At 56.1% G+C, this 56,490-nt stretch overlaps 1 protein-coding gene, 1 long non-coding RNA gene and 4 other non-coding genes across 6 annotated transcripts; 1 reads left to right on the plus strand and 5 right to left on the minus strand.

Annotated features, from left to right (window-relative positions):
* Positions 1–33,664: 33,664 nt before the first annotated feature.
* RPL3 (ribosomal protein L3) lies at positions 33,665–40,303 on the minus strand. Its single transcript, XM_045465632.1, has 10 exons — positions 40,111–40,303; positions 38,955–39,147; positions 38,300–38,468; positions 37,602–37,737; positions 36,331–36,517; positions 35,603–35,763; positions 35,050–35,151; positions 34,481–34,576; positions 33,966–34,085; positions 33,665–33,765 (listed from the first exon to the last, which is right to left on the minus strand). Exons 1-10 carry the CDS (start codon positions 40,111–40,113, stop codon positions 33,721–33,723), a joined length of 1,212 nt encoding a protein of 403 aa, XP_045321588.1. The 5' UTR covers positions 40,114–40,303; the 3' UTR covers positions 33,665–33,720.
* Positions 34,694–34,787, minus strand: LOC123592335. The gene has a single exon (XR_006709724.1). It is a non-coding gene; the product is annotated as a small nucleolar RNA U83B (small nucleolar RNA).
* Positions 36,188–36,281, minus strand: LOC123592337. Its single transcript, XR_006709725.1, has one exon. It is a non-coding gene; the product is annotated as a small nucleolar RNA U83B (small nucleolar RNA).
* On the plus strand, positions 36,545–52,594 carry LOC123591374. Its single transcript, XR_006709286.1, has 3 exons — positions 36,545–36,824; positions 40,064–40,065; positions 52,584–52,594. It is a non-coding gene; the product is annotated as an uncharacterized LOC123591374 (long non-coding RNA).
* On the minus strand, positions 37,738–37,792 carry LOC123592341. The gene has a single exon (XR_006709729.1). It is a non-coding gene; the product is annotated as a small nucleolar RNA U82P (small nucleolar RNA).
* Positions 39,554–39,617, minus strand: LOC123592319. The gene has a single exon (XR_006709707.1). It is a non-coding gene; the product is annotated as a small nucleolar RNA SNORD43 (small nucleolar RNA).
* Positions 52,595–56,490: the final 3,896 nt, after the last annotated feature.

Below are 56,490 nucleotides of genomic sequence, written 5' to 3' on the forward strand. Positions count from 1 at the left end.
TGGAAAATTCCTATTTTATATTCCTAACCGTGTGTGTTTTCCTGACATGTCCCAAGATTATTCAGCTTCAGGCCCCACCAGCCCAGGACTAGCCCCTGCCTCCCCACGGGGTTTTCAGCATTAAATACGTTACTCCCCGTAGGGCCGTGTGTTGGTGCTGTGCTGCTGAGGGCCTGATGCGTGCCAGGCGCTGTGCTTGGAGCTGGGGATTCAGTGATGAGCGGATCGACCAAGCCCCTGTCCTCCCGGAGCTTATCTCCCGGGACGGGAAACAGAGGATGAACAAGGGAGCACACAGGCACGGAGTGGCGCACGGTGATAAGGGCAATCACGAACGATCGAGTGGTGTTGGGGCAGGACAGGTGGGTGGGGAGGGGGCAGTGCAGGTTAGGGGTGTCAGGAGACTTCTCTGAGGAGGTGATGTTTGAAGGGGTACCTGATTAAAACAAGAGAGCCATTATGAGGCGGTGGTAAGAGCAGGTGCAAAGGCCCTGTGGCAGGAAGGAGCTGGGTACTTGGAGAAACAGCAAGGCCAGTGAGGACGTGAGTGAGGAAGACAGCCGGGGGCTGTGGTCAGAGAAGGCCCGGGGAGCCGGGTCCACTTCCCTCTCCCCCTTCCCGCCTCTGGGAGATGAGTACTTGCAGAACAGCCTCCCGGACCACGGCTGGGGTGCCACGGCTGGGGCGCTGCCGGGACGGTGGCCCCTCCTGCCTTGTGACCTCAGCCCCACCCAGCCCAACCCCCACTTCCCCTTCCCGTTGTGACCCAGGAAGTCAGGAACCACATCCTTTCCTCAACTGGATCTCCCCTCCCCGGGGGTGGGCCTCAGTCTCCCAGCGGGGACTGGCAGTCAGTGGCCGACCCCCTGTGGACTCCCCGCCTGCCTCCCCCCTCACCCACCCACCGGCCCCGGCAGCGTCGGACCCTCGTAGCCTCCTCTCCTTCCCCTTCGCCAACCTCCCAGAAACCTCGGGGCTTCCCCCGCGCATCAGCCGTCCCCCGGGCCCAGAACACCCTTTCTTCCCTCCTCCCTCTGACCAAATCTCAGCTGTCACCTCCTCCTGGAAGTCCCTGAGTTATAAGCAGCGGATGGGTCTTGCTCACCCCTATCCCGCAGGGCCAGGCGTAGGACCTGGCACCGAGAAGGATCTCAGTAGATGGATGAACGAGTGAAGAGTTATTTGGGTGCCTCAGCCAATCATCCCCCGGCTTGTGTGGCGAATACCGCGCAGCACCCAGCAGTCAGGGATGACAGACAGGCCCCCTCGCATTCGTGTGCAAAGAGCTCTTTCCCCAAATCCAGGGGTCTGAAGCAGGTCGGGGCTCTGGGACAGAAATGAGACCCCGGTCACCCAGGGGAGGCTCTGGGGACCCCAGGCTGTAAGGGGTTGCCTCTCAGACTCCAGGGTCCCTGCCCTTATGGCCTGGGTTCAACAGCGAGAGTTTAGCAGTTTTAGGGATCTCTGTGTCCAGAGCCCGTGGCATCAGGGAAGCCGAGGCCAGGAGGGTTGAGAGACTCGTCCAACGTCACACGGCTGTAAGGGAAGAGCGGGGACCAGATCCCAGGACTCCAACCCCCAGCTGTGCTCCTCCTCTGCCTGGTGATACGTTTCTGGAAATCACCCCAGCTCTACTTTGCAAAGTGAGTCAGGAACATCTGTACCTCGGCGTGGGGGGGGGGGGGGGCGGGGTGCAAAAATACTCCCAGGGGCTTCCTGACAAGAATGCTGACATCTTTCTGAGGTGCCTGAAAGGCCACTGGCCTTCCCAGGAACTGGGAATGAACTGGTAATTTCTGTGCATTCAGTCGGAATTCCCGAAGGCCTTCCAGGGCCTGGTTCCTGTCCTGTTCTTGCCACAGCCCCGTGAAATAGCGGACCAGGCCCCATTTGACAGGTAACACCACTGGGGTGCCAAGGGGCAGAGAGGTTTGCCCGGGGTCACGCGGGCAGCCGTGGCTCTGACACCTGGCCTGCCAATTCCAAGCCCAGGAACTTCCCGGCTGCCCAGGAGGCAAGTCTGACCTCCTAAGGAGCCCCGGGCAGATCTTAGCATCAACGCTCACCCCCACATTCTAATTCTTCCTCCTGCTTAACGTCCTCACTATAAGAGCAACAATACACGTTCGCTTACGAAAATCTGAAAGATGCAGAAAAGTCAAAATAAGGAAGAAAAATCACCACCCACGGCCCCGCCATCCAGAGACAATCATTGTTAGGGTTTGATGTATTTCCTTCCATAGTTTTTTGTTTCGGGACTTTTTTTAAACATGGCTGAGATCATACTGTGTAATAAAAGAAAAACAACGGTGGTATCCTGCCTTTTTTGACCTGCCGTTAGAGCACGGGCCCTTCTCTGGTTGGTTCTCTCTCTGGAACCTCGTTTCTTTTTCCTCTTCTCTGAGCTCCATTTTCATTGGCTGCCTGATATCTGGTCAAGAGGCAGTTCCATAGTTTATGTAGCCAGTCCCTTATTGTTGGACATCTCCGCTATTTCCAGTTTTCCAACATCATCAATAATATATTTTGGTAGATCTAGGTACCGCAAGCTGTTCTTGTTTCCATATTTAGGGATATCTCCTGCGCTGGCATGGAATGGAATGACCGGGTCAGTGAGTCATACAGGTTTGTGGCACACTCGGTCAAGTTGCTTTCCGAAGCTCCTGAGTTGCACCCGCTCTCCGGATGAACAAAGAGAGGTCCCAAGAGGCGACCCGGACTGTCCACGGTCGCTGAGCCGGTCGGGGATACCCGCCATCCTTCCTCTGTACCTCGTCTACCTCCGTCTTTACGCGCCCCTCTAACCATTCACTTACTCATTCCACAGGTAAGGTGCACCCGCTGTGTTGCCAGGGGCAGGTGTAGGCCCTGGAGATGCTCTAGTGAGCAAAACAGACAAAACCCCCTCCCTCAAGACGATTCCACCCCAAAGGCATGGAGGGAAGGAGCAAGCAGGGGGAGGGCAGGCTGTACTCTCCCCCGCCTCTGGACTTGGCCGTCCGCAAATCGAGGTGCTTATTTACATATCAGAATCTTGGGCTGGGGAGAACGCAGAGAGGGGGGACGTCCGGCAGCCCCTCCTGCCCAGTTTTCCTCGACCCCAAGTCGTTTTCTAAACTTTGGCCTTCCCCGGGGCGCCTGGGGGGCTCAGTCAGCTAAGCGTCCAACTCTTCATTTCAGCTCGGGTCATGATCTCACAGGTCGTGAGTTCGAGCCTCATGCCCGGCTCCGCACTGACCGCGCGGAGCCTGCTTGGGCTTCTGTGTCTCCCTCGCTCTCTGCCCCTCCCCCGCTCGCTCTGGCTCAACCATAAGCATTTAAAAAATAAAATAAAATATAAAATAATCAAATCAAATGTGGCCTCCCCTTAACATTTGGGAGAATTTTAATGTGGCCGTGCCGGGGGACCCCCCGCCACCCAGACCCCACCTGGCCACCTCACCCCACATTGCACTCAGCGCCCTGGTTATGTTTCCCGCACACATGCAGTCCGTGAGCGCCTGAGTGTAAGTCCTTAACCGCATGTGGCTGACAGTCCAGTGGGGAAGACTGGCCCCAAGAGGCCCCCGCAGGCCAACAGCCCTGCCAGGGAAGGTCCGACGGGCCCCCCGCAAGCAGTTTTTCCCAACGGCACCTGGGAGCTGGAAGTGAAACGTCAGGCTGGAGGTTTTCCGTTTCTTTGAACTTGAGGTTCCCCCCGCCCAGAAGGCCCTCTCCCCCTTCCTTTACCTGTTTAATGCTTACGCTTTGTCCACTGAGACGCCATCTCTTCCAAGAAGCCCCCCCTGACCCAGGGCAGGGTTGGCAGCTGGCTCCGGCACCCTCGTCCGGACAAGGAGAGACGAGAACGTCGGCAACGTCCGCGTTCTCAGTTCCCACAAGAAGACCCTCGCTCCCCAAGCCCCAACCACTGATCCAGCACCCCCCCACCCTCTGCTACTGGAGCGGGGGTGTTGGGGGGCGGGTAGGAGAGAAAGGGAGAGTGAACCCCGACCCAGGGCAGCGAGTGTGGCTGGCGTCTTGGGCTGCCGAGCAGTCTGACTCCCAGGCACATCCCAGCTTCATGCTCACCGGCTGGCTGAGCTCGGGCATTCCTTAACCTCTCTGCGCCTCAGTTTCCTCACCTCTGAAACACACGGGAGTGGAGGGCTTGGCTCACCATCACTGTGAGACTTAGCAGAAGCAGGCCTGGCGCGGACGCCCCAGTAAGCATTCACTGTGTCGTGAAGGGACAAGGGAACACGTACCCAGGGGGTCGCGGGCTCACAGGACGCGGGGGGCTTAGAGAGCCCCTGCCCCTCTGTCTCACTATACAGCAGAGAAAACTGAGCCCAGAGAGGGAGGAGGCCATCCCCTAAACAAGAGCCCCTTAGCCCCACCCCAGTTGCTGTCACCAGCCTCCTTGGTCCTGGGTCCACCCCCGTCCCCCAGAAAGGGTTTCTCATAAGAAAAGACCCTGGCTTGAAGCCCCCACCCCCGCTCCTCCCTTAAAGGACCAGCGTGAGTCTTCTGTCCTGGGCCCAACCAGGGTCTGCTCCCCGGGCCTTCGCCTCTCTGGGAAGGAACTTTCCCCCCAGAGACCGCCTCCCTTGGCCATTGAGGAAGGGGGTAGCTTCCTGGCCTGAACAATGGGTCCGGGATGTCCCTCAGCCTCTGGCACGCAGGGGTGTGGGGACATTTGACAAGAGGGTGCCATTTCCATTCTGGAAGCACAGGGAATGTGGAGTTGAGGCAGGAGAGCGGCCCAGGCCCCAGCTGGAGGCAGCAGCCTCGTTCGTGGGGGACCCCTCTCCAGCCTGGCCCTTGTGACTTCAGGCAAGGGCCCCCATCTCACTGGGCCTCAGTTTCCCCACCTGTAAAATGGAGAATGACAAAAACATCTTAGCCCCTAGGGTAGTTATGAAGGGAACCAAATCCTTTCTGTAAAAGGTCTCACATCGACCGGGCGGGGTCAGAATTCACACACAAGGCGAAAGCCGGGCAGTGAGGGCAGCGGCTACACAGGCAAGGGGCCGGCACCTGCCTGGCTGAGAATCCCACCCTGCCACCTCCAGTTGTGTGGCCTGGGGCAAGTTCCTTAACCTCTCTGTGCCTTGTTTCCTCATCTAAAATGGGAGTGGTGGGGCGCCTGGGTGGCGCAGTCGGTTGAGCGTCCGACTTCAGCCAGGTCACGATCTCGCGGTCCGGGAGTTCGAGCCCCGCGTCGGGCTCTGGGCTGATGGCTCGGAGCCTGGAGCCTGCTTCCGATTCTGTGTCTCCCTCTCTCTCTGCCCCTCCCCCGTTCGTGCTCTGTCTCTCTCTGTCCCAAAAATAAATAAACGTTGAAAAAAAAAAAGTTTTAAAATGGGAGTGGTAATAATCCCTCTGCAGAGGGGTGTTTGAAGATGAACTGAGTTAACGTCCGTAAAGCTCTTCAAGAACACGCCGTGCCCTTTCTAAGGCCCATCAGTGGTGCCCCCTTACCTTCTGTGGCCGCTGCGACTAATTACCACAAGCGTGGCCGCTTAGAACAACACAAATTTGGGGATGCCTGGGTGGCTCAGTTGGTTGAGCATCCGACTTCGGCTCGGGTCATGATCTCACGGTTCGTGGGTTCAAATCCCGCGTCGGGCTCTGTGCTGACAGCTCAGGGCCTGGAGCCTGCTTCTGGCTCTGTGTCTCCCTCTCTCTCTGCCCCTCCCCTGCTCACACTCTGTCTCTCTCTCTCTCTCTCTCAAAAATAAATAAACATTAAAAAAAATTAAAGAAGTCATAAATATCATTCGGAGAGCTCCCATACACTCCATCCCGCGTAACTGCGCTGCATTTATCAGAACGAAGACGTAAACAGGGATACAATCCTGTAAAGCACAGACTTTATTCAGATGTCACCAGCTTTGTCGCCGATGTCCTTTCCCTGTTCCAGAATGCGTCTAGGATCCCACAGGGCATTTGGCCTTCATGACACCTCTGTTGCTCCCCTAGGGGATGTTCTTTAGGCTTTCCTGACCTTGACACTCGAGGGGTGCTGCTTGGGTGTTTTGTAGAACGTCTCTCCACTTGGTTTTTTCAAACAGCTTTCTTGAGACACTATTCATATGCCATCCAATTCCGCCATTTAAAGTGTGCAAGTCTCGGGGCGCCTGGGTGGCGCAGTCGGTTGAGCGTCCGACTTCAGCCAGGTCACGATCTCGCGGTCCGTGAGTTCGAGCCCCGCGTCGAGCTCTGGGCTGATGGCTCAGAGCCTGGAGCCTGTTTCCGATTCTGTGTCTCCCTCTCTCTCTGCCCCTCCCTCGTTCAGGCTCTGTCTCTCTCTGTCCCAAAAATAAATAAACGTTGAAAAAAAAAAATTTTTTTTTAAAAGTGTGCAAGTCTCTGGTTTGGGGTTGATCGCGTTACTAACTTTCTAAATTGTAATAAAATACATCTAACGTAACATTTGTCATTTTAAACCCGCCTGGGTGCCTCGGTCAGTTAAGCGCCCGACTCTCGGGGTTTTGGCTCAGGTCACCATCTCACGGTTTGTGAGTTCGAGCCCCACATGGGGCTCTGTGCTGACACTGGGGAGCCTGCTTAGGATTCTCTCTTTCCCTCTCTCTCTGCTTCTCCCCCGCTTGTTCTCTCTCTCTCCCTCTTTCTCTCAAAAACAAATAAATAAACTTAGAAACATTTTTAAAGCTTAAAATTTTTTTTCTTTAACGTTTACTCATTTTTGAGAGACAGAGCATGAGCAGGGGAGGGGCGGAGAGAGAGAGAGGGAGAGAGGGAGACCCAGAATCCGAAGCAGGCTCCAGGTTCCCAGCGGTCAGCACAGAGCCTGACGCGGGGCCCGAAACCACGAACTGTGACATCACGACCTGAGCCGAAGTCCGACGCTCAACCGACTGAGCCACCCGGGGAACCCCTGTCATTTTAACCATGTTTAAGTGTAGAGTTCAACGTGTCTCTTTTATAAAGACCCTGTGATGACAAGAAGCTCCTCAACTGCAAAGTCCCTCTCGCCCTGTGTGGTGACACAGTCCCAGGTTCCAGGGCTCAGGCTACACGGTCATCCTTGGGGGGAGGGGGGGAGGGGAGCTGTTGTCCTGTGTGTCACGCTTCCTCGGAGCCACCAGCCACCACACGCCCGCGGTGGCCCGTCTTCCCACTGGACGCGGGCCCCCAGCCAATCTTGCTCCCTGCTGTGTCCCCAGCACCTAGAAGGAGGCTCAGGAAACGTGAATTCCTACACTCATCGGCACTCACTGCAGCCTGAGCCTGGGAAATTGTCGTTTTTGTCACAGACGGGCCCAGAGCAGCGATTTCATCGGGTCAGCCCGATAGGCACGGGCCGCGGGGCCTGCAGCAACCAGCATGAAGGACCTCGCGTCCACAGCAACTGTCCTTACAGAGCCAGCCCCGCCCAGACCCATTTTACAGAGGAGAACTCCAGGGGTCTCCGCCCCGCCCCTGGCTCCTCCCCCTGACGCTGCAGGCTGGGAGTCACCAGGATTTAGAGGCGGCCAAAATCCTGAAATACACCCAAATCAACACATCTAGCCTCTGCTCTAAGCCTCCACGTGCCCCCCACCTGCCCGAACCCCCCTGAGAACCCCCGGACCTCCTCAGGAACTAGCACCTAGTGGGCACCCCCTGTCCCAGAAGGGGGTCCCCGGTCCTGCACCGCCCCCCTCCTCGCCCGCTCCCAGTCACCTGATTGGCCAGTGCCGGGGCCACGCTGGATGTGAACTACTTTAACTCTCTCCCCTGCTCTGGCACATAGTAGGTGCTCAGTGAGTATGGGGTGAATGAGTGAAGGAGGGGCTTGAAAACCCCCGAGGCTCCCCTCCCGGGGCTCAGTCCACTCAGCAGCCCCTGGCGTGGCCTCGGTGCTGCAACCGTGCCTCCCTGCTTTCCCCGGGGGGCCAGTGGGTGTGAGGGGGCCAGAACAAGAGCGCTTTGAGGCAGCCCTATCTCCGGAGGGAAGTGGAGGAGATAATACAGCTTCTCACTTTCCCAGCCCGTCCCAGACCGGAGATAACCCAGGGGAGACGGGGTGCCGGAGCCCTACGAGCAGTGAGGCCACCCACCTTCCCCCCCCCCCCGGGTCCCCCCACGATCCCACTATCACAAACTCCAGGCTGAAATCTGAGGCGTCGCTCGGAAGAACCGCCTGAGACAGACGATGATAAGCCGGCCAGAGCTGGTGGGGAGGGGGACAAGACTCCAGTGTCCCCTGGGAAATGACCCATAGGCTGCAGCCACCCTTCCCCAAGGCTGCTTCGACCCAGGCCCCGCCAGGGAGCCCACCCTGACCCACCCCACGCTCTCCAGAGCCGCCCTAGACAGAGCTCCTTCCCAAGGCCCATCGAAGAACCTGGAACCAGAGAAGGTGGGGGTCTTGCCCAGGTCACAGTGAGGAGTTCAGCCCAGATCCCCCGGCTGCTGCCAGTTTCTCTTCAGCACACCGGACCACCTTCTCGAATACCGGTCAGATACTGGGGGGAAGGGGCAGGGGGCGGGGAGCCGAGCACCAGGTCTAAGTTCTAGAAGGTCGGGTGGGGAAAAGAGGAAGGAGCTGCACGGTGGGGAGGGAACCCAGACCTGGGAGCAGGACACCGGGTCTCGGCCCCCAGCTCTGCAGCTAACTCACTGGGACCCCTTGACCCCGTCCCTGCGCCTCTCCGAGCCTCAGTTTCCCCATGCAGAAACAGAGATTATAACGATTTTGCCATACGAGTGTTGCATAGGGAATTGAGAGACTCCACTTGTTCGAGCGCCTTGGGGCGGCGCCTGGACCCTGGCAAACACTCTAAGGAATTGACGTGATTCTGCGGTTTTCTTCTCCTGCTCAAACAGAGCACTGTGGGGGGCAGGGCAGCCCCGGTCCCAGGCTTCCGCGTCCACCCCCTCGGCAAGTCTGCTGAGCCAGTGACCGTCCTGCGGTCGGCACGTCCATCCAGAAGGCACAGCTGGCCGGCCCAGGGCTGGGGGAACAACTGATGGATGAATGCGTGAGCGCCGGAGCCGATCCGCCCTGTGGCTTGCCAGAGGAGGGGCTCTCAGCCCGGCTTCCTCCCCAGCCTGACCCTCCGATCTTCCCCCGTTTTAGCTTCCTGCGTCACCCCCGCCCCCAGGTGGAAGCAACAGGTGGACGGCGGAGGGGAGCACTCAGCCAAGAGACAAATGTGCTGCTTCCCACGGGCTGGCAGCCCAGGGACTGGCCACCTGCTCTCCGCTCACCACCAGCCCGAGCAAGGCCTTCCCGCAGACCCACGCTTCCCGGCATTTGACGCCTAAGGGCGCGGGCTGGCGCGAGACCCAGGACACGGAGAGGCCCCTGTGCACGGAGAGCCCTTGCAGCCCAGTGACTGGAGGCGAGCCACCCCCGGAGGGGGGGGGAGGGGGCTGTGGAAGCTCCAAGCCCCTCATCTGGGCTTTCAGTGAAGTCACCTGTAGCACCGGCTCTGGCTCTCACAGCCGAATGAACGTTAGATAGGGAAACTGAGGCCCAGAGCAGGACGTGTCTCTTCCAAGGTCACAGAATGAAACAGAGGCAGTTCTGTAATACCTCCTCATCCCCACCGTCGCCCATGCCCTGGAACAGACACTGCTCCAAAAACGTACATGAAAGAAAGACGAACACCGTGATTCGTGAGTCGCGATGCGCGCCCCGAACAACGTGACGCTCCGCGAACGAAGCCGGTCGCCAAGGCCACGTGCTCCGTATGGTTTCATTTATGCGAAACGTCCAGAGGAGAAGACACATCCACTCAGGGTATGCCTGTAGCTCTGGGGCCTGGGGAAAGGGTAATGAGGAGTGACTGCCGGGGGGAATATCGGGTTTCTTTCGCGGACAATCTAAAAGGAGGGGGCGCCAAGGTGGCTCAGTCGGTTCAGGGTCTGACTCTTGATCTCAGTTCCTACCTTGATCCCAGGGCCGCGAGTTCAAGCCCCGTGTTGGGCTCCACACTGGGCCAGGAGCCTACTGTAAATAAATGAATGAATGAATGCCAGGCTCTGTTGTAGACGGGGGGGGGGGGGGGGGGGGGGCGCTGGGGGGGAGGACCGCAAGGGTCCCCAAGGTCTGACCCTCCCACCCTTCCTCACTCCAGGCCTCTGTTTGCCATCGGTCAAAAGGGCTCCATCAGTGGTTTTCAAACTGCGTTTCAGGGCACCCCGGGGGCCAAGAAGAGATTTCCACCGCCCTGGAGAAAGGATGCCACTGAGGTTCCCCTGGGAACCCACCCACGTCCTGCCTCCCCTTTAGGCCTGGCCCAACCTACAGGATGCGGCTGCCAAATGTAGGTGAGGAAGAGGAAGGCGTGGGGGGTGGCGAGCAGGAATTCGCATCCTGGGGACCAGGAGATGGAAACTCAAGGTGCCTGTGGACTAGCTTCCGGCTCCAGCCTAGGGAAGAAGACTTAGCCACTGCCTCTTGGGACGCAGCTGCCTGGCTCAGAGCCCGGAGCCCTTCCCAGACGTGGTGCCAGCACTCCCTCTTCCTTTCTGGGAGGGGAGGCTCTCTGGAGCCTCCTGCTCGGGGCCCCAGGTCTGCACTAGCCGTGGCTCCGGCCACCTTCACTTTGGAGGGTGAAGCTGGGCCCCGGGCAGGGTGCTGGGGACCCTGGCCCTGGGGAGTTCACAAAGCCCCCATTATGCGTGCCCAAGTCTTAACGCCAGCAGCCCGAGAGCCCCCTGAGGACGAGGCCGATAAGATCAGGCAGGAGCACATTCAAATGGGCACTGCGGCATGGTGGGGCCTGTGGCCAAGCGGAGTACCCTTGCGCCATCCAAAGGGCTGTGAGCCGCCTCTTGCCAGACTTGAATTTTCCAAAGCCGGGGTTTCACCGTGAACTCTCCAGATTTTGGAAAACTCGGGGGGAGCAAAACGCATCCAGGAGCAGGGTACAAGCAGCCCGCGGGCTACCAGTTAGCAAAATGTCTTGGGGCCTGGATACAATGACCCTCTTCCGGGCAAGGAACCTGGGGCTGGGAGAGAAGCAGCAAGTCGCGAGGCCCCCCACGTGGCACGTGATGGCGTCCAGACGTAAAGCCGGCCGCAGATGCGAGGAAGGACGCTCTCGTTAAGCCCTTCCCTTGCTTTTCCAAATAAATAAATTACACTTCCGCCCGCGGGCTCCTTAAAGAAGCCGTGGGACGCCACACACCTCAGCTGTGGGAAAGGGTGAGGAAGCCCTGTGTGTGTCGATGTGGGTCGCTCTCCAAGGTGCGGACGTGTGCTGAAGGTGCAGAGAAAAAAGGAAATATATATTTGAGTGTTTCTGCCTAGGCCATCTCTGGGACAATCCTCCAGAAACGGACTGAAGAGGTGGGAGGGGGGGGACGTTTCACTCCACACTCTTTGATGTATCTTGATTGTGAGCCTGTTAGCAAGTATATAGGGGTTTTGTTTGTTTTAATTGTCCCTTCTTCCCCCCCCCCACCCCCCGTTGTGTCATTCTCTGAGCCTGAGAACGAGGGGGGATTTGCAGGTGCCTGGGAGCTAGAGAGGGTGCGGGAGGGGAGATGCCCCAGGTGAGGCCTACTGCGTGCCAGGCCCCTGGGCGCACGAGCTACTCAGTCCTCACAACAACTTTGCGAGGTGAGGCAGTTATAACCGCACTTTGCAGATGAGGAAACTGAGTCACACAACTAGGAAGTAGGGAAGCTGGCTCAGAGCACCGGGGCCAGGTCTCAGGGTGTCCTTGCTCCCCCACATCTGCCCCTTTCTCAGCGGAGGATCCAAGCCCGGGGTCTGTCACCACCCGACCCAGGCCCCAGGCCAAAGGCAGTTTCTCCATGTTCTTCCCAAGAGCTGCTGGGGCAGTTCCGGGGCCCCCCATCCACACCCTCCCGCTCCCATCCATCCAGCTGGACTCAGAGCAGCTGCTGGCTTACTTCCGGGAATGGCTCAACCCCAGGGCCAAAGACCACCGGGGTTCCAGCTAGAATCATTTCCACCCCTGAACCTCTGGTCCAGCTGGGGGCTGCACAGCCCCCAGTAGAGCCTGTGCCTGGGGATCCCCTGGTAAGTCCTGCCCAAGGTGGGATTTGCAGTAGGCCTCCAGAATTCACGGCGTCCGTCCCCTTACACAGCACACAGCATCGCCAGGAGGAGATTAGTGCCCCGTCGATCCCTCTGATAAGGAAACCAGAGAGGTTAGGCCATTAGCCTACAGTCACACAGCAAATGAGGACTTTGGGCCAGTCACATCCCAGTGGGGCCTTGGCTTCGTCCGCTGTAGAAGAGGACAGAAGGGCACCTCCGAGGCTGTGATGGAGAAGCATTGAGGGACCCGATGTGAACACAGGGATGGAAAAGATACTCTTCCCTGCTGAGAGTGAGGGGCTCCCAGGGAGGGAGCTGGCGCTCAGAAGATGCCCCAGCACAGCCTGCGGGTCAGCAAGGACTTCCCCGAGGAGGGGGTGTATGCAAGGCCCTAGGGCAGTGCAGCTAATCCAGGAAGCGCCCTTCTGCAGGGTGGGCGTCAGCACTCTGAATGCTAAGGGATATGGCCAGGCCAGGCCAGGGAGCCCACCGGGGGCCTGGGAGAGGGGCTTTCTGGGTGGAAGAGAAGGCGGCGTTCCTCAAGATGGAGAATGAGGTCAGGGCTCGGCCGACGCCAGCAGGTGATTCCTCCTGGCTAGTTCCTGCCCTGCCCAGGGGGGAGAGCCCACCCCCAGGCCTTCCCTGCCACCAGCCAGTGGTCAGGCCTGCGCTGCCCCCTGCCCCCTGTGCTGACTCATGTCCGTCCGGCTGGCCCTGGCTGGAGCGAGGGGGCGGACCCCACTCCATGCTTGACCTTATCAGGCCTTGCTCGAGTCCAGCCGCCTGGACATGGGCAGGGCCTCGGCACCTCCCCACCCCCTCCCTGCCCTGGCTGATCAGGGCCTGCAGGAGCTCATGGGAGCCCGCGGCCGGGACAGGCAAGGAGGACGGTGGCCCGAGAAGGGAGGAGGGCAAGAGCCTGGCCAAGGTGCCCTGTGGGACTGCCCAGCGGCCCCCTGCCCGCTGGGACAGAGCTGGGCATGGGCTATTTTTAGTTCTCAAATGAGGAATAGTGACATGTAGCAGCTGCTACAAGGAGGCTTTTCACGGCAGCAACCTGCCCCCGGAAGCAACGCACGCGCACGCATGCACGGACGCACGCATGCACGGACACACCCATGCACACGGCGTGCACGCGCACGCATGCACGGACACACCCATGCACACGGTGTGTGCGTGCACGCATGCACGGACGCACGCATGCACGGACGCACGCATGCACGGACACACCCATGCACACGGCGTGCACGCGCACGCATGCACGGACGCACGGACACACCCATGCACACGGCGTGCACGCGCACGCATGCACGGACACACCCATGCACACGGCACTCGTGCAAATACATGAGTGTGTGCAAATGACCATGCGCACCCACAGAGGCGGGTACACAGGTATGCAGCCATGCACTCGCACAGGCACATGCCCACGTTTACCTACAGACATGGACACAAGCATTCACGTGCACACAGATATGCACACACGCACATCGCACGGGCCTGCCAAAACACTGAAGGCTGTACTGTACCCAGGACCCACCCAAGTGCACACCCAGGCTGTATTCAACTGCAGAAGCCCCCCCGCAGCCCCCACAGGTGTGCACACATACTTTGGACACTTCAACCACTTGCTGGCCCGTCTACTGATGCCCTCGAGGAGCTCCCAGCCTGGGAGCTATAAACAGGCCGTGACTACACCGCCGGACCCACATTGTGGTGGGGGTGGTAGGGGGCTATAGCTGCACAGAGGGGGCCCCGGTCCCATCTCCTCTGCTTTCTCCTACCCCAGGGGACAGAAACCCACAGAGGGCTTGGGACAGGTTACTCAAGGCTCCCCCTGAGTGAGACCCCAGCACAGATGTCCTTTCCAGGATCCTCTCCCAATGCCTTCCAGTCATCTGATTCCGGGTTTGGGAATATCCAACACTATAAAATCCAAAAGCCTATTTCCATGCTTCTCTCCTTCTCAAGAGTCTACATATTTTTTTTTTAAGAGAGAGAGAGCAAGTGTGAGTGGGGAGGAGCAGAGAGAAAGGGAAACAGAGGCTCTAAAGCGGGCTCTGCACTGACAGCAGTGAGCCCGACTTCGAGCGGGGGCTCGAACTCACGAACCGTGAGATCATGACCTGAGCTGAAGTCGGATGCTCAACCAACTGAGCTGCCCAGGTGCCCGAATAGTCTACATTTCTAATACATGTTGACTCAATCTGATGAAACCAATCAAACTGTAAACGAGCTTACCTTTTGACCCAGTAACTCTCCTAAGGCAACTTCTACCCTCTAGAACCACCCAGCAGGTGCCAAAGGGACAGGGCAAAGACGTTCGTCGTGGCATTGTGTCTGATGGAGAAAAGCTGGAAATGCCCTCATGTCCATCAGCGAGGGCTCGTCGAATGAAGGACGGCAGAGTCACACGTGGACTAGTAGAAAGGATGAAGTCAGCCGTAGAGGAAGAATCTGGACCCTCTCCCGATACGCGCGTGGATGGGTGGGTGAGAGCCATTCACGAAATGTTCTGCGGAGCGTGCACCCCTTTGAGTTTTAAAAGCACATGGGGCGCCTGGGTGGCGCAGTCGGTTAAGCGTCTGACTTCAGCCAGATCACGATCTCCCGGTCCGGGAGTTTGAGCCCCGCGTCAGGCTCTGGGCTGATGGCTCAGAGCCTGGAGCCTGTTTCCGATTCTGTGTCTCCCTCTCTCTCTGCCCCTCCCCCGTTCATGCTCTGTCTCTCTCTGTCCCAAAAATAAATAAACGTTGAAAAAAAAAAATTTAAAAGCACAATCTCGGGGCGCCTGGGTGGCTCAGTCAGTTGAGTGCCTGACTTCGGCCCAGGTCATGATCTCACAGTTTGTGAGTTAGAGCCCCGCGTCGGGCTCTGTGCCGACAGCTTGGAGCCTGGAGCCTGCTTCCGATTCTGTGCCTCGTTTTCTCTCTCTGCCCCTCCCCCACTCCTGCTCTGTCTCCCTCCCTCCCTCTCTCTCTCTCAAAAATAAACATTTAAGGGGCGCCTGGGTGGCGCAGTCGGTTAAGCGTCCGACTTCAGCCAGGTCACGATCCCGCGGTCCGTGAGTTCGAGCCCCGCGTCAGGCTCTGGGCTGATGGCTCAGAGCCTGGAGCCTGTTTCCGATTCTGTGTCTCCCTCTCTCTCTGCCCCTCCCCCGTTCATGCTCTGTCTCTCTCTGTCCCAAAAATAAATAAACGTTGAAAAAAAAATTTTTTTTAATAAATAAATAAATAAATAAATAATAAACATTTAAAAATAATTTTTAAAGCATAATCCCTGTATAAGATTCTGACATGTGTGGAGAGCGGAGAGAAGCTCCAGGGGGACGGACAACAGACAGGGGAGGGCCCTGGGACCCGGGTATGTATCCTGCGGCTGCCGAAACAGATCATCACAAACTGGGTGGCCTAAAACAACAGACAAATATTTATTCTCTTTGTCCTGGAGGCCAGAAGTCTGAAATCAAGGTGTCACCAAGGCCACACTCCCTCCAAAGGCTCCAAGGGATAATCCTTACTGCCTCTTCCAGCTTCTGGTGGCTCTGGGCGGTGTGATTTGTGGCTGGTCCCCCCCTGGTCTCTGCCTCTGTCTCAAGTGACCCCTTTGCCCCTGTGTCTCTATTTTCAACGATTCCTCTCCTTTCTCGTGTAAAGACACTCTTGGTGGATTTAGGACCCACCGAGTCCCACTATGATCTTAATTTGAAATCCTTTTTCTAATTACATCTGCAGAAAACTTCATTCCAAACAAGGTCACCTTCTGAGGTTCTGGGTGGACATGAATTGGGGGGGGGGGGGAACTCTATTTAACCCTGACAGGGTGGGAAGGCAAATATATGTCTTCCTTTTTTTTTTTTTTTTAATGTTTATTTGTTTTCAGAGAGAGAGTGCGAGCGGGGGAGGGGCAGAGAGAGAGGAAGACACAGAATCCGAGGCAGGCTCCAGGTTCCGAGCTGTCAGCACAGAGCCCGACGTGGGGCTCGAACCCACAAGCCGTGAGATCGTGACCTGAGCCGAAGCCCGACGCTCAACCGACGAAGCCACCCAGGCGCCCTGAATATATGCCCTCCTATGATGAGAGTGTGTTTATGGATTTCTGTATTATCTGTTGTTTCCTTTTAATTTTCAAAAATTCTAAAACCCCAGATGACCGCAAGTATTCAGAGACCCCCTGCCTCCCCAGGGTCAGCGTCTCAGGCAGTCTGGGAGGCCAGGCCCCTCAGACATGAGGTAAAAATGGTCACCATGCGCAAGGCTGGAGATTCTCCCACACGGCCTGGCAGACCCGACTGGAAGTGACCTGGGGTCCTTAGAGCTCTAGATAATGTGCCTTCCCCGGGTCCATGGAGAGAGGGCCTGCTGACATTCACAGCCCAGCACCTCCTGAGGGGGTGGTGAGGTGCACGCCCTGGGGCGTGGTGGGGACAGGGGGAAGGGGGGGCAGTGGGAAGGGGGATCTTCATGGCGCCAATGACCCACTCACCCATTAGAGGTCCCCCCAAGGTCCTGGGCATTCGCTGAGGCCGTATTGTTTTATAGATGGGGAAACTGAGGCTGAGAGAGAAGAAAGGATTTGGCCAAAGTCACTCCCTGAGTTAGGAGTCCTGTGCCCTGTCCTACTGCTTCTCGGCAAGAACCCTGCCCCCAAGTCTCCTCCACACCCACCAGCTGCCCCCAGTGTTTCCACTAGAGAATCCTTCAGCTCAGTTCACCCTGGGAGGCAGGCAGGACAGGCAGGCAGATGAGGGAAACCGAGGCTCGGGCTGGCGAAGGGGTAGAGGGGTCAGAACCCACACTGGTTCAGACGGTCCTCGGAGCCTTGCGGTGAGGACGCAAAGATTCGGGCCGCTCCCGGTGTGCCCCGTGGAATTCAAACAGACCCCATGGAAGGGAGGCTAGGAGGAGGCCCCAGCAGCCCTCTCGCCCTGTCCGGCCTCTTGGGCTCTGCCATCCTTCCCCTGGCGGCTCTCGCTCTGCCTGTCGCCCCGTCCCCTGCCAGCCGCGGGCCGTGCTGTGACCAGGGCCCAGGACAGAGCAGGGTTTGCCCACAGTGGTGACAGTGCTGCCCCCGTCTGCGTCTGAGTCTCGTGGCCCTCACCCATGTGTCTCTCTGGGCACGCTGGTGGCTGGGGAACAGGGCGCCGGAGAGAGGGCGCCCTGGTCACCGGCACCGGGTGCACTCAAGCGAGCCCCCGTGGGTCTTGGTAATTAATTAATCATCAGGCCGCTTAACGATTAACAACAGCAGAATGTTGGGGGAAAGACTTAACCCGTGATGGGGGCACAGAGGAGGGGTCCACCGTTTCCCTGGTGGCCCCTGGACCCCGTGACACAGGTGGGGGGTGCGAACCCCCAGCTCCCCCTGCCTCGGCCCCTCCCAGCCTCCCCTGGTCTCTAAGGCGGGGCGGGGGGCGAACTCACGGCGTAGGGCTGAGGGGTGTAAGATGGGGCAAGAAGTTTCCTCCAAAAACGAAAATCCCAGGCTTGGGTCAGATCTCCGTCCACAGGCACTTACCCGGGCAGCGTGACCTTAGGTGAGTGACCCCCCCACACTGGGCCTCGGCCTCCCTAACTGAGGGTACTTACCGACAGGTGGCTCGAGGATCCTCTAAGGTCATGTCTGCCAAGTGGAAGCCATGAGGCCGGCACTTGCTGTCTTCCTCCAAGGACCTGACATCCCCAAGTCTTTGCATCGTAGCCGCCCCCACCCGCCGCCAACGCGTCAGAGTCCCTCTCTTCTGGAAGTTAACAGTCAAGTTCAAGTTTGATTCCAACCCCGGGGAAGGGAAAGTGGCCCTTTCTCCAGGCCCAGGTGGGAAGGTGAGTCAGTTTCCTCACCTGGGCTGATTCACACCTGCGTTGGGGGCAGGGCAGGGAAGAAACAGAGACATTTTCCTCCCTTCACTCTGGGACAGCTACATCCACAGCCCCAAGCTGGCCAGTTCTAGCAGGCCCAAGCTGGAATGGGGGGCTTCGATGCACCCCCCTCAGGGTGATGTTGTCCCTGAGGCCCAGAGAGGGGCAGAGAGGCCCCCTAATTCGCACAGCAGAGGTAATGTCACAGCCTGCTTTCCCCCACCGCCCCCCTGCACTGTTAGGTAACACACGGCCCTGCCCTGCCCACCAGCCTCGCCGCCCACTCTCCTCCCTCCAAAGGTGCCCAAGGGGTCAGCGAGTGAGTTGTGGTGACTCAGGAGTGGGAAAGGCCCATGAAGTCATCCAGTGGCCACCTCGGGAGTTCACGAGGCTGTCTGGACCCTGGGCTCACCGGCCGGTCGGGGAGTTCCCCGGGGAGGGGCTGTCTGCTCTCTTGGCTGCACCGACAGAGAAGGCTCGCCGACAGATGGAGACGGTCCGGCACCCTCCCCGCCCCCCCACTTTCCCTGCCCTGACTGCAGGCCTTGGCAGAGCGGTCCCCTGGCCCACCCGGCCTCCTTTCCCCACAGCTCTGCCACGGGGAGCAGTGGAGGAGTGCCTCTAACAAGCCACTGGCCCGGGGCCCGGGGCCTGGCCAGAGGGAGTTAGGGAACAGGACTGATCACTTTTATTACTTGCCAGGCCTTCTACCTGAGCATCGTAAGCTTTTAATGCTTCGACTGTCAGAAAAGCTGAAAATCAAGTGTGGCCCAGGACCGAAGGCCCCAGGCACCAGGGTCACAGAGACCTGGGTTCAGAATCTGATACTCTCCGGCCAGAAGGCTTAGAGTCACTCACAGCGCCTCTCCGGGCCTCAGTTTTCTCATCTGTAAGATGGGGATCACGGAAGCCACCTGGCCGCTGGCCCAGTGGCTAGGATAAAATGAGCGCCCGCGGCAGCGCCCTGGCAGGAAGCAGATATGAGGGGCTTTCGAAGAAGCAACCTTGCACAAAGGCCTCTCTGAGCTGGACAGCTGAGCTGGGCAGAGACACAGTGGAGTTGCTGGGAGCGTCTCCAGAGCTCCTGAGGGAAAAACCAGTGAGAGGACAGGCAGGGAGGAAGGCCACACACACCGGAGTTCCAGCATCCCTGGCTGGACCAAGGAGGAGAGCAGGGGAGAAATACCCCTCCTCGCTTGTCCCTCCCCCCCTTCCGGTGCCTCCCATTGGCTGAACCCCCAAGTGCTGCTGAGAGGAAAGCCCGCTGTCCCAAAAACCCTCCGGGCAGGGCGGCCGATGGACAGGATGAGAAGGGCAGAGAAAGGACCTGGGACCAGCAAGGAGAAAATGATGCAAATAATAATGAAAATGCTTTCATCCGGCAAACGCTTACTGAGCATAGCCAAGGCCAGGCTATGTTCTGGGCCAAGGGACCGAGCGATTGGCGAGACCAGACCAAGTCCCCACCCCGTGGAAGGAGAGTGGGGCAGAGTGAGGGAGGTGATCGGGCCACGAGAGATGTTGTCACCCAAGGAAGTCCCTACGGGGCCACCAGAGACCATTTACACAGATGGGGACGCTGAGGCCTCGACGGAGGCAGGGACCTGCCCAAGGCCACCCGGCAAAGCCAGCGGCTTGGGGAAGCTCCGTGCACCCGCCCCCATCATTCTTCCAAGACCCGGGAGGTTGCTCAGGCTTGCAGGGACCCAGGAATTCCTAATCTGCCACTGCCTCCCTCGGCCATCCCGGGCTCTGAACCACGTACGGCAGGGTGGGCGCGAGGCCACGGTGGTGGTGGGGGGGGGGGCGGGGGGGGGGCAGGCCACGAGGGAAGCGATGCGCTCCCATTCCCAGACAGGCCAGCACATTCCTGCTGGGGTGCCACTGTGCCACCCACACCGCCCCGCCCGCCTCCCCCCTGCACACAGTGCCCATTGTCTGCCCCAGACACTTTGAGCTGCCGCTGCCCCCGGCCTCCGACACCGCCCCACACCCTCCTATCGCCAGGTGGGGCTCCACGAGCCAGAGCGCCCCGTCCCAGTCCCCAGCCCCAAAGCGCCGCCATGCTAGTTATCTTGGAGCCGAGCAGTGATCAGAGAGGGAAGGCGACCTGCCCCAAGTCACACAGGCCAAACTCCAAATCCCTGGACGCCACCCCCACCGTAAGAACTCCTCTTCCGCACCCCTATACCCAGGGAGCCACTGGACATCCCAGCCCCCCCCCCTCCCCGGGCCAGACCCCTGCCCGGGTGTGAATATCCCCATTTTACAGTCCAGGAAGGCAACGCAGGAAGGAAGGAGCCTGCCAAGGCCACCCAGGGAGGAGCAACTGAGATGAGGCCAGGCCGTGAGTCCCAGCCCACGCTCTCCACCTCCTGCAGGGAACAGCCCGGAACAGAGCAGGCCTGGTGGGCGGCACGGGGAGAACACCCAGGGGCAACGCGGCGTCCAAACAAATCCCCCGCAGCGAGGGTGTGCTCCTGGCCCACAAAGGCAGGGCCGGCTGTCAAAGGCTGTTCGCTCATCCGGGTACTCAGGCCGAGGTCTGGGCGAGGCCACTGGGAGCTGGGATGCAGGGCGAGGACAGCCCTCCGGGAGCTGGGAGCGTGTTCCAGAGAGACCAGCGGACGCAGATGGGGTAGATAAGGGCTCTGATGGCAAAACAAAAAAACAAAAACAAACAAAACAACCCAGGGCTACGCTATCCGAAAGAGCAACCCCTCAGCGTGTCAACTTCCGATACTGACCCCTAAAACGACAGCTTCCAAACCCCGTTTTCTGGTTTCTGTTTCTCACGAGTGCTCACAGCGACCTCTTCTAACCCACAACAGTACATATCCGTATATGTGTCCTGATTTCTCTCCTGAGAGCATTGGGACGTGCCGTCCCTCCCTGGGACACAGGGCAGGAGCCTCGTGGCTCCTTCCCTCGCTCGCTCCGGGGCTCACCTCCCTGGCCTTATCCTTTTACTTCCTTTCCTACCTCTTCCTGCGCTCCGATCTACAACATATTTGCCTGTTTTTCTTGCTTACCGGCTGCCCCCCACGCCGCCCCTGTAGACTGGAATGCGCATGGCCGTTGGGATCTTTGTCCCCCGCCGCGGAAAGTAGACGAATCAAGACTGATGATTAGATTTTTTGAGATCTCAACATACCCGTAAGATTGGCTCCCAGATGGAGACCCAGGTCATTTCTGGACCCAGAAGCTCCCTTCTTCTCCTTCGGGGCCGGTACCCACCCACCCCACCTCCAAGGGGAACCACCCTCCTGTTCCGCCCCTTCTGGACCCTCGCGTATACGGAGTCACAACACAAGCTCCTTTGCGAGACGTAGGTAGACTTTTGCTCCCGACGCGAGATTCGTCCGTGTCGCTGTGGGCCGCCAGGGGCACCCGTGGGTTTTTAGCGGAAGAAACTGGGTGAACAGTGGCGCCATTTCCAGGGCTGGAGAGGCCAGGGAGGAGCAGTTAGGGGGGATCCAGTGTTCTCTCTGGGGCCATGGAAGAGGCAGCCGGCACAGGACTGAGGTGGTCACGAAAGGCAACATCAGCTTGTTGGTGCCATTAAAGCTGGAGGGTAGGGGGATGTTTGAATTGCCCGTATTACTGACGGGATCATCTCTCACTGCCTCAGAGTCAGGGCCACCTTGCGCTGGGTCAGGCCTCCCACCTGCTCTCCACTGGGGGGCCCCTGGAGGACCCTGTTTGGAAACTGACCCGTATTTCAGGAGAGGAGTTGAGGCCCAGCACGAGAGAGTAACGTGTCCAAGGTCACACAGCTGGTTAGGCTTGAGCCACAAATCCTTCCTCTGCCGAGGAGGCCCCTGCCCGGCCCTCCGCCTGGACCAGATTGGCTTGGAGAGACCCGGCTCAATCCAAATGAGGGTCTAGACCATGGTGACGGTCCAGGTTGGCTGGGGGGGGGGGGGGGGGGGTGAGCAGAGCGCCAGGGTGATCCGTGAAGCCTCCCCGTGGGAAGCAGATCTGGCACCAGGCCAGACGAGCCCGGGGCAGGGTAACCCCCACCTGAAGTCACCGTCTCCCCAGCAGTGACATCACTGCTCTGGGCTGCACAGCTGGAGGACCAGGCAAGCTGAAGCGGGGCCAGGTAGGCAGCTGGAAGTGCGTCACCCACCCTGGGGCAACCCCCCTCAGCGGCCAAAGCCCCCTGGCAGATGGCAGGCCCCCGTGTGCCTTGAAAGCCAGAGCGAGAGGCCGTTGGGGTGGGGAAGGTGCCCATTACCGCTGGTCCCAGTGCCGCATTTTGCAAGGGAAACTGAGGCCCAGAGAGGGCAGCACCTCGCCCAAGGTTACGCAGCAAGTGAAGAACAAATCCTGGGAGGAACCCAGCACGGCGCTCCGCCCTCTGACTGTGCTCCCTGGGACGCTGTGCCCAGCCAAGGGCCATGGTCCCGGGTACCCGGCTGGATGAGGGCCGGAGGGGAGGCCCGAGCAGTGGAAGAGGGCTATGCTCGGGAGAGACACCCAGAGCCTGCAAGGCCGGGTGGCCCATGCCCCCAGGGGCTCACGGGAGCCCAACGCAGATGGCCTCTGTGTTTATCAGCTGTCCTGGCACGGAATGGAAGCCCCGTGTGGGTGGTATTTGTCTCTGCCCCGCTCGTGGCTGTGTCCCCCGCACCTCACGGGATGCCTGGCACCTAGTAGGTGCTCAGGAAACATCTGAACCAGTGAACAAATCTATACAAGGGCAGAGGAAGACTCAACAACTGCCGTCATTGGCACACATGATGGGACTGCAGGCAAGGCCGGAGGATGGGGTCACAACTCACCCACATCCCGCCTCTCCGCCCCCCTGCCTGTCCCACCTTGGGTGTCTGTAGGCCGGGACTGCCTCCCAGCCCCCCACTCAGTCCTGACTTCCAGTATGTTCCCTGCCCCTTCCCACAGCTCCTCCTTCCCCAGGGGCTTGTTGGGAGCAAGCGGGAGGAATTCCTGGCCCCTAGTCAGGGGAGGCGCCCCGGCAGGCGGGAGGCAGTGCGCACACGCCAGGGACGGCTCCGAATTCCAGCTCCCACGAGCCTGCTGGGAGGGTGCCAAAGCGGGGCCGGGGAGGGGTGGGGAGCCCCTCCTCAGAAGCCAGGAGGGCACAGGGGAGCCCGGGGAAGGGCTGGGGGGTGGGGGGTGAGGAAATGGACCGTCAGAGCGGACACAGGCGGTCGGGGCCCCCGAGGGCAGATAGCTCACCTCCTCCAGTGTCCAGATGGGAAGACTGAGGCCCCCTGGTGTCAGGCTCTGAAATCCTGACTCTTCGCAGCCCAAAGATCTGGGACTGATGGCCGTTGTTGGGGCGCAAGCTGGGGGTGGGGGTGGGGGTGGGGGGGTCAGTCTGTGACCAGACACCATACATCCAAGGAAGACGAGGGGTGTCTGAGGGGCTGGTTAACATGAGACCGGCAGGGAGAGGTGGGGGGTATCTTAGGCTGCCCCTGACCTTGGTGGGACCCGGAAAGCCCCGCCCTCCCTAGCTGCGTCCGGAGTCTCCCCTCATGTAGTGAGGGGCTGCCCTAGGTGGGCTTGGCACTCTCGGCACCTGTGAGGTCAGTGGGTGACAGGAGGAGGGCCCAGAGAGAGAAGGAGGTGGCCGAGCTTGTGGAAGGCCGTCAGCCTGACCTCCCCTGGGTCCCCCTCCCGTCCCATCCCCTCCCTGTCCTGGGTCAAGGCCAGGTGCCATGAGCTCAGGCAGCAGCCCCTGCCCAGCTGTCAGCACCGGAGCTGCCGCCAACGCCCACATGGGTGCACCTGGCCCGCCACTGTGCCACCCGTCACCACCCCCCTGCCCAGTCCCTCCTCCCGCACCCCCTGGATCCAGACTTCCAGAAGCACAAAACCTTTGAACTAGAACATTCTAGCACCACAGGTTCTCGCAACCAGAGAAGTCCAGGGCCATCGAGTAGTGGAACATTTTCCATTCCAGGCCCAAGGTTCTGATAACCAAATCATTTCAGGCCCAAGACTCTTATAACCCAATAATTTCAGAAATGCAGCATCTTGCAACCGAAGATCAGAACCGCGGAAATGGATTTACGGAAAGCTGGGAGCAAGGGTCCTTTGTAGCCGAAAATTCCCGAGTAAAAATCCCATTGCCCCGGAGGTCACGAGCCCGTGTTCTTCCTACCACCCGGACTGAACAGACATCCAGGAGCAGAACGAGCCAGGCCTTGGTGGGGGTCATTCCGCACGGCCCCCGCCTTGGACCCGTGTCTCTGGGCGAATGGCCAAAGTGGGAAAGGAGAAAGGAAGAGAGAAGGTGCTTCTGAGCAAACAGAAGAGGCTGAGGGCCTCTCCTCCGGGCCCTGGGCAGGTACCTTTGCCAAGAGAGAAGGAGAAGAGAAAGAAAGTCGTTGGTGCCACAAGTTTGGGCGGCGGGTATGTGGTCATGGGGGGGGGGGGCGGGGGACGGTGGTGGCGGTGACAGGATCTACCCCCTCCCCGGCTGCAGGAGCTTGGAATTTTCTCCTGGCAGGAAGGGCCCACCCTCCTAGGAATGGAAAACAATCCCTGGCATCTGGCCCCTGAGGCGTGCAAGGTCTTTGACAATCAAGCATTATAATCCTCCCTGCCTCAGCCAGCGCAGAGGGGAAACCGAGGCAGGTGGGGTCTCCGTCTAAATCAAGAACCTGAATCGCCCCCCCCCCTCCCCGCCCCCGGCGGATTCCAAGGGTCCTCATCTCTGATGGAGGAAGGTCAGAGCCCAGAGAGCCACAGGGGAGGGGCCTGGGTCAGCGCCGGGAGGGCAGATGGGAGCGGAGACCAGAGAGGGAAGTGGTTTGCCCAAAGTCACCCAGGACGCTGCCGCATACTTTCTTATTGCCTCCGCGAAGGCTCACTTCCAGGGCCTCCTCCTCCAGGAAGGCTTTATAGATGGCGCTCCCCTCGGCCCCTTTGCCCCTCAGGACGTTACCGTTTCACCCAGAGCAGTGTGCCCTAACTGCTGTGTTCTTACAGGTTTCGTTTCCAAAGTATTTTTGCGAGAAAGTGTCTCATCTTTCCAGCCTATGCTATGGTGGTATCCCAGAAGCCTTGGGTTGAAGCTTCCACGCCCCTGCTCAGACACCTGCCGTGGCTCCCCCGTGCCCGGACACGTGCAGGCAGGCACTTCAGGGACGGGGGTCCTTGGTCCTACTGGGCATAGGTCTCGCCGAGTTCCTGGCAGGCACCGCCAGGCCGTCTGGCTCCCTCCCTGCCCTGCTCTGGGCAGCCCGTGGCCCTCCTCCCTCCTCCCCTGGACAAAGCAGCCTCATCCCCCAGGCCTCCGCTGAGACCACCCGCCGGGTGCCGGTGCCTCCTGGGGCAGCCTTGGACTTTCCTCCACGGCCCTCACTTCTCGGCCGGTGGTGGCCTCCACCCGGGGGCCTGCTCCCCGCGGCTGGCCTGGGTCTCACGGGCCGGATCTGAGACCAGTTCCGAGGTCCCCACGGCTGGCCTCAGCCCCTCACGGGCTCTTGACCTTCAAATCCTGCAACAATAAGGAGGTGGGGTTTTGTCCGATCCTCCCCACTTTGCAGATTCCGAAACTGCGGCACGGTGTGACTACATTGCTTCCTCGAGGTCACACGGTTCATCAGTTGGCAGAGCTGGGACCGGGGACCCTGAAAGTCGGGCTCCAGAGGCCACACGTTCTTCCGTCAGGACACACCACCCAGGGAGGGGGAGGACAGAGCACTGAGCACCACAGGGCCCTGCCAGGGAGTCTTGGGGAGCCAGGACCAGGGACTGCTGAGCCCAATGCCTCCTCGCTCAAGCCCCCGAGGCCCTGAGGGGGCAAGTCCCCCATTTCAGGACCTCACGGACACAATGCACAGACACACACACACACACACACACAGGGCAGCACACGCACGGCGCACGCATGCACGCTCGTATGCACACGCACACATGCACCGAGGCGCATGCACGCCCCTGGAACTAGCTGCAGGAAGCCCTCAGCTGCCCAAGCCTTTTTCACTTCAGCTTTTCCTAAATTTGCCTTGAGGAAGTTGTGGCCGCCCCGGAGCTCTCCCCTCTCCCTCACGCGCTCCAGACCACATCCCTTCCCTCCCCGGCGCTTCTGGGACCTGGAGAACAGGGCCGCAAAGAAGGGAACGGGGAGAAACCGTCAACGTGATGAGGAAGGCCGGTTGCACACGAGGTGGCAAGTGAGAGCGCCCTGGAGAAGAGAAGGGGTGGGCACAGTGGGGCATGAGGAGAGCAGGCGGGGAGCGGGTTGCCGATATCACTAGGGGGTCAGGTCAGGAGGGGCCTCGCTGTGGAAGGGGCATCTCCGAAGGCTTCTAGAGGAGGAGCATTCCAGGACGAGGGGAGAGCCAGTGCAAAGGCCCTGAGGCAGCAGCACGCCTGCCAGGAGAGAGGAACGGAGAGGCCCAGATGAGTGCAGGGAGTGAGGGACGTGAGGTCAGGGACCGGGCACCTTGGTGACTTGGGCTGGTGCTCTGCACTCGATGGGAGCTGTGCAGGGTTCGTAAATATGGTCACGTGGCGCAGCCAGCGCCCCATCCACGGCACAGAACACTTCTTCTAAAATGGAGACTCTGCACCGAAGGCTGCAGTTGGACTTGGGCTTTAACGGGATCATTCTGGCTGCTGAGTGGAGAATAGGTATGAGCCTCCAGAAGGGAAGCAGGGAAGCCAGACAGAGGGCAAGAGAGGGTGGGGCGCTGTCCCAGAGGCAAGACCCCCGGCTTCCACCGCGTCCGGGCCACCCTGACCGTCCGGGTGACCCAGAGAAGACCCGTCTGCTCATTCTTAAATTAGTGTGTTTATTCGTGCCTTCGGTCAACTGGGTATTCAAGAGATATTTGTTGTGTTGAACACCTCCAAGCACTCAGCACTTGGGGGCACAGAGGGCACAAGAAGAACAGAACAGACACAGAGGCAGCCCCTGACGCAAGGAGGTGGCCATGAGGCTGGGAAGTTGGACACGGAGCCCAAAGCAGCAGGAATACTAATGCTGAGGGAGAAACCGAGGCAGCAGGAAGAGCTGACATTAGAGCACTCTGATATGGGGGGGAGAGGGGGGCTGGGGGGCAGGGGTGGTCTGGGGAGGCTTCCAGGAGGAGGTGACACTGGAGCCCGGAGGGCAAGGTGGTGTTGCCCACTGCAGAAAAAAGGGAAAGGATTCTCCGCAGGGGAACAGCCTACACAGAAACCCTCTGCTTCTACGAAAGGCTTCCTTCCCCTTCCCTCCTCCAGGTAAAGGGGCCCAGGGGGGCCTGGGGGTCAAGCCCAAGTTCCTCTTCTGTGTCCTGTAGATGCGAGGAGTCGATGAGCCGACGCACGGCGAGTGCCACGCGTGGTGCCTGGCACACAGTGTGCAAACGGACCACGGGCCAACTCCCCACCCCCACCCTCCCCATCCTGGTCTGGAGAACCGGGGCTCCCTGCGGTGAGGTGCAGAGGAGGGTCTCAGGGAAGACCTCCCCCAACCCACCTCCAAGTCCCTCCCCAACCTGCTTCCTGCTGGGCCTCAAATTTCTCTATTAACCAGCTCATTCCTTTGAATTGCGCTTTCCCACCCTTCTCGAACCACCCGTTCCATTCAGGTGAGCCGTGAGCCGGGCATGACTCGGCCTTCACGGCTCCTCGGCTCAAGCCTCCCTCTTGCAGCAAGGCTTCCCTGATCGCTGCAGCCCATGGAGTCTCCCTCCTCGCTCTGCACTGGCCTCCGGCTCTCAGAGGCCCAGCCCCGGAGCTGAAAGGGCGCGCTTCCGCTTAGCGCCTCTCAGGCCCCTGGGCCTTTGGATTGCTTCCAGGTTTCTGCTATCGATCAGGATTTGAAAGACGAAAGCGAAGCTGTGAACTCCCGAAATTCAGAGCCTCGTGCAGACCAGCTCACGCCGAGAGCCAACCCAAAGAGCTGTGGGCTGCTTTGGCCCTTGGGCTGGCAGTTGCCGCTTCTGGCCTGGTGGGGCCCGGGTGCCGGACGAGGACAAGGACGAGGCAGGGCCACGTGCTGGCTGCGGGAGCCTGGCGGGGTCCGCTGCCCTCTCTGAACCCTGGTTTGACTGTCTGGGAAATGGAAGTGATTCTGCCTTTTCCACGGGCCCGTCCGCCCATTCAGTGTTTACTGATGGGGAGTGGGGGCCAGAAGGAGAGCGAGGACTCGGTGACAGCAGCCGCCCGCCGGGGCACATCCTCCACCCGGATCTTCTCTGTGGCCCTCCCAGGGCTGTCACAGCGCTGGGGAGAAACAGCCGGTCTCCAGCCCCGGCCAGCTCTCTCCCACGTACCGCGCGGGGCCACCGCGGCACAGCCGGGAGGCCTGGGCCAGACGACGCTGGTGGCCCCACATGGCCACATGGTCAAGACACAGCAGCCCGTGAGGACCTGCTGGGCGGACTGGGGCCAAATGAGGGGGAGGAGTCTTGGATGCCGCCCCAAGGTGCCCGACACAGGGCGCTTAATAAATGTTTTCGACGTCTGAATAAGTGGACATGGGCAACGTGGAGCCGTGGAAGGCTTTGGAGCGGGGGAGGGCCTGCCCTTGCGTAAATGTCAATGCACAGTGACTTAGATGGTGCTGGTCCCGGGGAGGCAGGGCAAAGTGGCAGGCACAATGCCAGCTCGCTGTGCTTGTCATACCAGAGCCCCCCGTCCACCCCCGCTCTGTGCCCCAGGGCGCTGACCTCTGCGGCCACCTCTGGGGACGACCTCAGCCAGTCGGGTTCAGCCAGCGGGTGGCCAGCAGGGGGGCCGTGGCGTGTCCGCGAACGCTTCACCACCGGCCCTCTGGAAGAAAGGCCCCGATGTGCAGCGTTTGTGGATTTCCCCCGATGTGAATCCTTCCGGGCGGGTGGAGACAGACTCCCAGATGAATGAGTGACGCCGCGTGTCCCGGTGAGCCTCGGTGTTGTCGTGCCAGTGTGGTCACGGCCCCCCCGGCCGTCGTGGAGATGTGTGGTTGTGTCGGTGTGGAGGGGTGTCCGTGGTTCAAACGGGGGTGACGATAGACCTCCCGTCGAGGGGAGGTTTTTGAGCGGCACGGGGCACATCCCTGACCGGCCCGGCGCCAGTGCCTGGGGAGTCTTCGGACGGTGACCGTGGCCTGGGTCCCTGTGTTGTGCCCCAGGCTCTGAGGAAGGGCCTGCCACGGGAAGGGTGGTGCGTGCTGGGAGCCATCGGGGATGAGGTGGTGGCCAGCGAGGATGGGGAAGTGGCGAGCGGGCTATCTTTAGCATCTCCTCTCAGAGCCCTTTTCCTCTGCCTGCTGCGGGGGCTCAGGAGGCAGCGAGCGGGGACGGCCACTTCTCCATAGTCCTATGAAGCCTGGTAGCCTGGAGGCCAGCCGTGGGGCCAGGACCCCACCTGTCTGCAGCGGCCCTGTGGGAGGCATCCTCCCCCCCCCCCCCGCCACGCCCCACGCCCATCTGTCCCTGCCCGTGGTGTGAGTCTGTGAGGGGCTGGGGACAGAGGGAGGTTGGTGCTGTGGGCGCTGCTGGGAAACGCTGTCCTTCCCCTTCCTCACCAGCAGCCCCTAGGCACCTACACGGTGAGGGCAGCGCGGTGCAGGGGTTAGCGCTTACCTTCTGGAGCCTGGATTTGAATCCCTGCTCAGCACTCCAGAGAGTTCCACGCGAGGGGCCGCCAGGCAGCTTGCGTTTTCTCATTGCGAAAACAGGGGTGGTAACAGGGGCACCAGCTCCCGGACCCACGGGGCTGTCGTGACCGCTCAGGGAGACAGCAGAGGAGATGCCCTCCAGAGCATAGTCCAGCGCTGTGACCTCCGAGGACTCTCTTGAGTCTCTCCGGGACCCCCATTTTCCCATCTGTCAAATGGGACTAATGGTCGTAAGGGTCAGAGTAACTCCGAAAGGGTCTAGCACAAGCCTTAGCACACAGTAGGCGCTCCACAAATGAGTACTGTACTCCTCCTTCTCCTTCTAAGCCACGATGCTTTTGCAGGCCCCTCGTAGCAGAGGGTCGGGGCAAAGAGATGCCAGGCCTCAAATCCCAGCCCTCCCAGTCATCCGCCATGCGCCCTTGGGCAAGCTGCTCATTCTCTCTGAGCCTCAGTTTCTCCTCTGCAAAATGGGGTAGTAACAGAAGCTGGGTCAAGTGGTGCTCCTGGAGACTGAGTCTATACGCGTCAAGTACTGAGGACAGTGCCTGAGAGGAGGTGGGGTATTCAGGCTATTACCACCTGCCCACCAGGCAGTGCCCCCTGGAGGCAAAGCCAGCGTGAGCGCGGCTCCTCGCGAGCCAGGGGCTGCTGGGCCTGGACCCTGGGCAGCGCTGTGCGGGCGGGTCGAGGGGGCCGACGGATGAGCTATGGTAAGGATTCTGCATTGTAACAGTTCTGATCTGCTACGAGGCCCTGGAAGGTTCCTGGAGGCCGCCTCCCTCGCTGTCACTTTCCGGCCTCCCCCGGAGTTTGAGTCAGGCCCCTCTCCTCCCGGCAGTCCAGCCCCAGCCCGGGCTTCTGAGCCTGCTGCTGAAAGGGCAGGGGAGAGCCACCTGGTTTCCTGGGAGCAGGCCGGGAGTCTGGCCCCGGGGAGGGGACGTGATGCTGGAGAGGTTGGCAAGCCTCGAGTAGCAGCCTATGCGGCGCGACACCGCACAGAGGGCGGGCGGGGACTCGGGAGCCTCAGACAAGTAGCTGCGCGCTGAGAGCAGATGGGGGGGAGGGCGAGGCACAGGGCTGGGGGCCCCCGGGGCTGGGGTCGGGAGGGCCAGCGGGCCAGGCGGCGCAGCAGCCCTTGCTGGCAAGGCTGTCCGTGAGGATCTGGGGAGGAGGCGGAATACTTTGGGGGTGAGCCCAGGAGGTGCAGCCAACGACTCACCCCTCCACCCCCCAAGGCCATCCCCAGGTGAGCTCAGCGAAGTCACTAGCTCTGTCGTGCCTTTTAAGGCAATGGTGGCTCCGGCCACCTCCCTGTTCCCACTTGCTCAGAAATTCCCAGCAGGTTTTTTTTTTTTTTTTTTTTTTTTTTTTTTTTTTCAGGAGGAATGGAATGAGACTCCTTGTTCTGTCACCACAGGATTCCAGCGAGGCCTGTCTGAGGGTTCTGGTGACAGGAAGCACACAGCGACAGGCACTCAGGAGCACCCTCAGTGACATGCAGGCAGACTGCGGGAGACAAAGACAGCTGTCCCACCCACCACAGGCTCACACAAGTGCCAGGAGACCAGTGCTGGGGCACCCGCCATGCAAGCACGGGCGGGTCCCCGGACGCAGGGAACGTTTACTGAGCACCTACTACATGCCAGGCCCTGGCCAGGTAGGCAGCGGGGATTCAGTCCCACCTTCACAGACCTGTCTCCCTCCGGAGATGGAAGCCTCGCCCACCTCAGGGACTTTGCACCTGCTGTGCTGTTGGGGGTGTTCTGTCCGTGGAGCTCGCTAAGGCTGGATCCTTCGCGCCCTGTCTCAGAGCGTCCTCCCCACACCCGTGTAGCCCAGTGGCCTGTTTTGTTTCTTCACGGGCATTCATCACTCCTAAAACTGTCTTGTTTACTTGTGTCTACAGTCTGCGCCCCCACCAGATCAGCTTGAGCAGGGACTTTCAGTTCCCCACTGCTCCCCCAGCGCCTGGAGGTTCTCTGGATTGGAGTGAAGCTGACCCCACACGTGTGGCCGGCCCTTCCCGCTGCCCCCTGCCCCAGAGACCCTTATTATTCACCCTAGAAGCCCCAGCTGTTCCGTGCACCCACTGGGACACACACTCTTTGCCATTTGGTCCCGCTAACAACCACTGAGATCGTGAGTCACCAGCAGATGAGGTGGGGGCTTGGAACTGCTCTGGGACGTGCTCAAGGTCACTCACTGGCCAGGGCCAGGACAGGAACAAAGAGAATGGGGACATGAGGGTATGGTCAACAGCCAAGGGCTCAGCCCCTGTCGAGTAAGCCTGCCCCCGCAAAGGGCTTTCTGTGCCCGTGTCGTGTGTGGGGACACAGAAGGATAAGGCGACAGCACGTCACCTGGAGATGTATGCAAGGTGCTGGATGCTTGTGCGCATGTCCTCGGGCTAGGAGCACACAGGATACTTTTCTGCCCTTAGGAGCTGAGCCTTTGTTCTCTGGACCCACATCGGGTCATCGTGGCCATTCCAGGTGGGCAGAGCCCTGGGGACAGGGGAACAAGGCCCAGCCAGGACATCTCAGATCAGCAAAACCTTCCCTACCTGGGCTGGGTGGGCAGCCGGGCCCCAGGGCTCGCCTAAGGATTGTGGGGAGGCCCGAAGGCTACAAGGCCAAGGGAAAGAGGGGGTGGTCCTGCCCAGCTCACCATCCTCTCCAGAACCTGACTGGGTAGGGAGATTGACTCTGCCCGAGGGGACTAGGGGCCTTGGACCAGGTCCTCACCCTTTCCGGCTGTGGGCTTGAGTCCCAAGACTGGGGCACCCTGGTCAGGAAGCCCTAGTAGGGAGAGGCGACACTGTCTTGGGACGAGCCCTGGGGCCCTCCTGCAGGGCCTCAAGGGGCCGGTCCAGCAGGGTGCTGCCTACTACCCCCCCCTGGCGGTTCTGGCCAGAAGTGCAGCTCCAGAACCAGGATCCTGAGGACCCACGGCGGGCGGTGCTGCGGCAGCTGTCTTCTCCAATCAGCCAGCGGCTTCGAGGCCGTGCCCCTGGGGTTCACAAGGGGCTCTAGAGTTGCCAGGCAGAGGACATGATGGGAGGGCCCTGTGCTTAGAGCTCTTCTCGGCCTCATCCACTCATGCGGGCATCATGCTAACTGGGAACCAGAGGGACAACTCAGGCCCCCTCTAATTTACCTGGCCCTGCACCACACACATGCCATCAGTCTGTCCTGGGCCAGCACTATCCCCGTTCTCAGGAGGTGCCAGAAGCCAGGGGGGACAGCCTGCTAGTTGCTGAACAGCTGGACAAGGACCACCCAAAGCTGCTTCAGCCACAGTCTCGGCCCTCAGCTGGAGTCAGGAGGCAAACAGCCCAAGGTTGTGTGGGAACCAGCACAACGGACAGGCCTTGTGGGGGGGGCGGGGGGGCGGCGGTGACACCTCCCCAGGACACACCCCTGGACTGCCAGCTGTGCCAGAACTCACAGGCTTGAAGTCACGGGGGTCGGAAATCAGAGATCAGAGCAGACACACCACTGCCCACCACTGTAGGGATCCTGGAGGACAGATACACAGGGTAGAGGCTGAACCATTCTAGGCCAATGAAGGATCCCAATGGCTTCCCAGCCGGGCAGAATTTCACCTCTGCATGCCCACGTCCTCAACCTTGTAAAGCAAAGCTGGGGGAGCAACTAACCAGAACCTTCCTCAGGGTACATTCCCACGTTCTACCAGTTTCACTGCGGGGCACCCCCTCCCCCCCGTGTCAAAACCCGGTTGGTTAGAAAAGAACCTCAACAAGCCCCGACTGGAATCCAATCCCATGTATCCCATGTGGATTAGTTAACTAAATTACTTATCCTTATACTCAAAGCCAGGGTTGGCCCTGCCATGCCCATCAGAACTCCAAAGCCAACGGGGAACACGAAATCCTCACTGCCTCCCTCCCCGTGCGGTGTTACCACCCAAGCTGTGCAAACACAATCACCCTCTACAGCAGAGCCTCACCGGGTGACAGGACACATTTGCACAAAGCCTGCCGCCCCAGGCCAGTTTCAACAATTCAGGGGCAGACCTGGGCTCCGCTTCTAGCTCCCATCAAGCCCCACCTGCTCCAGGCACGGGGCCAGATAAAATGGTAGGGCAAAAAACATGACATTTTGCTAAGGAGCCAAGGGCAACAACTCTCAGAAAGCACAAGAACCCTCCTGTGGCCACAGTGGAGCGGCCAGACTGGGAAGCAAAACCGGAGGCAGGGGGTCACTGGAAAACTAGTTTTATTGAGATCCCACCAGCTGCACAATCTGCTCCTGACGTTAAGCTCCTTCTTCCTTTGCAATTCGGTCTTTCTTAAGTGGTCCCTGTGGAGAGGCGCAGGGGGCAAGGTTAGAGGGGGAGGAAAGAAGCTGGGCACGAATACCCCCACCTATGGAACCAGAGATCCTGCACTGGCACAAGCTCAGGACCCCCAGGAGCCAGTGCAGCTGGGCAGGCTGACGGGAGACATCCCCGGGGAACCATCCCAGCCCCAACCAGAGGGCAGCAGGGTCCGGGTGCTCACCATGAATGCTTTCTTCTCCTCCACGGTCTGGAATCGGCCATGGCCAAACTTGGAGGTGGTGTCGATGAATTTAAGGTCAATCTTCTCCAGGGCCCGCCGCTTGGTCTGCACCAGCAAGGACTGTGGGCCAAGAGGGAAAGGTCAGTTACAGTTCACAGGCCCCTCATCTGCGAGGGCAGAGGATCACCAGTTTCAATCACAGCCCCTCCAGAGCCAAGAGATACCCCCTCCCACACCACCTCTACTCTAGCTGGTCTTACCCAAGGATCGCCCCCTGGACGCCAGAGCAATGTAGAAAACACATGAAAACAGAAGCAAACAGCTGGGCCAGGCCAGACTGAAATTCCTCCTCCCAGAACTTCAAAGCTCATGTTCAAGGGAAGGCCAAGCCCTGTCCCCCATTTCTTTGAACTCCCCTCAACGAAGTGTGGCCCTGTGTCCACTATCGACTCTCCTCCACTGGAGGCCCAAGCCCCGCCTACACCCTGACCACCAGGAAGGGCCGCCAGCCTCACCTTGCGAAGAGTGAGCACTCGCTTCTTGGTTCCCACCACACAGCCTTTCAGCATGACAAAGTCATTGGTCACTTCACCATAGTGGACAAAGCCACCCTGGAAAGAGCAAAGCCATCAGATCAGGACAGAGCAAGTGTAAGGCTAGAGACTGATCAGACAACACACAGGACTCCTTCAGATTCAGGTGCTCCCCTGCCACCTGCCGACCACAGGGCTGTTCTCAGAAGGAAGGCAGCAAGGAACGTTTCCGCAGTTGGACTCGGGCGCTGTGCCCAGCGCTCATTCCAGAGCCTCATCACTGAACAGCTGGGTCTGAGATCCCACTTCTCACCAGCCAGCCCCAACCAGGGCATTGAAGACGTGCCATTTACAAGAACAGACGGCTGGATACAGTCTGTAGGAGACCAGTTAACAGACGGAAAACACAGCCTCGGTGAGTCAGCCAGGACACAAGAGCACCAGGGTCCCACCCCACAGGTGAGGTCTGGCGCAGATTCACAAAGAATGAGAAGGAAATCCCCGCCGGAACCAGGACTTGAGGCTTTGAGAAAACAGTTCTCATTACTCACCAGAGGGTTGATGCTCTTGTCAGACAAATCATAATCAGTGGAAGCATTGTTCTTGATCAGCTTGCCATCCTTGATGAGGTAGCCCTGGCCGATCTTGTAGATCTACATAAGGGATGGACCGTAGAAACTTAAAAGGAGAGACAGACTCCAGGAAAGCAGCTATCACCTCAGTCCTAGTGATGGGGCACCCCAGGCTAGGAGCAGAAAGAAAGGCTGGCTGGGACTAAAGATACCGCCACATGTTGGGAGACAGTGGCCCCCCCAAAACCTCAAAGGCAAAGGAAAGGCCAGACGTGGCTCTCATCTTTGGTCACTCGAAGGGTCAGCTGCACCAGAACCACCTTCAATGGCACCTTGGAAACCACTGATGTCCGCGAGCCAAAACCGTGCCCCATCAGACAAGGTGAGCAACTCCGGTCCAAGTGCAGTCCGGAAGCTCCCGCACAACGGAGCAGTGCTAACAGGAAGTGGAAACTGCACTCCCAACACTGGGCTCGGCTCGTCTCTCCCTTCCAGGTTTAAAGTCTCCACACGAACCCCCTTGGCACCTCACCTTCTTGTTGATCTCAGTGCGGTGATGGTAGCCTTTCTGCCCAGCCCGAGCCACAGAAAAGGCCACTCGGGCAGGATGCCAGGCCCCAATACAGGCCACCTTGCGCAGCCCTCGGTGGGTTTTGCGGGGTAGCTTCTTCGTGTGCCAGCGGCTGGTGACCCCTAGAACAGACACAAGCTTCTGTTACCGGGGTGTCTAGAACACCTGCCAGTGGCCCTTTCCCACTGAGTGCCCAATTTGAGTTCCCTCGACACTAGAGTATGGACAGTCAACACCCACATGCACTAGGTGAGTGAGGGACAGGAAGGCTTAACATACACGTGACCCTCTAACCCCTCTTATTCGCTCCAGTGGGTCACCTGCCAAGACGTGAACCTGTTCTCAACTCAAGGGGCCTTGGAGAACCGGCCCTGCACTAGAATGGGAACACGCACACTTCACAGGATTCACCAAGTTCTACACTGTCGGAGGCTGACCCAATTTCCGAGTCCCCTCCGCCTTCTGCAGTGAGCTCCAAATGGAAGGGTTCAGATGTATGGCCAGATCACCCCCAGTCCTCCCACCTCCCTGCCACTTGACCACAGGGCTATTCCCAGAGACAAGACAGGGAGGAAAGTTTCTGCCATCTTACTCATGTGATGTGCCCAGCACTCCTTCCAGAGCCTCATCGCCAAAGATCTGGACCTGAAACCGCATCTGACCACCACTTGGGCCACTGCAAAGCTCACCTTTGTAGCCTTTGCCCTTGGTGACGCCGATGACATCGATCATCTCGTCCTGCCCGAACACCTGATTCACAGGCACCTGCTGCTCCAGCCTCTCACGGGCCCAGTCCAGCTTCTCGGCCACCGTGCCTCCGTTCACCTGGATCTCCATGAGGTGGGCCTTCTTCTGGCGTAGAGGGAGCAGGCGCATCTAGGAGGGAATCGATACGGCTCAGATACCCGAGCTTCAACTCTCCTCCAGAGGCAGAACAGTTTGGCAACCCTGAACCGCATGTTTCTCTACTGGCAAAAATGAAAAGGCTCCTTCCTGCATTAAAATCCCTACTGGGTACCGTTCCCCTTTTCAATTCTGATGCCGGAGTTCACCATCAGGATGGACTGATCCTTAATACACATGGGCCACACCAACACAAGCAGACCTAACCAGATCCTGGGACCAACTAGCCCTATGTTCCTGATCATCACGCTTTCTGGTTGCTTCCTTTGGCGTACTGCCCGTCAACAAGCCACTCACATTGTGGGAGAGTGGAAATAGCACCTCAGTCAAGAGATAAGCTGGAAAGTTTAGGGAAAAAAAGAATTCAAACCTGAAGCGTTTCACTAAGAGTGGCCCAGTGCTGTCCTATGGAACTTTCTTCAGTAACGGACACACACTACAAATCTAAACCAACATGGTCATTTTAACCATACTGAAACTAAACAATTTAACAATCAGGAGTGTATACCCAGAATAGTAACTCAAGCAAACTGCAGAGGACGCAGTCATTCTACAGCCAAAGGGTCATGGCAAGTCAGATTTGAAGCGCAAATAGCCAGTAACCTACTACTATTTTCAGTTAAGCATTTCACAATGTCAAAGAATCACTAGTTCCTTCCACCACTTTTCCTAAAATGGGGCATGGTTTCCCAAATAAAAAGCCTGGAGAAACAGCGCCCTCTGTTGGCGACAGAAAGCCAACCCTTAGGCCTGGAGGAACCGGGCTGCCTTCTCAGGTTAACAGACTTAGCCTGGCCTCGGGAATCCAGGGCAGGTGCTGCACCGTGTTGCGGCATCACTTCAAGCAATCCCCAGGCTGTTCGCTGGCCCAACCATCCAGACAAGTTTAAGGAACTGGAACCAATCTTACCATCCCTCCAAAATCCCTACACAGTCCATTTGAGGTGAGGAATCAAGTCAGAAGAGAACTAGGGGGCTCGGTTCAAGTAGGACTCCATCTCCCTAGACTGGAAGCACTGGCGCAGTCCCCCTCTTGTGCATCCTGCCGAGTGCTCACCTGAGTGTGGGCGATGACGCGGATCACCTGGCAGTACTTCTTCATGCTGCTGAAGTCCTTCTCTAGCTGCTTCTTGCCATCATCGTCCTGCCACTTCTTGCAGTACTTGGTGAAGGCCTTCTTCTTGGACTTATGCCTTCAGGAGCAGAGCAGAGTTGGGGAGGGGGCGGGGCGCAGGCCTTCATCACTCCTCCAAGGGGTGAGCGGAAGGCACACTGGCACCACACAGGGATGGGGCTCATTGCCGGCTTCTAAGGAGCCTTTTCCACCGGCAAGCGGAGCCTGGATGGAGCTCATCGGGCAGAGCCGAGCGGAGCTGAGCAGAGGTCCACAAAATTAATACAAGTCACAAACATTCAAATACTCACTAATTCTTGCTCCGACTTAGCCATTAACCCGACCACGCTCCCAGACGGAGGACTGGGGGAGTTAGGCACTATCTCGGTTTCTAGCCCTACTCTCCACACTTCCCAGCAACCAAAAGAACACGAGAACTACTGAGTTCTCAGTCAACACCCACTAAGCTGAACAGGAGGGTCTAGAGGTGCTGCTCAAGGCCTGTCCCCAGGAACTGTTCTGCTCAGGACACCAACTAAACCGGACGCCAGAGCAGTTCTAGTTCCTCCCCTGCTAGAGAGAAAACCCGCACAGGGCCCCTGACCCACAGAGCGCACAGCCTCCTCGTCCCTGTCCCTTACCAGTTCTTATAGAAGCGCCTTTTGCACTCATCACTGATGTGCTCAGCGAAGATGGTCTTAAAGGTACGAAGGCCTCGAGGGGTCTCCACGTAGCCCACGACGCCCACAACCACCATGGGCGGGGTCTCCACAATGGTCACAGCCTCCACGACCTCCTTCTTGTTCACCTCTGTGGAAGAGAGGGCGGTCAGACCGGAGGGGGACAGCCAGAGTCGCCGAGGGATTATGACGCTGCGTCTGCAAGTGCCCACTTCAGTTAAAGAAGGCAACGTGCTTGAGGTAACCAGGAAGTTTGCAGAAGCGGGGTCCTTATTGGCAACCTGGACTCCCAGGGGCCAACTTCCCGCATGCGTTTTGTGTTTCTAACTCAAAGTATCAGGACTCTAAGGCAGTGCGATTTTTCTTCACAACCAGGGACACGGGCAGTATTCAGGCTTTTAGAGTTAAGGCTCACGGGGACGATCTCCCAAATTGGCATACTCCTATGCTGTGGATCTTTTAAAACTTACTCACGTTAAAGTTCCCGGACTCCAACACACCCCTCCACCTACAGCAATGCCAGCCATCTACAGCCTGAAACACCGATCCCACCGAGGGTCTGCCCCAACTCCAGTCCGTCCCCATCCCCGGCTCCGAGGATGCAGCCTGTACTTACTGGATCCTGGCCTGTCGACCTCCCGCACGATGTGAGTCATGCCGGCCTTGTAGCCCAAGAAGGCGGTGAGGTGGACGGGCTTTGAAGAGTCATCCTTGGGGAAGCTCTTCACCTTCCCACGGTGTCGGCTGCTGCGTTTCCGAGGCAAGAAGCCCAGGGACCCATGCCTGGGAGCGGAGAACTTCCTGTGAGACTAGGAGGAAACAATCCACGTTAGCACTCAGGCTCATCTAAGTAGCTCACTTCCGACACCCAGCGTGCCTCAGTTGAACGCCGAGTCCACACCAGCGACCCCATGGATAAACATGCTAACGTGCGGGGCTGGGTTCACTTGCTTAGAGGACCACACATCCTAAAGGAGTTCTATCTTTGCCCCGAAACCTCATTTTGTAACCCAAGCAAATGTACTTTCTTCTCTTAACAGGACAAAGACACACAAGGTGGGGGGGGGGGGGGTCATTAAAATCACTTCACAGGTGGCTTTATGGTCGACTCAGCAACAGTTCGACCACAAAGAGACTTCTGGGACAAGCAGCTGGCACTACAGGTTCCCCAGGCCGGACTGAGAACACGTAGAGGCCACCAGAACCCGACAGAGCCAAATCAGAACATGACAATCAGCACAGAGTCTCTGTCCGCCCGTCAATAAGTTCATCATCTGTGGTTCCTCGGAACTCCAGAGGCCTTACGGTTGTATGAACCGTCCCACCCATTTCAGCCCGAGGCCTCGGCACCCCTACCCCAGGCTCCCCTCCCGCGAGCTACCTGGATTTCTGCACCTCCCAGGTTAGCATGAGTAGTGCCTGGCGACCCCACTCAAGAGCCTCCTGGCCTACGTGCTCAGACTCTAAACCGGATTAACACTAAATCGGTTAAGGGCGAGATCCGGAAAATTATCTGGCACTTGAGAATTTTCGGGCTCGGGGCCTCCAAACCGGAGCCAGGCCCAAGGGCTTTCGCCAGCCGCCTGGCGGGCCCCAGGTCAAGCACAGGCCTCGGGTCTTTCCAGAAATAGGCCTGGTTAGGGATGTCGCCGAGTCCCCCATGCTCGTCGAGCAGGCCCCCGGCGCCCGCCGAGTTGGGATGGCGGCGATGCGCCGCGGATGGAGTCGTGCCGCCGCACCAACAAAGAGGGGAGCGCCATGATAACACATACCATCCCGCCGCCGAATGCTGCCGGTAGAGGTCGGGGCTCCGCCGGCGAGCCATTTATAAAGCCCCGCCTGGCTCCGCCCCTTCCGGCGTGCGAGCGCGCGCCCGCGGCGGACGCCGGGTCGTGGGGCGGGTACGGGGCGCCCTTTCCACGCACGCTCGTCCTCGCCCAGAGTTCGTTCTGAGCTGGCGTCCGTTTCGGGGGCGGGGATTAGAGACTATACGGCGAGCGACTGGGTTCAAACTTAGCGAAGCGCCAGGGAAACGTTGGCAGAGAATTGGGCGCAACGACCGTTCAGCGTTAGGTAGCTGCCAAGTTGGATGACACACGCCGTTACGCTGAAGCTAAATGGCCGCGTCTGGTTTTTTGGGTTTTTTTTTTTTTTCATGTGAAATGCCGTCCCCTCCAGGATTGAATAACCCAGCTGTGGGTTTCAGCGCCCAAGCGCCTTCACACGTGACATCCCCTTTCCGTCCCACACAGCGGATCCGCGGTGTTGGCCGTTTGGCGGGCAACCGACTTGGGACGCGTTGCCCCGCTCCCACCCGTTCAGAGTTGGAGAGAAAAGACCGAAAACCGGGCTGCCTGACTCCCAACCCAGAGCTGCTTCCGCGACACCAACTTGCCTTTACTTCTTTCTGATTTCGGACACCCGTCCCTCAAGCCCCGTCTGGGCCATGACTCCGGGTGTCCAGGTGCTGTGGCCCGCGCTTGCTACTGATGGTCAGTGAGGCGACAAAACCGCCTCACGAGGGGCGCCTGGGTGGCGCAGTCGGTTAAGTGTCCGACTTCAGCCAGGTCACGATCTCACGGTCCGTGAGTTCGAGCCCCGCGTCAGGCTCTGGGCTGATGGCTCAGAGCCTGGAGCCTGTTTCTGATTCTGTGTCTCTCTCTCTCTCTGCCCCTCCCCCGTTCATGCTCTGTCTCTCTCTGTCCCAAAAATAAATAAACGTTGAAAAAAAAAAAAATTCAAAACCGCCTCACGACCTGCGGTCACAGGTCGAGCTGCCCAACCTCCCTGACTCGCCCTTCCAGCCTCAGAAGCCCTTGCTGATCTCCGCCTGCCTCCCCCCAACCCACGGTGACCCACGAGCTTCCTAATTGCTCCCCCTGCTTCCAGGCTTGCCTCTCGAAATCTTTTTAAGAATCACATGTTATCTTGTTACTTCCCGTGGCTCCCTGTTGTTTCCTAGGGATTAAGCATTAACTCCCGAGGCTGCCCCCCAAGGCCTGATACACCCTTTTTGCTGGGGGAGGGCACACACACTGTCACCCATACGTCACCTTGCACCTCCATCCCACCCGGTCCTGTTACTTGATTCTGGACCTGGCCATTGCACGCTCACACCATTGGTTAAAAAACCATTCATTTCATCTTCACACCATCCCTTGGGGGGTCGGGGGTGGGGGCGGTGCCGATTTCCCTCACTGGAAATAAGATTTCCCTTATGGGAAATCTTTGGGGCCAGATGTGTTTCCAAACTCAGCATTTTTCATGTTTTAAATAAATCATGCAATATGGTGCTCATACTTATGTAATCCTCCCAAACTCTTTAATGAGACACATTAATTCTGCAAAAATACAGATACAGATATAGATACCTTCTTATGGAGTGGGATAAATATAAACGGCTTCACATCGGTTCAAGGCTGACTTTGCTGCCTAAAAAATTTGTCGGTTTGGTTTTTGCTATCCAGTGGCTTCTGTTTTTAATTTCAGAATTGCAAACGAAAGACTATGACCCATATTGTCTGCCCCCTCCTATAGAGCAAACGAAGTTTCAGGCCAAGAGGAAATAATTCGACAAAAGTCTCACAGTCAATGAAGGACAGGGCTCAAGTCTGACTCCAGCTTAGGTTTTCACAGCATCAGACTTGGTGTCCAGTAACCTCCTCACTGGAAAGAGCTCTGGGCCCCCAAATCATTCAATAAGAAATATTTACTGGGGGCACCTGGGTGGCTCAGTCGGTCAAGCGTCTGACTTCAGCTCAGGTCATGATCTCACAGTTCGTGAGTTCAAGCCTCGCCTCAGGCTCTGTGCTCACAGCTCAGACCCTAGAGCCTGCCTTGGATTCTGTGACTCCTTCTCTCTCTGCCCCTCCCCTGCTCATGCTCTGCCTCTCTCAAAAATAAATAAACATTTTTGAAAAATTAAAATGGCGAAGAGAGTTTAAAAAGGTTTGACAGTGTCACTAAAGGTCCTAGACAGACTATTCTCCCTAAAAGGAATTCCCTCCTTACCATCAAGGGAGAAGAGGGAGCATCAAGAGACTTCTGTCATTCCATTTGTGCATACAGCTCACTGGGTTATTGTCTTGGGCCTCAGGTTCCCCATCTGTCAAATGAGGGATTCATTCATCCATTTAACAAATGTGTGCTGTGCTAAGCCTGCTCTGCCTAGCCTTGTGCCCAGCTCTGCAACATAGAAATCCAGCAGACATGAAGCACCTGCCCTGGGAGAAACCAGTGTGCCGACATCATAACTGCACCAGAGGCCTGTGCAAAATATGATTGGAATACAAGAGAGGACTGGTGAACCCCCCTCCCTCCCCCAGGTCGTGGGCTTCTGCTGAAGTGATGTTATTTGAATTGGGCCGCAAAGGATTTTTATTTGTCAGGCCAAAAGGCAGCTGTCCAGGCAGAGGGAACAATGTGTACAAAGGTACAGAGAATAAAAGATCTGCTCACGGACTGCTTGTGGTTTGATATGGTCCAGAGAGTAGGGGACAGTGGCAGGAGACAAGTTTAGGAAGACAGAGTTCAAATCCCAGCCTAGAATCTAAAGAAACTTCATCCTGAGGGCAGCGGGATGCGCTACAAGTGTTAAAGTACCTGTCAAGGTGGGTGGCCTGGGTGACGTGACCAGTGTGACCTGTAAGGTAAACATGAAGGAGCCAAATTAGGAGATAGTTAGGATGGACAAGATCTGGAAACGATTGGCATGAGTCATTGGAGGTGGGATGAAGTAAGGAAGACACGAGGGCAAGGATCACGGTATCCATTACGGAATATTGGGTAAATACAACTTTTACAAGGGCAAGATTTGTAGGTTTGGGATTCTTTTATAGGGTTAAGCGTATCCTTTCTCCTTCCAAGAATGTGTCTGAGGTTACACACCAAAACGTGTGCAACTCAACAAGAAAAAGGTAAGCAAATGAGGGAAGGGAAAGAAAATGAAGCCAGAAAGAGATCACACGCAAAACACGCGTCATAGAACTCTGTGTTTGTGCCAGAGTCGTCCTTCCATTTGGTTCCGAGCCTCTGTGCAGCCACGTAAAAAAGAGAAATGTGATTAGGAGCACATTTCACAATATCCACATGATGACAACAAACCGGTAAGTAGAAGGAGTCCACTGTGCCTAAAATAAGGCTTGAAAGAAATTTCTCTGGGGAGACCGAGAAATGTTTGGCTGAAGGGCCAGCATGGGATGTAGTCGGTAATGCCCCGAGCGTCCTCCCACAGTGAACTCACAGTGGCTACGTACACATAGCGCAGACCAATGAATTCAAGGTAACACACCAGTACGATCCGTACGAGTGCTTTACGAGAGGCCGGAACAAAGGGGTTGGGTTACCTGATCCCACATTGCTAGTTTCATCCAAAGATACAATCCAGAGCCTGGTGGGGCACCCGGCTCGCTCGGTGGATAGAGCATGAGACTCTTGATCTCAGGGTTGTGAGTCTGAGCCCCACATGGGGTGCGGCGCCTACTTAAAACAACAACAACAACAAACCCAGGCGCATCTGGGTGGCTCAGTTGGTTGAGCATCTGACTCTTGATTTCGGCTCAGGTTGTGATCTCACATTTCGTGGGTTCAAGCCCCACGTCGGGCTCTGTGCTGGCAGTGCGGAACCCGCTTGGGATTCTCTCTCTCTCTCTCTTTCTCTATCTACCCCCCCCCCTCCCACGCAGGCTCTAAACAAACAAACAAACAAATAAATAAAATCCAGAGTCTGAAAAGAAATGGATGATGTTATTTACAAATGGCCTTCCATCACTACTGTTTTTTAAAATGGAACTTCTGGTAAGCAGCAGAGAAAGGTCTCAGGCTTTGCTCAAATACCTAACGGGCAGATGTTCTGTATAGCCAGATAAAGTTCTAGGTGTGGACTAACCGTAGTGGCAGGTCAGGAGGACCTGAGCAGGAGCCAAACAGGGATCACATGATGTTTCAACGTCCACCTCTCTCACCGGACCGGAAGTTTCCTGTAGGCAGAGACCATATCCCGTTCCTACGTCCTCAGCACCCAGTACAGGGCCTATCACAGAGGTCTGGGTCACATCTGTCAGATGAGGGCATGAACACGGGGGACCCAAACTAGAACGTCACAGTTTTACTTTCAAAGGCTCCCTCCCTTGTCCCCTTGAAGCAATAATGCCCCCTCTTTGACATGAGCTCACACCCCGATCGTTTGTGCTGTCACTGATTGTTGCAAAACCACCAGGCCCAGGTGAGAGAGTATTTGAGCCAGAGGGTCAGTTAATGTGAGCTTGTGGCATGAGCACCGCTCGATGTCCCCGAGACAGGAGCCTGGGCACAGAGGCTCTGGGCCATGGAGGCCCCACGTCCCCGCTCCTCCACCACCAGCTGTCAGGATGATGCCCCACAGAACGGGAACCGGCTGGCCATGGGGGCGTGGCATTTCCTACCCTTTCCGCTGTGTGGTGCAAGCCTGGTGAAGTTCTATGCCCCCCTGCTGGGGCTGCAGGTGACCATAGCAAACATGGCCTTCCACTGCCTCTCAGTCCATCTACTGGGCCTCTGTGTCCTGTGCTACAGTAGCCGGCAGGTAGGCCGGGGGTGAGGCCAGGAAGCTGTGCATAAAGTTGCCACTGCCTATCCAACGGGCCTTGTGGCAGCCACTGACCGTGGCCTGGGGCTGGGGCCCCCAGCAGCTCACCATCCTGATGCACGGAGCCTGCCACCACATCCCGCGGCTCTTGTGACACTTCAAGTGGGAGTCCAGCCTGGTCCTACTCTCCATGGCCCAGTGGGCCTCCTACAGCCTGGCCAGCCTCCACCAAGAGAATGACAAGGCCTTGGAGCCACCGCTACGAGCCGTGCTGCCGCAGGTGGCCATGTCCCTGCTGGTCTGCTGCCTAGACAGGCTGTGGGTGGCCGTGGGGCGGGTAGGCCGGGCCATGCTGAGCCCAACCTCTTGGGTGGGCCAGGCTGTGCTGGGCAGAGTCCAAAGACCTGGATGCAGTCACTGCCATCCTTCCAGCCATCCCCGTCCCTGGCCCTGACCCAGCCACCCGGAGCAGGCTCCCACCAGCCTCCATCCGCCTGTGCCTCATGTTTGGGGACAAGGATGCCAGTGGGCGAGAAAGAGGCCGTGGCTTTGGGGCCACCGAGGTGCCCGTTAGCACCAGGTTCCAGAACAGCAGGACAAGAAAGATGGCCTCCAGGTGTTTGTCAAGGCAGGCCCTCGCACAGCAAGTCAAGGCCACCTGTGTTCTCACCATTCTTCTCTATATCTGTGCTGTATCTCTCCTCGTGCAGATCTTAAAATAAATAATCCCATGCGAGCCAGCCTCTGATATGTCCCCAGAGAGATTGAATGGCATCAGATCTGTCCACTTAGGCCTTGGCTGGGCTGGGAGGCAAGGGTGGGTGGTAAGCCACATGCACACCAGGCTGGGGGACCTGGTCTCAGCTCTATCACCACTATGTGTCTCTGGGGAGGCTCCTTTACCTTTCTTAGCCTCAGTTTCCCTTTTTTGTAAAAATTAGACGATAGGCCTCTAGGGAGAGGGGATATATACAATCGGGCCATTTGTAAATTGTAGAGTGTTCTTCCTTCTTTAATGACCCTACCAGAATATATAAGACCTCCTTGGAGACAACTTTCATATTCTATTAAAGGATATAAAAAGAAGACCGTGATAAATAGAGTGATGTAGTCAGTTCATGGATCGACAGACCTAATGTCTTAAAAAATGTCAGTTTGTCTCCAAATTAATCCATACAGTCATTGGGATTCCAACCAAAATCCCAAGGGATTGTGGCAGGGGCTACTCAGAAACCGATTCTAAGATGTATATAGAAAATCAAAGTCCTGGGCGTGCCTGGGTGACTCCGTTGTTTAAGCATCCGACTTTGGCTCAGGTCGTGATCTCGCGGTCCATGGGTTCGAGCCCCACGTCCGGCTCTGTGCTGACGGCTCAGAGTCAGGAGCCTGCTTCGGATTCTGTGTCTCCTTCTCTCTCTGGTCTCCCCGGCTCGTGCTCTGTCTTTTGTGCTCTCAGAAATAAATAAACATAAAGAAAAGAAAATCAAGGTCCTTGAAAATTTAGGGCTTTTTGAAAACATGAAGCCAGGATGGGGATTTATTAAGACATATAACCAAAGCACAACAGTAAAAACAATGCGGTAGTGACACAGGCACAGAAAAACAGGCAGATGAATGGAATGGAATGAAATGTAGAACCCTAGACATAGGCTGGGTACACACGGAAACTCGATACGTGAAAAAAGTGACATCCCAAACCAGACCAAGAGTTGGACACTTAACCGCCTGAGCCCCCCGGATGCCCCTGATGGGTATCTTGATAAGAAAAACTAAGGGAAGGAGAAACACAGAGGGGAGGGCCATGCGAAGAGAGACACAGATTGGCCAAGAAATGGCAAGGATTGCCAGCAGCCACCAGAAGCGTGAAACAGCTTCTCCTTCAGAGCCTCCAAAAGGAGCCCACCCTGCCAGCATCCTGATTTCAGACTTTTCCAGAACGGCGAGAGAGTAAATCTCTGTTGTTTTCGGCCACCAAGCTTTCGGTAACTTGCTACAGCCGGCCACAAGAAACGAATACAGACCCTTACTTTGCGTCTCAGCTCTATACGTAAGGTCCAAAAAAATTTGAGGCGCTGTACCAATGCAGATGGGTATTATTTATGTTATTACAGTGATTTGTATGTGCCCAGTTGCATTTCTTAGCCTTTGGGAAATAGCTGCCCTTCACTGAGGGCAGAAGAATCTTTTATTTCATTCAGTCAGTCAACCCTTTGAGGAAAGCACTCTTCTATCAGCTCCATTTTAGAGCTAAGGAAACCATCCCGGAAGAACTTAGTAACTTCCTGGGGTGCCTGGGTGGCTCAGTCGGTTAAGCATCCGACTTCGGCTCAGGTCATGATCTCCTCGTTCATGGGTTCGAGCCCCACATCTGGCTCTGTGCGGACAGCTCAGAGCCTGGAGCCTGCTTCCGATTCTGTGTCTCCCTCTCTCTCCGCCCCTCCCCTGCTCATGCTCTGTCTTTCTCCAAAATAAACAAACATTAAAAAAAAGATTTGCTGGTGCAGCCCCTCTGGAAAACAGTATGGAGGTTCCTCAAAAAATTAAAGATAGAACTACCCTACGACCCAGCAATTGAACTACTAGGCATTTATCCAAGGGACTCAGATGTGCTGTTTCAAAGGGACACGTTCACCCCCATGTTTAGAGCAGCACTATCAACAATAGCCAAAGTATGGAAAGAGCCCAAATGCCCATCGACGGATGAATGGATAAAGAAGATGTTGGGGCGCCTGGGTGGCACAGTCGGTTAAGCGTCCGACTTCAGCCAGGTCACGATCTCGCGGTCCGTGAGTTCGAGCCCCGCGTCGGGCTCTGGGCTGATGGCCCAGAGCCTGGAGCCTGCTTCCGATTCTGTGTCTCCCTCTCTCTGACCCTCCCCCGTTCATGCTCTGTCTCTCTCTGTCTCAAAAAAAAAAAAAAAAAAAAAAAACGTTAAAAATAAAAAAATAAAAAAAAAAAGAAGATGTGGTACATAGATACAATGGAGTATTACTCGACAACCAAAAAGAATGAAATCTTGCCATTTGCAACTATGTGGATGGAACTGGAGGGGATTACGCTAAGTGAAATTAGTCAGAGAAAGACAAAAGTCATATGACTTCACTCATATGAGGACTTTAAGAGACGAAATAGATGCACATAGGGGCGCCCGGGTGGCGCAGTCGGTTAAGCGTCCGACTTCAGCCAGGTCACGATCTCGCGGTCCGTGAGTTCGAGCCCCGCGTCAGGCTCTGGGCTGATGGCTCAGAGCCTGGAGCCTGTTTCCGATTCTGTGTCTCCCTCTCTCTCTGCCCCTCCCCGTTCATGCTCTGTCTCTCTCTGTCCCCCAAAAAATAAATAAACGTTGAAAAAAATTAAAAAAAAAAAAAACAGATGCACATAAGGGAAGGGAAGCAAAAATAATATAAAAACAGGGAGGGAGGTCAAACAGAAGAGACTCCTAAATATGGAGAACAAACTGAGGGTTGCTGGAGGGGTTGTGGGAGGAGGGATGGGCTAAAAGGGTAAGGGGCACTAAGGAATCTACTCCTGAAATCATTGTTGCACTAGACGCTAACACTTTGGATGTCAATTAAAAAAAATAAAATTAAAAAAAATTGACCTATTAAAAAAAAAAAGAATTCAGTAACTTCCTGAGGTCACACAGCAGAATTCGCACCTTCAACCGCTAGCCTTCACATCCCTGTTCAGAATGAGCTCTTTCCAGGGTTTCTGTGGCACCTCCTTCACTGCCACCACTAGCATGGAGGTGTCAGGAAGACAGGCTGTACTGAGTTCCCTGCTGTGTCCCCAGGCCAAGAGTGTATATATATATATGAATACGATATGTGTGTATATGTGTGTATATATGTATACGATATGTGTGTATATGTGTGTATATGTACATATATATGTACATATGTGTGTATATACATAGATATACGTGTGTGTATACACGTATCTATTCATATATACGTATATACGTATATACGTATATATGATCCTATGAATGACATCAGATGCCAGTGTCCCCTTTTAGATTTCTGCCTGTGCTATTCCTGCTTGTTTGCTGTTTACAGAGCCTGCCTGCCTCCCAACCCTCAATGTTAAATCCAGGCAACCGTCCCCTCCTGCCTGGATTACTGCACCGGCCTCCAGGAGCATCCTTTTTTGTCCTCCTCTTGCTCCTAAAATCCATCCTCCGCCCTGCAGGCGGCGGGGTAAGATCTCATGCTGTGAATCAGATCAAGTTATTCCACTGATTAAGACCCTCCACTGGGGGCGCCTGGGTGGCTCAGTCGGTTGAGCGTCTGATTTCGGCTCAGGTCATGATCTCACGGTCCGTGAGTTCGAGCCCCGCGTGGGGCTCTGTGCTGACAGCTCAGAGCCTGGAGCCTGCTTCGGATTCTGTGTCTCTCTCTCTCTCTGGCTCTCCCCCGTTCATGCTCTGTCTCTCTCTGTCTCAAAAATAAATTTAAAAAAAAAGAAGAAGAAGAAGAAGAAAAAAGACCCTCCACTGGCTTCCCATAGTATGAGGCCGGGTGCTGGGTCCCGGGAGCATCCCTGAGTCCCCCGGGGGGGAGGGGCCCCATCCAGGCCCCGCCCCCCATTCCACCTGCCGCCCTCCCTGCAGCAGAGCCTTTGAACCTGCTGCTTTCCCTGCCCGGAACACGGGCTGACTTCCACTCACTCTTGTTAAAGCATAAATGTTAAGCGATGATAAAACCGCGACTCTTGTGCAGGTATAAAACGAACATATATCAAAGATTTTATTTAGTGCATTAATTAATGAGAGAACTAGACAGATGCCACAGCTGGTTCAAAGGAAAAGATGCGGAACCACACACTCATATGGAGTAAAGAAATGTCGAAATGAATTTACAAACAGATGTAAAATTGACTTTCTCCCGGGGCGGGGGAGGGTGTCCTTCCACTGGACCGGATTTATTTGCACACATATAGATAAGGGTTATTTTCGTAGCTGCACTTTACCTACAATCCACAGAGCCATAAAACAGTTTCACAGCAAAGAAGAACCTTTTAAACTACATCAAACTAGATAATCCCCCGAAGCTTTGAGCATGTCAGCAAAAAAAAAAAAGGACAGCCAGCGATCTCGTTTGCTTATTCCAAAATAAATTTTTGGAATTAAACTTTTCTTCCACTCTTCAGATTGTACCTTATACATTACTTCTTGGGAAGCCTCCTCCAATCACCTGATGGTACAATCTGGTCTCCCTCCCCTCCTCAGACCTTATCCCCCATGGTGGATTTTATTTATTTGTTTGTTTGTTTGTTTGTTTGTTTGTTTAGTAAGCTTTAGGCCCAACCTGGGGCTTGAACTCAAAACCTGGAGACCAAGCGTCAGGCGCTCTACCAGCTGAGCCAGCCAGGTGACCCCCTCTTTGCAGATTTTAAATGGTCACTGTCAGCTGCTTTAAAGAGGGTGCCTCTCTGTCTTGCACAGCACCTTGCACATAGGCAGGTTTCGTAAATACTTGTGGATGAATGTGCGGTGAGCCTGTTTGTTTGGGGGATATGTAAATATCAGTGGAGCCTCAGGTTTGGACCTCCTGGGTCCCTCTAACCAAAATGTATTTCTCTTCCCTGGGGGAACATGAAGGTGAGAAGCCCTTCCCCCCAGAATCCCCAGCATTTTCCTCCTTTGACCAGCTGACTTAATAGCCACCCGACTCTTTGTTTCCTCGGGTGTGAAGTAGAAAGAATCACATCTGAATCAGGGGGTCATTCATTCATTCATTCATTCAGTGAATACGTAGGATTGATTGCCTGTTACACACCAGATTCTGTTAGTCGATGTACAAGGAACAAATTTAGAATCTCTAAAAGTAAGAAAGAGAATTTTATTCAAGCCCCAGTTAGGACAGCTGCCTGGGAAACAGGGTCTTCAGAGGGAAGAACGTGTTTCAGAGAATGAACAGGGTTATGTACTTTTTTTTACACCTTGTAAAAACTCAAAAGATTATAGGTTAGCAGATAGGTGGGAATCACAAGTTTTATCAGAAAGGAATGCAGGGAGTGGGAGCATTGATAGATATCTCAAATGGGGTGCCTGGGTGGCTCAGTCGGTTAAGCGTTTGACTCGATAACAGCTCAGGTCGTGATTTCAAGGTCGTGAGATCGAGCCCCACATTGGGCTCTACGCTGCGTGTGGAGCCTGCTCAGGATTCTCTCTCTCTCTCTCTCTCTCTCTCTCTCTCTCTCTCCCCCTCTCTCTCTGCCCCTCACCCGCTCATGCTCTCTCGCGCTCTCTCTCTCTCTCTGAAAATAAATAAATAAACTTTTTTTTTTTTTTAAAGGACAAGATGGTTTTCCTTCAGGCACTCATTCACAAAGCAGCTGCACGATACATGTGTGGCGGGCCATAGATCAGGCTTCTGGTTTGAACAAAGTTTATATACAGTCATGCTGACTTAGAAGTAGATCTTTTTTTTTAATTTAATTAGTCTTTCTCTGACTAATTTCACTTAGCATAATACCCTCCCGTTCCATCCACGTAGTTGCAAATGGTAGAAGGAAATCTAAAGTGGCTTCCCTCGTGTCTCAGGACTTTAGAGGGCTTTTCCGTCATCAGTTATACTCATTACATATAATTCGTTGTATAATTATAATATCCATTCTCTCAATCTTCAGAATCCCTTACACCAGGACTTCTCAAACTTTAATATGCAAACCAATCACCAGGCTTGTTAGAATGTGGGTCTGATTCGGGGCGCCTGGGTGGCGCAGTTGGTTAAGCGTCCGACTTCAGCCAGGTCACGATCTCGCGGTCCGTGAGTTCGAGCCCCGCGTCGGGCTCTGGGCTGATGGCTCAGAGCCTGGAGCCTGTTTCCGATTCTGTGTCTCCCTCTCTCTCTGCCCCTCCCCCGTTCATGCTCTGTCTCTCTCTGTCCCAAAAATAAACAAATGTTGAAAAAAAAAAAAAAAAAGAATGTGGGTCTGATTCATGAAGACTAGGTCTGCTGCTGCTCTTTGGGGCACCCTTTAAATAGCAAGGCTCGGGGCACCTGGGTGGCTCAGTCGCTCAAGCGACCGACTTCGGCTCAGGTCACGATCTCACGGTTCATGCGTTCAAGCCCCGCGTCGGGCTCTGTGCCGACGGCTCGGAGCCTGGAGCCTGCTTCGGATTCTGTGTCTCCCTCTCTCTCTCTCTCTGTCCTTTCCCCGCTCATACTGTCTCTCTCCACCTCTCAAAAAATGAAGAAATGCTAAAAAAAGAAAAAAATCTTTTTCAACCAATTAGATCTCCAAAGGTACTCAGTTGAATTTTTGTTTTATAACGCAACAAATTGCAATTTCTGGGAGCGAAACCCAGGTATGAGGCATCTGGAAAAGTTCTCCAGATGATTCTAAAATGTAGCCAAGATTGAGAACCACAGGATTGAAGAATTCCACATGAGGGTCGAGTTGGTAGATTTCAACAGTCGCCCAGCCACCCAATCTCTTCCAGATTGGTGATGTGTGCCCAGTTCTGCCCTGGGGGTGGGGGATTTGGGGGTGAATCCATCTGTGTTCATTCAAGGTACCTGGAGAGGTGGGAGAGGGTTGACGGTGGAAGAGGAGGGGAGGCACGACTTCTAGAAGGAGGCAGCTCTCCTCAGAGGTGAGAAGGTTTCTGTGGCCTGCCCTATAGGCTCCTGGGCTGGGTGATTTCTGCCCGGTAGGCTTCTCAGGACCTAGGGTTACCCTGGTGTGCTTCTTGGGCACAGAATCCCCTGAAAAACAATAAATGCACATCAGTCACGATGTGCTGGCAGGGCAGAGTCTTCTTGGGATTCTCCCTCACCCTCTCTCTCTCTGCCCCTTCGCCGCTCGCATGCGCTTTCTCTCTCTATCTCAAAATAAATGAATAAACTCAAAAAAAAAAAAAAAGACTATAAAGGTCATTTTTAAATATGGGAGAAAAATCCCTGTGACCTATGGATGCCGAAAGTCTTAAATAAGGCCCCAGAAACACAAATCATGAGGGGGAGGAAATGATTGTATTAGGCTGTGTCAAAAGTAAGGTTTGCTTTTCAGGGAAGGACATTGTAAACAACTCACGCTCACAGAGTACGCACTAGGCGCCTGGCACTGTTCTGTGTGTTTCCAAATGTTACGCCTCTTGACCCAACCATTCTTGGTGCTGTGTGTATCCGCACGTCAGTACATGGAGAATCAGAGCCGTAGAAAGAGGTACACTTGAAAGTGGTGAGAACAGATTCAAGCTCCCGGAGGCAGGGACCAAAGCGCGGGCGCTCAACCCGGGGTCCGCAAAGGCTTTCTGGAAGGGGCCAGAGAGTACACGTTTTGGCTTCGTCAGCCATGCAGTTGCAAGGATCCAAAGTGCGCTCCGGTGGCATTAGGGTTACGTTAAGCTAAAGACACCTGAGCAGACATCAGCCGCAAGAAACTTCTTTGCTGCCTCATGCACGACTTCCTGAAAGATACAGCCACACAAATCCCCCGGTCTGAGTGACTCACAGCCGGAATGGAGACCAACCATCATAACCTGAATAGTTGCTTCAACAAACTTTATCTGAAACTGTCACACCTTCTATCTAGAGCCGTAGGCAGCGGCATCAGGTGGGGAACATGGTAGAAACACAGATGCCCAGGCCCCACCTGTCATCACCCTGAGCCTCTACGTTCTTTCTGAGCTCGCCCTGGGAGGCTGATGCACACCACACATGGGAACGAACCTCTGCTTGTAGGGAAAGAAAATAATCGTGCCTCCTTCCATCCACCCTTCTAGGTTTTCAGCTGGGGCTCTGTAATAAGTGACAAATTAACAAGAGAAAAGCAAACAGAATTGTGTTAACACTCTACATCTCCTGTATACGTGGGGAAAACCCAGGGATGGGTAGCTCAAAGAGGCGATTAAAACTTGGGCTTATCTGGCATCTTCAACAAAGAATAAACACGTGTGTAGAGAATGACAGGGCAAATGAAACTGTATTAGGCTTCCAAGGGTGGCAAATGGTGGGAGAGGGAATATATGGGGGGGGGGGGATCTAATGGAATGTGGTTTGTGTTCAGATTCCCCTGGAAAGTGGTTTATCTTCAGATTCCTCTGGTGCTGCCATTGGGCTCATAACAGTCCAGAGCGGTCACCAGTAAAGGAAAAGTTCAACCCTAGAAAGGAAGAAGGGGGAGAGAGCTCTTCCTGCGTTTGCTACTTTTTAATTGCCTTCAGCTCAAAATAATTCTTATGTCAAAGAGGCATATTTTGGGGTGTCATATTCTAATTTCCTTCAATGATATTTCTGTACAGTGAAATAGTTTGCAGTCTGTTAGCCAGAATTAGGTAGCTCTATATAGAGTGACATGAAAAGACTTTCAAGACACATTGTCAAGGGGAAAAAGCAAGTCATGGGAACATCGCAAATGCTATAATCCTACTTATTTAAAAATGAGATACATGTCCACGCATGCAAAGTGAGTAAATTCATAGACAGCCAACCAGAAGGTGGCTTAAACTGTGGATACTTTTGAGGAGCGCGGTGGGCCTAAGGGGTGGGTGTGAAGGCGGCTTTCCCAGATGGTCCCGTATAGCCTGCTGTGTGCTTCACGAGAATGTACTCATTGTTAATTACTTGCGCAATTTTTAAAAATAAAAATCAAAGAGAACTGCTGAGAAGAAACAAAACAGGAATCATCTGGACTTCTTCAAAATATAGATACCGCCCTGGGGCCTGCTGAATCAGACGCTGGGGCAGGGGAGGCACAGCCATGTGGTAAAAGAACTCCAGGTAATTCTGACGGGCACACCCCCCTTAAGCACCACTCAACTAGGGAAATGAGAGGGTTGGACCAGAATCTCTTTACTGGATGGTCCCGGGTCCCTTCCACTTGGGTGGAATTCTAAGTGGGTTGTGTTTCTAATCCAACCAACTAAGACCTAACTGCTATGTTGCTAAAAAAAACAAACCACCAGATAACTGTCCTGCTACTGAATACAGAATAAAAGTAGAAAATCACCCCTTCGCCGTCCCTAATTGAGTCAGGCAAGCATCTCCAAGAGATGTTAAAAGCATTGGGTGAAACGCAGAAAACAGTATAGTCATGGGGTGTCTGGGTGACTCAGTCGGTTGAGCTCCCAACTCCTGATTTCGGTTCGGGTCATGATCTCACGGTTTGTGAGTTTGAGCCCTACAATCGGGCTCCATGCTGACCCTGCAGAGCCTGCTTGGGATTCTCTCTCCCCCTCTCTCTATCCCTCCAGCTCTCTCCCTCTCTCCCCCTTAAAATAAATAAATAAACTAAAAAAAAAAAAAAAAAGAAGAAAGAGAACAGTATGGGGCGCCTGGGCGGCTCACTCCGTTAGGCGTCCGACTTCATCTCAGATCGGGATCTCGCGGTCCGTGAGTTCGAGTCCCATGTCAGGTTCTGTGCTGACAGCTCGGAGCCTGAACCTGCTTCACTGCTGTGTCTCCCTCTCTCTCTCTGCCCCTCCCCTGCTTGCACTCTGTCTCTGTCTCTCTCTCACAAGTAAATAAACATTAAAAAAAAAAAAAAGAAGAAAAAGAAAACAGTATAGTCATGCAAAGTATTACGTACAGATTCCTTACTCATTCCGAAGGGAAAGTGTACTTCAACGGTGGGGGGACCACTTTCCAGCAAGTGGCAACATTCATGGTGGGACAACCTGGCATGGGGTCCCTCCTGAAGTTCATGGCATCATCTGTGATCTGCTAAGGTCCACATGTCCCATGTAAGCGCAATCATGAGAAAACAGGCCAATCAGGCCTCTCCAGCCTTCACTTTTACCCTGTCCCTCCTCAACCTCTCCATTTCAGCCCCCCTCAGTTTATTGCAACTCCCACAGCTGGGTTTTCCCGTGCATACGGGGGTGACACATGTGACCATAACATAAAGTAGGAGGGTGGAGGAACCTCTGCAGTGGTGAGATTCCATTTTTCAGTGTCAGTCAGGGTCCGGAGAAACAGAACCTATCGTGTGTGTGTGTGTGTGTGTGTGTGTGTGTATGTGTGTGTGATATGTGTATAGATATTTGATTTATTTTAAGGAATTAGGTCATGTGACTGTGGGAGTTGGCAAGTCTGAAATCTGTAGGGTAGGCCAGCAAGATTGAAACTCAGGCGAGAGTTGATGATGTTGTAGGCTTGGGTCCAAAATCTGCAGGGCAGGCACGACAGACTGGAAATTCAGGAAGGAGTTGATGTTGTAGTCTGGAGTCCAAACTGTCTCCATTTGGGGAAGCCTCTGCTTAAGGCCTTCAACTGACCAGGTGAGGCCCACCCAATTCTTGAAGGTCATCGCCTTCACGTAGCAAACACATTGTACACGTTGATCACGTCCACAAAGGGCCTTCACAGCCACATCTAGATTAGTGTTTGACCAAACAACTGGGCACCACAGCCATCGATGAGCTGTACCAAGGCATTTATTCGCTCGGAGCACCCACCTCACGAACTCATCTTTTAGCTGTATCCACGCTCCCGTTTTCTCCACCTTTCTTCCGACATTTATATTTTTCATTTCTTCTGCTTGATTTGCTTTCCCTACTTTTTGTTCCTCTTTGATGTTGCTAGTTTCTTCCCTTGTCTCCACGTCGTGCTTATTTCAAATGCTTGGTTCGTTTGTC

Source organism: Leopardus geoffroyi, chromosome B4, assembly GCF_018350155.1.
Source record: "Leopardus geoffroyi isolate Oge1 chromosome B4, O.geoffroyi_Oge1_pat1.0, whole genome shotgun sequence".
Lineage (NCBI taxonomy): Eukaryota > Metazoa > Chordata > Mammalia > Carnivora > Felidae > Leopardus > Leopardus geoffroyi.

What these genes read in the sequence shown, in the direction of transcription:
- RPL3 (XM_045465632.1), bottom strand. An exon ending in CAAGGGCAAAGGCTACAAAG is followed by an intron (nt 35,764 to 36,330) that starts GTGAGCTTTGCA and finishes TGTCTGTTCTAG; the next exon opens with GGGTCACCAGCCGCTGGCAC. An exon ending in GAGTGCTCACTCTTCGCAAG is followed by an intron (nt 34,086 to 34,480) that starts GTGAGGCTGGCG and finishes CTTGGCCCACAG; the next exon opens with TCCTTGCTGGTGCAGACCAA.